The 72,089-nt window shown below is 36.8% G+C and overlaps 3 protein-coding genes across 7 annotated transcripts; 2 read left to right on the top strand and 1 right to left on the bottom strand.

Moving 5' to 3' along the window:
• Positions 1 to 18,745: 18,745 nt before the first annotated feature.
• On the bottom strand, positions 18,746 to 22,836 carry LOC124982947 (basic salivary proline-rich protein 1-like). Its single transcript, XM_047549800.1, has 3 exons — positions 22,829 to 22,836; positions 19,818 to 20,790; positions 18,746 to 18,935 (listed from the first exon to the last, which is right to left on the bottom strand). Exons 1-3 carry the CDS (start codon positions 22,834 to 22,836, stop codon positions 18,846 to 18,848), a joined length of 1,071 nt encoding a protein of 356 aa, XP_047405756.1. The 3' UTR covers positions 18,746 to 18,845.
• Positions 19,980 to 52,028, top strand: Nap1l1 (nucleosome assembly protein 1 like 1). 5 transcript variants are annotated; one of them, XM_047549099.1, is made up of 16 exons: positions 19,980 to 20,104; positions 30,027 to 30,063; positions 34,817 to 34,902; positions 36,453 to 36,555; positions 41,991 to 42,132; positions 42,399 to 42,479; positions 43,211 to 43,339; positions 44,353 to 44,424; positions 45,132 to 45,271; positions 46,066 to 46,211; positions 46,307 to 46,326; positions 48,658 to 48,780; positions 49,573 to 49,602; positions 50,118 to 50,168; positions 51,170 to 51,213; positions 51,900 to 52,028. In XM_047549099.1, the coding sequence occupies exons 2-15, from the start codon at positions 30,047 to 30,049 to the stop codon at positions 51,203 to 51,205; spliced, it is 1,176 nt and encodes a 391-aa protein (XP_047405055.1). In that variant the 5' UTR covers positions 19,980 to 20,104; positions 30,027 to 30,046; the 3' UTR covers positions 51,206 to 51,213; positions 51,900 to 52,028. The 5 variants fall into 5 exon arrangements, with proteins under 5 accessions (XP_047405055.1, XP_047405054.1, XP_047405053.1 ...); XM_047549098.1 differs by having other exon boundaries at positions 51,170 to 51,241; XM_047549097.1 differs by having other exon boundaries at positions 51,170 to 52,028.
• Positions 52,029 to 63,740: 11,712 nt separating this feature from the next.
• On the top strand, positions 63,741 to 69,571 carry Phlda1 (pleckstrin homology like domain family A member 1). Its single transcript, XM_047551488.1, has 2 exons — positions 63,741 to 64,942; positions 65,337 to 69,571. Exon 1 carries the CDS (start codon positions 63,756 to 63,758, stop codon positions 64,914 to 64,916), a length of 1,161 nt encoding a protein of 386 aa, XP_047407444.1. The 5' UTR covers positions 63,741 to 63,755; the 3' UTR covers positions 64,917 to 64,942; positions 65,337 to 69,571.
• The last annotated feature ends 2,518 nt before the right edge of the window (positions 69,572 to 72,089 follow it).

The raw sequence follows: 72,089 nt of genomic DNA, 5'->3' as shown, positions 1-72,089 counted from the left end.
TCTGTGCTTTTACCACAGAATCTTAACTCAGTGACCATTCCAAAGCCAAGAACATATTCTATCTGTAAGAACCCTAATTGTCCCTGGTTCTCTGGGTATCAGTGGCAATTCGTACCCCAGGAACCACTCCCTACCTGTTAATCACCATAGGTCTTTAAAAAAATTTTTTTTAAATTATAGATAGCTGCAATGCCTTTATTATTTATTTATTTATTTTTATGTGGTGCTGAGGATTGAACCCAGTTCCTCATGGAGGCAGGTGCTCCATCACTGAGCTATAACCCCAGTCCCTCACCATAAGTCTCAATGACATCTTCTGTTTTTTACCCCAAGAGAGGGAAATCATTTAAAAATGCATTAGATCTTTTTACAATTTGGGATGCAGTATTACCGTTCAGCCCACTCTTTCTCTTAACTAACCACACACACACACACACACACACACACACACACACACTGCACCTTCTTGGAGCTGCAACAGCAAAACCTAAAGGCCTGATAGGCACCACTGAGGAGCATAATTCATTCAAGTCTCTGAGTCTCAGCCAAATTCAGCTACAGGATCCCAAAGCTGCTTCTTAAGAACCTCTCTGATTCAGCATAGATAAGATTATCTTCCTCTAGCCTGTCTGAAGTAGGGGTGTTTAATTCTTTCACTTTCAGTAGAAAGTTTTTGTTAATTCAGAAAAAAAAATTTACAAATTAACATGGTTATCATGCACAAACCTTGTTCAGTCCTAAGAGTTAAATTAAAAGATGCCTTCAACTCATGGGGAGCACTCAACCTGCAGATGAGAGCCAGTCCCAAGTGCACATTGATTGTTTGCAATGCTAAGTGTGTTTTTATTTAAACAAAGAATTGTTGAGAACCTATTGTGCCAAACACTTCTTCAATCAAAATGATAGGATACATATTGTTTAGGTTGCAGGACTAGCTCATTAAAGCCTTTTTACCTAATGGGGAATAAACCAAAACACAAGTTGTACAAGTCATACCTTTGCAAATTAGGAATGGCAGGCAAGAGAGAAGAGGGCTGGATACTATCCCTGGTACTTCCAAAAAAAAAAAGTCACTGATACCATCATGGTGGACTTATTCTCATGACCTCATCTAACACTAATTATCTCCCCAAAGCCCCGCCTACAAAAACCATTAACATGTGCATTGAGGATTCAATGAACTTTTGGGGGGCACATTCAAACTATAGCATCAATGTTGCAAAAGAAATGGAAGCTTTCTTTGTGACCAGGTTTCCTATTACTGTTAATGTACTAACATCTGCATCTGCAGTTTACTGGCTGACCCACATGAAAATTAATTTACATTTAACTCCTAAAAGGGGAACTCTAAATAAAAAATTAAGTGTTAAAATTGGTTTCTATAAATTCAGATTTCTAGACAAGAAATACCCCTGATAGTACTTTTTGTCTCAGTTTTTAATGATGGACTAAAGCCTTCGAAGACAGGAGAAACTGGTTTTTCTTAGTTATCTTTTGGGTATAACTTCCTGAGGCAAGAATTAAATATTTCATAAAGCCATGATCTTTTCTTGTTAATCTTCTTAACAGAAGGCTAGGACCCTATTAGTCTTTGTCTACTTCAAATTAATAACGCAGATGCCAAAAACAGTGACATCATTTCAACTCAATTTCCATTTTTATTACCCTTAATTTGCTTTCTGTATTTTCCAGAGAAATTTTTAAAAATGAGAGCTCTAGTGAAAGAAAAATAAGTACAATTTTTAAGTACAATCCCTGGTAATTAAAAGGGATTTTTATGCTTCCTATTTTTTCTGATGTACTTATAATGAAATTACATGCACTGATATCAGTGCATAATAGAATTGTTGACTAAATCACAAAGTTTGCTTTCAGAGTTTCTTCCTATTAACCAATCCATTAAACTAGGCCTATTGCCTGGTCATATGATGCCATCCTGCTTTTACCTTTTATGATTCTTGTCACATTTTAATTCTCCTTCCCCTATCCAACTGTGGACTGTCTTCAGAACTTGCTGTTATTTTCAATAGTATATTCTGTACCCCCCTAACCCTATTTTCCATTACTATAGTCCCTGGCATACAATAGACCTCATAAAATACAATAACCATATGTTAAGTAAACAAATGATGTCAGTAGACACCTGAGATAAGTTCACTACAGGGAGCAATAGATTTGGCAGTTTCTTAGCAATTAAAGTTCAAGGCAAAACATACTGAGCTATATGACTTTGTTCTAACTAAAAATAGCATGCACATGAAGAGACGGTTTTCTTGAACTGAGCTCAAAAATGCTGAATAAGAGAAATGACCTTAGCTGCAGTTTTGCAGGAAAAAAAAATTGCTATTTGAAGGAATTATTTTATGGGCTCTCCCTAAAAGTTTAACTATAACTAATGAGAAGGTTTTTGTTTTTTTTTTTTGTGGTAGCAGGCATGGAACCCAGGACCCCCGTGATTGGCAAGCACTATATCCACAACCCTTGATGAGAATATTTTTGCAGATAATAGATTATATTACCCAAGTATATTGATAACAATTAAGACAGTATAATTTTGTGTTTAATTATTTAAGCTTTCTGTCAGAAAGATCTGGATTTTTATCCTAGTTGTACCATTTCCAGGCTTTGTGATATGAGAAATTTACTCTGAGACTTGGTTTTCCGTATCTGTAAAGTATGACACTATACCTTAGTCGTCAATTTGTGTGAATTAAGTGAGATAATTGACATTATCCTCCAGTTAATGAATAAATACTCAGTAACTGATAGCTAACAATGTTAAAGTAAAACTAGGGGAATCTAAAAAAAATTATTGTGTTTTCAGTAGCCACCAACCATATGTGGATACCTAAATTAAAGTTAAGTAAAATCGAATAAAGCTAGATTTTCAGGTTTTTAGTCACACTAGCCACATTTCAATTGCTCAAGAGCCACAGGTGGCTAATGGCTATCATGTTAAACAGTGAGAACACAGGACATCATTGCCGAAAGTTTTATTGAACACTACTATTCTAGTAAGGTTAAAATTTCTGACTGCCAATTTGGGACGATTCATGGAATCATACAAAATATTAATATCTTTCTAAGGTGGTAGAGTTGAAGGAAGTGATTTGTCCAACTATCAATGGAAATCCATACTTTCGTAATTCCATACTTTCATAATTTCTCTGCGAATGTCATGTCAAAAGTAATTTTTGTTCTGACAGCTGCAAACAGTCTCTTATTCCAAAAATAATGCTATGTTTCCAGGTTTCCTACTAGGCACTCCACAGGTTTTCTCATTGAATCTGCACAATAGTCCCAGGAAGGAGGTATTATTTTCTCAAAATGTAAATGAGAAAAGTGAAGTTCAGCATGATGAACTTACTTGTCTCCAATAATTTGAATGGTAAAAGATGGAAATAGAAATTTAAAACCTGTTCTAATTCCAAAACCCTTGGTGCTCTTTTACCATATTCTGTGTCTCTCTATTAGAAAATACTAGAAATATTTCTTATGTGTGAACCACTTTAGATATCTTGAACTAGACTCACAGATACTGTGTGAACTTCGGCAAACTATTGAATTTCAGTATCCTCATCTATAAAATGGGAATTGAGGAACTGCCTAAAAGGGTTTTCGTGAATATTAGGTGAGGCATATGTGAAACATTTGGAATAATGTCGATTATGTGATAAGATCATAAATTATTGCCATTTATTATCTAATAGTGTTTTAAGAAGAGATTTAAAAAGAGTTTGACCATTTTAATTGATTATAACTTGGTATAGAAACATTTTTAAAAAATTATACCAATTTGTTTTTCAAGATATGACTTAAAGAGTTTGGATGACCAAGACTTCCCTCATTTCTATCCCCAAAAGTTTGACTTCAAACAATCAAACAACCTATTGACATATCATGAAAGGGGAAGGATCTTTATAAAGTCTGATCACAGTAGTAAAAAATCTTCAGAGCTCAGGAGGTTTACCCAAAGCCTAGGCAGAAGCTATCTTAACTTTATCTTCTTTTTTGGAGAATACAAAAATGGAGAGAAGAGTGAGAACTATAGATGGAATGTTATCAGCTAAGAGGCCACTGAGGGCTGCTATCAAATGCAGATCTTTTTGCACTAATTTTGCAGTTCTCAAACTCAGAAGATTCTAGGAGTTTCTTTCTTGCTGGCCTCTGGGAGGTGAGAAACTTATAAACATTAGGGGGTGTTTTAGTCAGTTTTTTTACTGCTGTGACCCAACCAGCACAATTATAGAAGAGGAAGAGTTTATTTGAGGGCTCACGGTTTCAGAGATCTCAATCCATAGAAAGCCAGCTCCATTCCTCAGGGCTCAAGGTGAGGCAGGACATCATGGCAGAAGAGTGTGGCAGAGAGAAGCAGCTCACGTCATCAGGAAGCAGAAAGAGAGACTCTGCTCTCCAGATACAAAATATATACCCCATAGCCATGCCCCAATTCCCAGCTCCTCCAGCCACACCCTACCACTTCAATTAATCCCATCAGGGATTAATTCACTGATTGGGTTAAGACTTCTGTGAACCTTCCTGCATTGTCTCACATGTGAGCTTTTGTGTGACCTCACATCCAAACCATAACAGGGGGAAACTGATGTGTGTCTGGGGACTATATTTCATGAACTGGGGCACAAAAATGAGGAGTATTTAGGTTGAGCACCCCTTTACCACTTAGGATGAAGACTCTGCATTTTATGTCCAATAAAGAATGAAAACAAACTGCCTGCTAGTGCACCACTGTAGTGGCAATGGTCACATGCAAACCATCACCACCATCACCTTCATAGGCAATAGCAATAGCCCAAGCCTCAGAGAACATTCTGAGCCATTTAAATGGGAAACATTTCAAATTGCAATAGCAGGAAAACAACCACCAAAAAAACTCAAAACATACCTAATAAAAGTAAACATCCAGACCTTCTTTCCTTCTTATATATTTTATAGCAGTGAGCTTCTAGATTCAGTTACAAAGCCCAACTCTTTATTGTTCTATTGAAATGAAGTGGGAGCAGATAAGAAATGGAATATCCTCCCACTGGAGGCCAGTAGAGGAGAAAGAGAATTTCAGATAGTTGGAATCTTCTGGCAAAGCTGAGGTAACATTTCATTTTTGTGTAGGGTTAGTCTTCATCATAACGCCTATTCTGCAGATCCAGGTGTCTCAGGCAGGAGGAAAGGAAGACAGAAACAAAAGCATTGCCCAATGATAGAGGAAGTCCTTTTTACTACACAGCCTCATTTAATTTATTATGAAGTCAGACAAGACTTAGGAATAACAACAACAAAAAATGATATCTCTTCCTAACTACTTTTTCCTTTTTTTCCAAAACTATTGTTTTTAAAAATTAAGATGATTTCTCCTTCTTTCTCTATAAATTGATCTGTATTTTGTTTATTAAACAAAGCAATAATGCATTTCTGAATTCTTGACATGTTCTGGGCACTGTGTGAGCAACTTAGGCAGCATTTCATCTTTCCAGCCCTTATAAGCAGTACAGCTAATATTATGGTTTGGATATGAGGTGTCCCCCAAGAGCTCCTGTGTTAACGCAGCAGTATTCAGAGGTGAAATGGCAATGTTATGGAGCTGTGATCATTGCATCAGAGTTAAAATGGACTTTTTGGGTAGCAGCTGTAAGCAAGGAGGTCACTGGGGACATGCCCTAGAAAAGTTCATCTTCGCTGCAGTCCCTTCTCTGTTCTCTCTCTGCTTCCTGGATGCCATAAGGTAAGCAGCTATCCTCCACTGCATCCTGTAGCCATGGTCTTCTGTTTTACCTTGGGCCCAGAGCAATGGAGATGGCAATTCATGGAGTAAACCTCTGAAACTGTGAGCCAAAATAAAACTTTCCTCCTTTAACTTGTTCTTTGTAAGGTATTTTGGTCACGGTGATGCAAAGTTGACTAACACAGCTAGGAAGAGGCAGAGCCAGGATTACAAACCCACAGCTCTCCACCTTTTAGCCAGGAAACCCTCCTGCATGTGGTGTGTAACTCAGTAGGAAAAAGTGCATCCTCCACCCCCACCCCAGTTACTGGCCAGACTGGTGTCCTAAACCACAAAGAATAGAAAGTTTCCTTTCAGAGGTTTTCCCTTTGAACTTCCTGTCAGCATGGGTCCCTTCTCACCATTTTAAATTTAAACAAGACTCTCACCACTTCTCTCTCTCTCTCTCTCTCTCTCTCTCTCTCACACACACACACACACACACACACACACCCACACACACACATGCTTTGATGTTGATCTCAAAATTCTTTGAGGAGGAGCAGCTACCTCTATGCCAATGCCTTCAGAAAGATGAAGGGGCAGTTCTCACATTTTCTATTCTCTCGAATTTATTCTTCCCTATATCACATTAATACAAGCTTAGTTTTTTCAGGTTTTACCTAAAATCACCATTACTAAAAGGAGTCGTGGGATTTAGAGAAAAGAATATTTTTTTCTTAGGAGTACTGGGGATTGAACCCAGGGGCACTCTACCACAGTTACATCCCTACCCCAATTTATTTATTTATTTAGAGTCAGGATCTCATGAAGTTGCCCAGGCCAGTCTTGAACTTGTGATCCTCTTGCCTCAGCCTCCTTGGGTAGCTGGGATTATAGGTATATGCCAGTGTGCCCATCTGAGGGAAAATATTTTTAAACTCTATGTTTTATAAAACTATTCTCATAGTCTAAACCAGAAATTATACATTTTTTCCATACGTAAGAACCATATATAAATAGGCTTTGCAGCCATATAGTCTCTATAGCAATTCAACTCTGTCGTTGAATAGTGGGGAAAATAACCTTAAATGCTATACAAACAAATGTGTGTGGCTGTGTTGCAAATAAACTTTATTTATAAAAGTAGGCATTAAACCAGACATAGTGGTGAATACCTGTACTCACAGTGATTCAGGAGACTGAGCTGGGAGAATCCCAAGTTCAAGGCCAACCTCAGCAACTTAGTGAAAACCTGTCTCAAAAAAAAATAAAAATAAAAAGATAAAAATAAAAGGGCCTGCGACGTAGTTCAGTGGTAAAGCACCTCTGGGTTTAACCCACAGTACCAACAAACAAACCACAAACAGAAAAAGTAGGCACTGGGCTATTGGGCTAAGTTTGGCCTTTGTCTACATTGTGCTGACCCCAGGTCTAGACCAGGACTGAGGACTGTCCAATGGAAATGTACTGTAAGCCACAAATGTAATTTAAAAATTTTTAGCACGTACAGTTTTTTAAAAAGGAACTGATAAAATTAACTTTAATAATCTGTTTTTAGCCTCACATATTTAAAATATTAACACTTCAACATATAATATAAAAAAATTACTAATGAAATACCTTAAATTCTCTGTGTTCTCTGAAGTCTAAGTTGATTTTATACTTATAGTACCTCTTAATACAGACTAGCACATTTCAAAAGTTCAATAGTACATGTGGTTAGTGGCTGCTGCTTTGGATAGGGTAGCTCTAGACTGTGCTATCTCTAGTTCCTTCCCTTCTTCCCTTCTTCTTGGTCTACCCATTTATCTTCTATTCACAAGGCCTATTCCAAGATTGTGGGAAGCCATTCTTATCTAGTAGAATCAGACAAGGTTGAACCATGGGACACAGAGGCCTGGTTTCCAGGAACTAGCAGCCTCGGAAGTATGTGGCGCTGTGTGAAAGTGGTTCCCTGTCTAGTTTCCCTGAGAAAATGGCTCCCCTAACTCCATCCCATCCTGTTCATCACAGAGTGAGCTCCTCCTGTTCTGGGCCCTTTACCTGTGTTTCCATAAAATAAAAGAGAGTTCGGCTACTCCATGTTGTTAGAGGCCAGAGCTGGTATGGCCAGACCATCACGCCTCCTCTCATTTAAAAGGAGTATTGGCTCTTGTGTGTTTATTGATAAGATAAGTTTATGGGTAATTGATTGATTGATAGCCAACATCATCCTCCGGCAGTTAACCCTTTTCTCATCCACACGGGATGTGGCTGAGAGACCCCCACGCAAGATCATTATTCCTTTCTCTGAATTTAGGTTATTCAGGGGGATTGCTCTGGGACTGCTTGTCATAACCTTCATCTCTGTAAGACCCATAGAACAGTGTGAATGTCTGTGGGGTGGGATTGCAGGGGTGTCCCAGGAGATGGGTCTAGCAATCTACCTTCTGAAAGGCAGGCAGAATACGTGTACATACTGATAGGTCCAGTAACTTTTGAGATTTCCCACCAGGAGGAGTTCTAGAACTTCCTCTTTATTTTTTCCCCCAATTATCCAGAGTGTAATTATTAGTTCTGGAGTTCCTCTTCTTTCTCTCTTTCTCTGTGTCTCTGTCTTTGCTTCTCTCTTTCTCTCTCTCTCTCTCTCTCTCTCTCTCTCTCTCACACACACACACACACACACACACACGGACCAAATATGTCTTCCATGTAAATGGGGTTACACATTGACAAAAACATCATAACTCAAAAATGCATTTGACACACCTAACCTACTGAACACAGTAGCTTAGCAAAAAGTATGCTGTAGAGTATCAGTTGTCTCACCTAGCGATCACATGGGTAGCTGGGAACTACTGAGACTTCCTATTGTTGCCCAGCATCCAGACAGAGTGTAGTACTTCACATTGCTAGCCCTTGAAAAGATCAAAATTCAAAATTTCATGTATGGTTTCCACAGAATGCTTATCCACTTTCACACCATCATAAAGTTGAAAAACCATAAACTATTGTAAGTCAGAGATCGTCTGTATTATTGCCATACTGCCCCCTCCAAAGAATAATAGAAAGACTAAACTATCCAATAAATTTATAAAGAGGAAGAGTAACATTTTCCCCCTAATTGCCCCATAATTTGTAACGCTGCCTTACTCACTTTAGAATCAAAGCTTTATGATGAATTATAGAGCAGTATAAATTCCTTTCCTTCATCTTTTTACCTCCCATTCTGCAGTTTCACGAGCCTGGGCTTGCTGAAAAGCAGACTCATCACTGAGCCACACACTTCTTATGGCCATACTGCTGGCTGCATGAAGACACATCTAGAAACTTGTGAAGGTCCAGCTATATTCTTAGGTCATCAATGTATCAACTTGGATGAGGTCAGAAAGTTGCAACAGAGACCCAAAACTAGAGCAGTGTAAAGCGTAGAGAGTTTGTTTCTCATCATATAACCATCATAAAGAAGGTAGCCTAGGTCAGCAAGGCAGACTTGCTCTGCGAGACTCTTTAGGAACCCTTTCATTATGTTGTTTGTCACCCCATGGGGCTTGTCTTCCTCTGCATTGTTGAAGACTGCTAGCCATCAAACCAGGCTACATGATATAGCTGGAAAAGCAGTGAGAACAAGGAGGAGGCATTTGGAGTGCTTTAAAATTGAACCTAGAAGCAGCACACATCATTTCTGCTCATACTCTATTGACAAGACTCATGTATTGGTCAACTTTTGATCCCTGTGACAAAATATCTAAGAAAAAACAACTTAAAGGAGGAATGATTTATTTTGACTCATGGTTTCAGAGATTTCAGTCCATAGTTGCTTGATCTCATTGTTGTGGGCTTGTGGTAAGACAAAACATCATGGCAGGTAGGAGTGAAAGGTACATTCTTCCTTTGAGTAGGCCCCATATCTTGAAGTTTCTATACCTCCCAATAGTCCCTTAAGCTATGAATCCATCAATGGATTAATCCACTCATGAGATTAGAGCCCTTGTGGTCCAATCACTTCCCCAAGGACCCACCTTTGAATGCTGCTGCATTGGGATCAATCCTTAAACACTTGAACTTTTGAGGGTTATTTTAGATCCAAATCATTAACAGTTTAGCAACACAAACATCTCAATATGTGAAAGGCTAAGGAATGTTGTCTCAGAAGACAGTCAGGTACCTAGGAAGGAGAGTGTAATGGTTAATTTGAATTGTCAACTTGATTGCATTAAGAGATGCTGATGATTAAGAGGTTTCTGGGTGTGTCAATGGGGGCGTGTCTAGGGATAATTGGAATGTGGCATAGTGAACTGAAGTGGAGCCCCTCCCTAAGGTGGGCGGCACCACCCAATAGGATGGAATAAAAGCTGGAAGAACAAGGAAGCAAATGCAGATGGAAGCTCTCCTCTTCTTGAATGGGTTCTTGAGTGCTGCTTTGATCGTCTGAGGATATCAGACTCTCGCTTCTTTACTCTTCCAAAGCAGACTCTGTCAGTGATTCTCCAGGTAGTTTCCAGAACCCTTGGTCTTAGACTAGGATAGGACTGTTGATCTTTCTTGTTCTGGGGCTTCTGCCTCTTGGACCATGCAGCTGCTGGTTCTTCCAGCTCTCCAGCAGCAGACAGCCATTGTGGACTATCCAGCTTCTGGTGGTGTAAGCCAATTTAATAAATCTCCTTTTATAATCATACTTCCTGTTGATTTTGTTCCTCTAGAGAACCCTGACCAATATAGAGAGGATAATGAATTTTGGTGGGTAAATAATAAACTCTGTCAAAGGGTATTTTTCCCAGGCTGACTGGGTTATGGTTATATGGGGATCATTCTTCCAATTTCAACTTTATCATCTTATTCAGTGATTTTAACAGTCCTATATTATTTCCATTTCATAGATGAGGAAATTGAAACCCTGGGTTATTTTACTTTCATAGAGTATTACTTTTTTTAATAGTGTATTCTTCCTTTTATTATACTGTATATAATGCATATATACTGATATATATCTCCAACTAGATTATATAATTGTATCTCTAGCATTACAAAATTCACCATATAAACATAGCATTTGCTTAACAAAATTTTGTCAAGTGAATGACTGCATTAATGATGAACTTATTAATGCACAGACACTAGAAATTGAACAACTAGCTCTATCCAAATCAGGATACACACGGCCTTCTCCTGGGGTACTAATTTTCTAGGATAACTCACAGAACTCAGGGAAGTATTTACTTACCTTCACAGGTTTATTAGTTATTAAAGGATATAATAAAAGTATACAGATAAATAGCCAAAGTCGTATGTGAGGTAAGGTCTGGAAGCAGGGGAGCAGAACATTCTTCTCCAGGCGGCCACCTGCAGGGTACCTCCAATGTGTTTGTCAGTCTGAAATCTCTCCAATCTTATAGTTCAGGGGTATCTTTGAAGGCTTCACCATATTGGCACCAATTCAACCTCCAGTCTCTCTTCCTTCCCAAAAGATAGGTCAGTAGAGCTAAAAGTTCCAAGTTTCTAATCATGGCTGGAATTTTCTTGGTGACCATTTTCTATTGAGAAGTTCACTAAGAGTAGCCTCATTAGAACAAGAGATACTCCTTTCACCCAGGAAATTCTAAGGGATTAAGAACTGTCTATCAAGTACTGGAATCAATGACCAAATATCAGAATAAAAGATTCTTCCAGCATGCTGATCAATCAGAAAATTTTAGGGGGTCTTAGGAGCTGTGTGCTAGAAGCTGGGGAAGAAAAACAAAAATTATATATATTTCTTAGCATAAATCACAATATCATAAGGGGTATCAAAGATGGCTACTAATTTCTTCAATAATGCTGAGTCATGGAATCATTTTTGTTTAATTAGGTCATGAATTTACCATTAACAGAAAGATCGAACCAATCAAAAATCTAACTTTTTAATGGTTCAGTAAAACCAGATGGGGTCAGCCTTAGATGGGACCCAGAAAAAAGGAAGGTAGCCAAGTCTGAATGTAGAATATGGCACACTCTTTGTGTCCCGCCAAAATGTTATAGGTAAATAGCATATAATTTTTCACATATTCAGAATGAGATTCAGAAAAATTTGATTATTCATCCAGTTTTAATCAGGTCGGAAGTGGAGGACTCTGGGATTTCAATCTGTACCAGTTGGCCTCTAAAGCATCTTCTTATAAAATGTAAATATTCAGAAAAGTAATCTAATTTTTCTATTTTATTTAAAAGTACTGAAACAGTCGTTTCATCCCAAATAGTAAGTGTATCTTTTGCATAGTATTGGTTCAAAGTTCATTTATGAAATATCTCATTGGATCCTCCAGGTGGTAGACAGGCAAGACTCACTAAACCAGTTTAGCAACGAGAAAACTAGGATAGGAAGAATGGGTTAGTAACATTGTTATAGCCATGTTCTAGGTCTCCTGAATCTTTTTTTTTTTTTTTGGCTATTTCATTATTGCCTCTACTCTACCCAATAAATTAATTTTAATTATTTTACCTCATTTAACCACAGACCTCTGGGGCATAGCCTCCCAGGTTATTATGATAGTAGTCACTGTTCTAAAATCACAAAGATCATTTGAAGCCCAGGTTTAGTTCTGTACTAGCCATGGGAATGTGATCCTGGGGATAAAAGGAACTGCCCTGTGGGGATGTACATGAAAGGAGATGAGGCATAGGGAGTGCTAAAAAAGCCTCCTCCATTTCCCTAGCATTAAGAACTTCCACGACCAGTAAAACCTGCTTTAATTTTCCTCTCAATTGTTTAACCCTAGGGCAGACAGAGTGACTGATTAGGGAGTTTGGGGAAAAGAACTGGGCAGGCAAAGTCCAATCTCTTCTTGCATTCTTTTTTCTTCAGAACTATTCTGCATTCTGCCTTACAGGAGAGTGATGGGCTTGTGTTAATAAGAGAAGTCTTAGCAAATTCAGCCTTCTGCATCTATAAAGCCATGTTCTCCAACCTGCCTTATCTGTAAGAGAGATGATAACTGAATCTCTATTTTTCTGCTTGCTGATTGCTCTCCCAACTGATTCCAAACTCAGATAGGGACAATGGATTTTATTTACTGATTACCTTAGAACCCAAGAAGATAGTGTTTTGTGTTTGCATGTTGTTTGTTTTTATTTTTCAATTTTCCTTGCTGATAGAAATGTCTCAAATTTACTATAAAATCATGTCTAAGTTACAAATAAGTTTTGATGTGTGAGTCAAGTGTTAACCACTGGATGTGAAGCATTTTTCTATGCAATCAGACATCTATATGGGTACTACTTTCTTACAGAAATCAGTTTTTGTTATAGATGGTTCTGACAAAATTTGGAATTTCAGACTTTTCAAAATGCCCTAAGAGAAATGGAATGATAATTACTATGCTAACAAGAAATCACTAAAATTGGAAAAATGGAAGTAAAATACTTTTGAAGTTAGAGCCATCAAAGTGATTAGCAGTAAAAAGTGCTAGGATTTTCCTCCAATGCTGAATTTTAGGTACAAGAAAGTGCCTAATAAATAATGAAAAATTGTTCTTTGTGTGACATATATTAATGGAATATTACTCAACCTTAAAGGAGAATAAAATCATGGCATTTGCAGGTAAATGGATGGAGTAGGAGAATATCATGCTAAGTGAAATAAGCCCAACCCCCCAAACCAAAGGCTGAATGTTTTCTCTGATAAGTGGATGCTGATCCATAGTGGAGGTGACTGGAGGCAAGGGAAGAGCGAAGGAACTTTGGATTGAGCGGAGGGGAGTGAGGGGAGGGGAGGGGACATGGGGGTAGGAAAGATGGTAGAATGAGATGAACATCATTACCCTAGGTACATGTATAATCACATGAATGGTATGACTCTACATCATGTACAATCAGAGAAATGAAAAGTTGTGCTCCATTTGTGTACAATGAATCAAAATGCATTCTGCTGTCATGTATAATTAGAACAAATTAAAAAAAAACCCAAAAATTGTTCTTTGAACTCCTAATATTTCTTCTTAACTAACAAAGGTAAGATCCTTCCCCCTTTGCTTCTCGAACACTGCTGTCGTCTACATATCCTCCTACTCCAGGCCCTCCCTCCTGACTCTTCCTGTGTTGTTAATGCTTTAAATGCTGGGCTCCTGGTTCTCACATTTTCCTTGACATCTTTTCCATGGGTGGCTTCATCAACTCTCCTTGATATCTACATGCAGAAGATTTCTAGATCTGTCCTTGTCTCCCAAATTATTTTCCTGAATCACACGTTTGATTTCTAACTACTAGAGACTCTGCTGCTATTGCAAATGCAGCATGTCCAGAATTGAACTCCTTTTATGTACTCTATCTTCCTAATTGGAAGATTCATATCAAAATCAGTTTTTCCAACTTTTCTTTAAAAATTGGAAAATCTGAGAATACTGACTCTGCAACCACAATCGAGGTTGGATCAGAGGAGAGGTTACCCCCTTAAAAAGAGGTCTGTGGGACTGGGGATTTGACTCAGTGATAGAGCACTTGCCTAACATGTGTAAGACCCTAGGTTCAATCCCTCACACCGGGTTGTTCATAATATTTACCACCTCCTACTGTTGTATACACTTGGTTGAATTCTCAGTATGTTTCTGGTCTGTCCCCTGCAGATGTTAGAGTGTATGATCACCTATCTAGGTCATACTGGTCCATTTGTTGAATTAAGAAATGAATCAAAACAAAAACAAGTAGTATCATTCCTTTCTGTTCAGCCTGAAATTACTGAATTTTACTGAATCCTGGCTCCACTAGTTACTAAAACTGCTTACAACTTTGTGTAAGTTACTTAGCCCTTCTGTGCCTCAGTTACCTTGTATATAAATAGAGATATTACTACTAACTACTTCACAGGGTTATTGTGAGTTAAAATGTATAGGTGACAGAACAGTGCCCAGTACATAGTAAACTATGGTGTTTGTGGCCTCAATCCCTACTGTTTTACTTACTTCTTCTGGATTTTTAAAAATTTTTCCCCCAAAATGTTTCTAAAAAAGATGGTTTTATAATATTTAAAATATTAAGACTTAACCTGGTTTACCCAGGTTAAGAATACATCCTTAATTGTGTGAAATTTTCATTACTAAGAGGTGAAAAACCTAGTTGTTAAAAGAAAAATGAAGACTGGCCTGGTGGCTCACACCTATAATCCCAGCTACTTTGGGGGCTAAGGCAAGAGAATCACAAGTTTGAGGCCAACCTAGGTAACTCAGAGAGACCCTATCTCAAAATAAAAAATAAAAAGGATTGGAGATAGGACAGTGGTAGAACACCCCTCAGTATAAATACCCCTGTGTGAACAATAAAAATTTGCAGCTTGATCAGAATTCCTGTCTTGCTGCCTCTCCCTGCGTCTCTTGTCCCTTCATTCCTTCTCTCTCAGGTTTGCGGTCCCGTGTTGATGTCCCGCGGGTCGGGACAGATTGGAGATAGGACAGTGGTAGAACACCCTTGGTTTCAATCCTCAGAACCACTAACCAAAGGTTCTAACAAAGGTCAAGTCTTGACACCTGAAAATAGTAAGAATGAATAGATCCAAATTGGACTGACAGATGCTTGACACCAACCCCTTTCATGATGACTTGGCCAGTTTCCTGTGTGTGAAATCTGTGTCCAGGTTAAGGCAGGTGTCATTATTTGTACAGTTCTGTATTTTCCACATGACCTTGAACAACTAGACCCAAACTTCTTCCACGTGGCTGAGGTTGTGTGTGTGCACATGCGCATTCATAAGAGAGAGAGAGACACACACACATACACACACACACACCAGGACTTGTCTGATCTATTGTCACAAAGTATATTATTCTCCTTTTGAGATTTGTTTTCAGTGTCACTTCTGCAAAGTCTTCTCTGATGCCCTGACCTTTCTTTTCAGCACTTATATTAAGTTAAAATGTTTGTTTACATACCCATTTCTCTTGAAATGAATTCCTTGAATCCCTGGACTACATATTACGTGTTTAACGTTAAGATACTTGTAATTCAAAGTCTGGCTCTGCCACTAATGGGATGTGTGAACTTCAATTTTCTCATCTATGATATAGAGATAGTAAGAGTATATTTATACAATGATTTTTATATCATTATGGATTCATGAATATTTGTGTTTTCTTCTTTGGGTTATAATCCAATTATTATTATTTTGTTGCCAAAATTGCTCCAGCTCTTTCAGATGGCTCCTGTGTTTTTCAGCAAGCTTCCATCTCTTTCTGCCTGCCTCCTACTTTTTTATTTCACCCCCCAATTCCTATCTTTTTAGCACTATAAGATGTTCCAGACTCATCTGGTTATTTTCCCTCCTTTAATTGGCAAATGGTATTTAGAAGACAAGATTTGTGTGCTGTGTGTGCTTCTTGCTACGAGTGTACCACTACTTCTAGGCTTATTGAACAGAAGAAGGAAATGGGTATAGGTTTATTAAGTTATATGAAGATACATATCTATCAATCCAACAATCACCTGTCTACAAACATTAATTTGTACTGATATCTCAGACCCAATCTAGCACCATAGGGTCCGTTCTAGCCTTCTCCCCTGTGTATTTGTGACATTTTGTCTAATAGTGAGTGATGTGGCTCCCAATATCTATAATTGTTTACTTTTTGCTTGACCCTAGTATTATGGATTGAATTATGTCACCCTAAAACTCATGTGTTGAAATCCTAACCCCAAGTACCTCATAACTTGACTTTATTTGGAGATAGGGTCTTTATAGAGATAACCAAGTTAAAATGAGATAATTATAGGGAGCCCTAATCTGACTGATATCATTATTAATAAGAGAAATTTGGACATAGGCACACATATAAAGGTATATAAAGATACAAGGAAAAGATGACCATCTACCAGACAAAGAGGGAAGCCTGAGATAGATCCTTCCCTCACAATCCCCTGAAGGGACCAACTGTTCACGACTTGATTTCACATTTCTAGTCTCCAGATCTATGAAAAAATAAGTCATTGTTGCTTAAGTCCCCAGTTTAGTACTTTTTTTACAGTAGCCCTAATGAACTAACATAGATTTCCCAGTATGCCTGTAAAGTGATTTCAGATTTTCTAATGCTTACCTATGAGAAACAAATTTACCAACTATAATACAATGTTTATGTATAGCTCTTTTGCCTCTATCCAATAAACATCCAGTCAAACTTTATTATCCAAAGTTGACTTCCTTTTCACTCACCTCTTCAATAAAATTATACGTTTGTAATATACTTAGTTTGTCAGTCTACTTTCCATCCTATGATTCTCTAGTATTTGGTTGAGTGTTTAAAATTCCATTATAGCAAATGGATTTTGACAAGTTATGAAGTTATGTTATCTGCTACCTATAGAATATAAAACAATTTCATTACTTTAAAAAGTCTCTTCTGGAGTCAACTCTCCATCTCTCCCCCAACCCCTGGCAATAGAAAGTTTTCTATCCCTATAGTTTTGCCTTTCCCATGTATTATATAAATAAAATCATAATATGTAGGCTTGTGAGTCTGGCTTCTTTCACTTAGTAAAACTTATTAGAGAGTCATCCATGTTGTTGAGTGAATCAGTAGCTCATTTCTTTTAATTGTTGATTAGTATCCCATGGTATGGAAATAACACTGCTTGTCAATTTACCTGTGGAAAGATATTTTGATTTTTGATTTTGGCAATTAGGAATAAAGCTGCTATCAACATTCATGTATCAGTTTTGTTGTTATTGTGTGTGTGTGTGTGTGTGTGTGTGTGTGAACATGTTTTCAACCCACTTGGGTAGTAAGTAGCTAGTAAAATTGTTGGTTCACACGGTGACTGTATATTAAACTTCATAAGAAACTGCCCAACTGCCTTCTAAGGTGACTGGATTGTTTTGCATTCCCACCAGTAATTAATTATAGTTCCCATTGCATTATATCTTTTCCAGCATTTTGTGTCATTAAGCTTTTTTTTTTTTTTTTCCCAATTTGAGAAATTCTAGATGTAGAATAGTGTCTCACAGAATTTTTACTTTTCAAGCACGGCATTTTAAAGATTCATCTATATAGTTTTAACCATATTACATTCAGTGTTCTGCTACATAATAGTCCATGATGTACACCCACCACATTTCACTATCAATTCTCCCAATAATGTGCACTCTATAATCATCTTCAAATTATACCATCTAGTTTGTTTTTGTAATTCATTAGGTTCATATCTTTCTTTTTGGTACTGGGGATTGAACCCAGGACTTTACACATGCTAAGCACACATTCTAACACTGAACTAGACCCCAGTCCCTACCTTCTTTTTTATTAAAGTTGCTAATTAGCCAGACTTAGGGCCATGAAGTACCTGAAATTGGTGAGGCTTCCTGGAATGAGATAGGAACATTGTGAAAGCTAACATCTCAATTTTATCTCAGAAATTCTATCACTATAAAGGTTATGGAAAGTTTAGTTCATTTTAATATGCTAATTATCTCACACTGTGCATAGCTTTAATTAGAATGTAACACTCTTGAGGATCCTATTGAAATGAATCAGTGTCATGTACTATAGAGCATGGGTCTATTTTGCTTATGTATAGTGGGTTCTTCCTGAAGTGCCATTATCCATGCCATCACAATCTCTGTTAGCTTTACATCAATATTGAGTATGGTGTATATGAACAAAGAAGGTTGAGAAAAATAAGAGAATCATGTATGAAGAACCAAACCAAACCAAACCAAACCAAACCAAACCAAACAAAAACAAACCAACAACAAGAAGAAGTAAACCAAGGCATCTGTAGAGTGGGAAAAAGAACTAATTTCAGTAAAGTTGGGCTGTACCCAGAAAAAATTGTGTACACTAATGCTCTAATGGAATATATAATTGCTAAATGTGAGGATTCAAATAGAGGATTCTAGGCAGTTTGAAGCAACATTTAGAGAAGAGGTTCTCAAACTTTTCTGTCTCAGGATCTCTTCACACTCTTAAAAATTGAGAATTCCAAGGAACTTTTATGTGCATTATACTGATATTTATTATATTAGAAATTAACATTTAGAAATTTTAAGTAGTTATTTCAATTAAAAACAAAAATAAACCAATCAATGGCAACACGGAAAAGCCTTCTATATGAAAAATAACTTTACAACAACAAAAATGAGTGGTGTCGTTTTGTTGTTTCACATGTCTGTAAAGTTCTTTCATATGTGGTTTCACAACAGATGACTGGATTCTCCTGCCTGCTTCTCTTTCAATGTTTCCTTGTCACATGTCGGGGAGCCTCTGGAAAACTCTGCTGTACACTTGAGAGAATGAGAGTATAAACGGTAAACAATGTCCTAGTATTATTACAGAAATAGATGACTCCCTTCCCTCCCAAAGAAAAAGAAAGAAAGAAAGAAAGAAAGAAAGAAAGAAAGAAAGAAAGAAAGAAAAAGAAAGAAAGAAAGAAGAAAAGAAAAGAAATAGTTCTAAAGGTCTGATCTTCCCCTTCGAAGGGCCTGGGTACACCCAGGCTACACTTTGAGAACGATTCTTTTAAGAGTTACTATTAGATAATCCAATGTCAACTGAAAACTAGTCAAGAGGTTTCATACGTGTGAGGATTTATATAGGATTTATTTTTAGAAAGATGAAACAGCGGACATACTTAGTGTTTTCATTATAAAGTATGCTGAGAATACACAAAACAAGTCAATTTCATCCATCAAATGAAAAAGCAGAAATGCGGGCCTGCTCATCAGGTAAAAGGATGGAGAGGCACCCCTAGAAGTTGTGGACCACCCTCTAAGGACAAGTAAAACCAGCAGAAGATGCTGCTTTAGTAGTCACGAGGAAAGAACTGTCATTCTTAGGCGAGGAAGGAAAATGGTTACCAGAGGTCTGGGAGTCGAAAGAATTAGGCCAGGACGGGCATGGGAACCAAGAAGAGATCAACGTCAAGGACAGCGCGAGCCCAGCACTGGGCTGCTGCCCATCATCCTCACTGCCTAACGCCCAGGAGGGCAAGATGGATCATGGGTGAGACGTGCTGGTTAGGGTCCTGCCCCACAACAAACAGGGTTAAGATTTCCTTTCCAGCGAAGCGGGAGAGAAAAGAGATGGCAGGGTGCTCAGCAGAGAGAGAAGGACAGACCCTGGCAGGAACCCGAGGAGCCCAAGCTGGGCGCTGGGGAAGATCCCACCTTGCTGGTTGGAGATCGTCGGCGAAGAAGGACGGTTCTGTTACTAAGCAACCAGTCCCGGGCCCGCCTCCCGCTCGCGTTGCCAGGAGACGCCGAGGCCAGGGGGAGGGCGGCGGAGCGGGCCCTACGTGCTGACGCTAATTGTATATGAGCGCGAGCGGCGGGCTCTTGGGTCTTTTTTAGCGCCATCTGCTCTCGGCGCCGCCTCCTGCTCCTCCCGTCTCCGCTGCCTCCCTGAGTCACTGCCTGCGCAGCTCCGGCCGCCTGGCTCCCCGTACTAGCTGCCGGTAACGGATGGGGGCCTGGAAGGGAACGGGGAGCGTGGAGTTGGCCGGGCGGCCTTCGCGGAGGGGAGGAATGGTGGGGGGAGAGCCGTGGCCGCTGCCCTGGGCCTCCGGGTTGCCCTGTGAGGCCGAAGTGGTCCGCGGAGTCTGGACACCGCAGCCTGAGAAGGGCCGAGGGCTGGCCGGCACTTTTTTCAGGGGGCCTTTGAGGAGATGCGGGGGGTCGGGGCGCCCTACGGTGCCAGAGGTTCTCGGGCCCCCACCGGCTTCTGCGCGCGGACGGGAGCGAGGCCGCGGCGACGCCCGGGTATTTAGAGGAGTCGGCTGCCGCGCGGCATCGAGCGGGAGCGCCCGGAATGCGGGTCGGGCCGAGTGCGGGACCCGCCACCTCGACGCCCCCGCCTCTCCTGCCCAAATAATAACCCGGAGGAGGCCCCTGGGGGATGGAAAGAACCGGAGAGGCTGCGAATTCCGACGGGAGGGAGGGAGGGGCAGTAGAGGGACCAGGCCCGAGGCAATGGGGCGGGGAGGCTGCGGGGCTCTCCGCCCACTGGGGGCGGTGGCCGCGCGGGGCGGGGAAACCCCCGGCGGCTTCCCTAGACACGTGGTGAAGGGCTGCGTGGCCGCCGCCTGGCCGGGATTGAGACCCTTGCCTGGGGGGTGGGGGGTTCTTACTTTTAGTGAAAGTTCTAAAGATGGTAGGATATGAAAAAGAATGATGAGCCGATAAATCCCTGTCCCTGGGTTTCCAACTCTTAACTGCTTCTCTGGTCTTAAATCTCTTAATTGGTACCGGAGGAAATTCGAATGTTAGCTGATGGATGATGGGGAGGGCCTCCACTGGCAGGATTTTAAAGAATTACTTCGTGTAAAGCGCATATTTTAGCGGTTATTAACAAAAGAATGTATTGTGTGTCCCAGATACAGTTAGTACATAAGATGGAAAGGTGGGTGTCTTGGACAGGGCTTTTTTGAGGGGTGGGGAAGGGGAAGGATTGATCCTAATCTAATTCAAACGTTTCTAAGATGATAAAGGGTTTGGCCTGTTATAGTTTTAATTCTTAGTCTTTCTAACATTATTTCCTTTTTCGACGTGCCCCGCAGAATATACTTCACTAGCTATTTTTAAGGTGAATGGGGTTGGGGAAGAAGTAGTATGAGGTGGGTTGAGACGTTAATATAAGCTGACCAAGCCGAGTGAGTACCTACTACCTTGTCAATGCGCCCCACTTCCTTAAAAATCTCTGGTAGTTAAAGGAGGAGGCTGCTTAGGTCCTATGGGGAGGGCTAGTACAAAGGATCACTCAGTCAGGCACAAGCTGTCCTCAAGGAGTCCCTGGTTTAAACTATTACTGGTCTGATGGGTTCTGGCAAGACTGTACTTTGAAAATCTCACAACTTTTTTTGCTTGCAAATTTTCAGGACAGCTGTAAGAGAAAATTTGCTGTTTTTCCAGAATGCCATGAAAACGTCTTTTGAAAGTAGTATGGAGATTGAACCCAGGGCTTTGAGCATGCTAGGCCAGTACTCCACCACAGAGCTACACCCCCAACCCATGTCCTGTTTTCTGCTCAGCTTAAATTAATACCTTATCTTAGGAAGTAGTACTACCTTTAGATAAGAGAAAAATCATACACATATATGTAATTTATTTAAAACTATCTGGAGGAAAATGAGGTTTTGAGTATCAGCAGAGATTCTAGTGTCTTAAGCTTGTTTGAAGCTGCTCAAATGGAAATTCATGACCTAAATCTAGACTGTACAGTTTTAAGACTGGTCATTAGGGTAGATGGAACTAACATAAGCAGATGTAGTTAGAAAACTAAATCTTCTGTCATTATAAAACCTTGACTTCATATATGCTTATCCCAAGACTATGTTTGTTAGTGAAATGAAAAACTTTTCATCATATCTATGTGGAAATCTTTGGAAATTCTATCTGTTGCAAAGTATCTACTTTTTATATTAGACCCATTAATTGAACAAATTACTAATTTAATACTAAATGTGGCATATGACTGTCATTACATGAGATTTTTAAAAAAATATGTATATATTTTAGTTTTTAGGTTGACAGTACCTTTATTTTTAAGTTGTACTGAGGATCGAACTAAGGGCCTCACACACGCTAGGCGGGCACTCTACCACTGAGCCACAACCCAAGTCCCAATTTTTTTTTTCTTTTTTTCAATAACATTCCTAGCAGAAGCAGTATGATCCAAAATGCCATAGATCATTACTATTCAGTTTGTCCACTTTGGCCCCAGATGACTAATTTGGACTGTAAATGCCCTAAAATATTTCAAAACAAGTGGTCTTTCTATAGCAGGGGCTAAAAGAGGCAGAATGCTTGACATATAAAGGTTTGAGAATGTCAAACAAAATTTTGTTATTTTATTTAGTATTTTGCTTGGTTATAAATTCACAATAAAATTAAAAGATTAAAGAATGAACCCCTCATTTTCTCCAGTGTAGAAATACTAATGATCAGTCTATTTGGATTCTAAGGTTTAATCAAACCTATAATTACTTGTAGTCTTGGCTTATTCTTTGAGTAAATATTTAAGTCCTATTTCAAACTAGTTTCATCTGAATAAGTAGTTCTTGTTGGGTGGAGGGGCGATTAGAAAGTGGGAATGGTTGCTTTACACCTCTGCTTGTAAAGTTCTTCAGTTCATTGGCAGTATTACAACACGTAATTGGCGTCCTGAAAAGTGGCTTCCATACCTTATCATTTCTGCCTTTTACTGCTATTTGAATACATTTTTGCTTGCTGCAGAAGTTTGTGCCTTTTGATATCCACCCCCACAAGAGGGTTATGATAATTATTTTCTAAAGTAAAGAACACAAAAGTACAATGGGAAAATAATAAAACAGCAGTTACAGGGTGATTATTCACGAATTGTTTTAAAATTCTTCTATGTGTAATTCTCATTTAATGCTCTTAAAGATAGGTAGTATTAACATTTTAACAAGTAAACAGTGTATCATGGTTAAAGAAGCTAACCAGGGTTACATAACTGAGCAGTGATGACTTAAAAAAATGAGGTTTTTTTTTTTTTTTTTTGTAGTGGTTTTTTAAGGATGTTCCTTTGACTTAAACTGCTACATTTTGGATTCTTTTGTGCTCTAGGGAAAAGCTATAGCACTGTATAGTTATATGAGGTCTTCCATGTAGTTGGGCCATATATACTTAAGTTATGTATGCTACACATACATGTAACTTTGGAACATCCATAAGGATAAATTTTTTAAATGGGATGAGTTTTGGCCAAATGTCCTGGGTCCTGGGATAAGTTTCCTTGTTATTGTATTAGATGATACTCTAGATATTCTTTGGACAGAAGACAGTGTTCTCAAATAGGAGTTTGCTTGAGAGTCTACTACAAAGTTCTCAGTTGACTATTGATAGCACTGAAATGAAAAACTGAGTGTAGAAAACCAACTGTTTAAACTGAGGTTGAGTTGTAGCCAAATATGATGGTAAAATAAATTTTGCTTAAAGTACATTTGGAATGAGGTCTGAGGTAAAAGGAACACTCTCCTGGGTATTATTGTTTCCCTCTTTGGCTTAAACCATTTTTGTTTTTTAATGATTGGCTGTTTCATCATGAAGTAGTTATTTTCTGTAAGGAATAATTACATTTAGTAAATAATCTGTGTAACAGGCTGATTGGGAAAGCACCCTGGTTTTTAGAATAGTGGAATGGCTTGTGTTTTGAAAGTCAAATTTTAATTCTAACTACTTCAGGATTGTGTTGCTAAGCCAGGTGCTTAATATTTTACTTCCAAAGTAGGAGGAAAGCCTGTAATTCCTTACAGAGTGGCTCCTTAATATTGGCTTTCTTCTTATTCATTGATAGAATGGAGAATTTACTCAAGAGTAAGGGTTATCAGAATGGTAAGAAGTTAATTGATAGTGGATATCTGGACATCTGGTTATTAAAAGACCACAAAATGATCAGTTTTGTGGCCTGAGTTAGTCAATGAAGGATTTTCTTCATGTTTGAATTTTCAGAGTAAGATTTACTTTCAGGAATACTGTTAGGAATCACCATGCCTTTCCATTAAGATCTTCTATACAGTAATATATTGGATTATAAATCGAACCATTTCTGAAAAAGTGATCTTTTTATATTTAGTAATGCTTTTGAAGTCTTTTTATTTTTTCTTCAGACAGTGTAGTGCTACAGGGTGCCTTTGGTTAGGTTTGTGTTGAATTTTGAAACACTATAGATGATGAGTTTCTTATCAGGAGAATGACACTGAATTTTCTTGAAGGCAGTCTTGGAAATTTTTTTTTCTTTTGTATACTGGGGATTGAAACCAGGTATACAACTTGAGCTACACCTACTCCTCCACCTTTTTTTTTTTTTTAAAATTTTGAGAGGGTCTTGCTAAGTCATCAAGCATGGAGTCATATTTGGTGATTTCTCCTGCCTCAGTCTCCTAAGTCACTGGATCAAGGTGTGACACCATGCCTAGCTGGTCTTAGAATCTTTAATGGGAGCATTTTGTTTTACATTTGATGTAATTACTCTGAAGTTTACTGGTGTATTTTATTTTATTTACTTTTTGGTACTGGAAATTTAACCAGGGACATTTTACCATTGACCTCCATCCCAACCCTTTTTTATTTATTTTGAGACAGAGTCTCCCTAAGTTGGTGGGGCTAGCTTGGAATTTGGAATTCTCCTGCCTCAGTCTCTGTAGTTGCTGGGATCACAGATATACACCACTGTGCCCAACTTTTCAGGTTTGTTTTAAAAGTGTGTGTTTTCATTGCTTTGGACGTTACATGTACTGTTTTCTAATCTTTTGGGAGTCATTTTGAAAATTACTGTTTGCATACTTACAAACATTGGAGTACTTTTGCTTTAATACATTTCTTTGTTCACGCCACTGACTTAAGTATTCTGGTAATTTTAACGTTTTAATATACCACAAAATGGTAATTTTTTTTCTTTCAAAATCTTTATTTAGCTGGACATGGTGGTGAGTGCCTATGCTGGGGAGGCTATGGCAGGAGGGTCACTTGAGCCCAGGAGTTCTGAATGAGCCTGGGGAACCTAATGGGTCCTCATCTCAAAAACAAACACAATCTTCATTTACATATATACAGATACTTTTTTCCTTAATGTATTTTAAAGTGTCCATCTGGACTCACTTGCCTTCCATGTGAACATTATTCTTAAGAGAATATTTCACTGAGAGTGCTTGGAGGTATTTTTAAGTGAAAGTATCTGCTTTATTTTCAATCTTAACAGGTTATTTTGGTTGCATATAGTATTCTAAGATCGTTAGTTATTTTCAACGTGTTCTGAATTCTTTATCTTTTGGTATCTGGTATCTAAGAGAATCCAGCTGTCAGTCCTATGCCTTTGAAATTAATCTTTTGTGTACTTTTTAGGTGACTTAAATGTCTTTGAGATATTGCCTTTTTACTTATTTATCTAAGTCTGACTTTCTTTTTTACGTACGTTGAGTAGAATTTGTAGGACTCCCTGAATCTTTGAGTTGGTGACTTTCATCAGTTCTGGAAAACTCTAGCTATTAATTTGTTCAAATACTGTATCCTATTCTCTCCTCTCCTAGAACTTGTATGAAGTCTTTTTTAATTCATACCAGGTATTGAACCCAGGGCGCTTAACCACATAGCCACATCCCCAACCGGTTGTCTTAGGACCTTGCTAAGAACTGAGGCAATCTTTGAACTTGTGATCCTCCTGCCTCAACCTTCCAAGCAGCTGGGATTACAGGTGTGAAGTCTTTTTACACTTTGTTGTATATAAAATGTCTTCTCATTTCAGTACTTCCATTCTTTGGTCTCTTGCTCTGTTTTAGAATATTTCTTCTATGCTTTCTTCTAGCTCACTTAATTCTCAGTTTTGTTTAATCTACTTCTAAGTCAACCTATTTAATTTGATGTGTTAATTTTATTTTTGGAAATTCAGTTCATTTCCAAATCTGTATAACTTTTAATACGTGGCTATTCTGTTTTTTTCTTCCTTTCTCCTTCCTTTCCAATGAACCCATAGTCTTGCATGGGCCAGTCATGCACTTGTTCCCTGAACTATACCTATAGCCCCCAATACGATATTTTTAGACTTGGTTAGACTGGTTGTTTTTTGACCTTTGTGGTTTGTTTATAGTCTAATTGACAATAGTATTTAAGTAGTACTGGTTTCTGTTGTATTCTTTTAGGTTGTTCTGGTTACCTTTGAAAATTACTTGTGTGAATCATTAGAGATATGTGATGATAGGCAGGTCCTGGTGAGTACACTGCCAAGACACTAAGCTTGGATCTTGGAGTTTGGAGCAACAGCACAGATGAAATCAGTTTGGGCCATTTGTCTAAGAAAACTGGTTTATACTCTCTGAAGACATAGCACTTTGGGTTTCTTGCTTAATTTCAGTTTACTGTAAAGATTCCCCATATTGGATAGGCTCAGAATTTTGATTTCACCATAAGATGATTAAAACCAGAGTTCACATTTGCTGATAATGGCAGTTGACCTCAGGGCAAAAGTACTTTCCTGTTTTGCCTTCAATTTTCCACTAGTAGTAATTCTGTATTATCTTATTAGTGTTTCAGTGTTGTTCTTAACACTTTATTCTGCACTTTCAATTATTTTTTATTGGCAGCATTGATCTGCATAATATAGCTTATCATTATCAGGAATGGAAGTTTTTCACAGATTTAGGATTGTAATTTTATGTTCAACAGTGTTTTATATAATGTCAACCAGATTTTTAAAAATAATGTAGGTGTTAATATAAATCCGTATTTCTCAAGTACAGTCTGATTATCCGAGAACTACCTGCCTCAGAAGCTTGGGGTAATGGTGGTTTAGAATGTAGAGTGTTTTTGGGTCTTGCTCCATTGGATCTGTTGGTTCAGAATCTAGAGATGGGATTCAGAGAATCATTTTTTTCTTTTAACTCTTAAATTTTAGGTTTACAAAAAATTTGTAGACATAGGTCAGAGAGTTTCTGTATGCCCCTTTCCCATTTTCTCCTAATATCAAATCTTAAGTTACTATGATATATTCATCAAGAATAAAATAATCTATTTTTTGACTATCATCCCAGCTAATCATTTTGCAGAACCATAGGTACAGTGGTATAATTCAAAATGGATTGGATGAAAATAGCATGTTTATTCAGCACTTACTAGGAATCAAACTCTAGTTAAATTTGGATTTGTTCCTTGAACCTTTTTTTTTTTTTTTTTTTTTTGAAATAGGATGAAAATATTTTTAAATGCTGATTAAAAATATAAAACTGTATATATGAATGTGGTATGCTCCTTGAATCTTAATAAAGTCAATTCAATGAGGGAATTTTTGGGGGGGAGCTTTTCATAGATGATGAAATGAGGCCAGCAGTTGTTTGCCTGTTGATTGCTACAAAGCTATTGTAAACGTTTACACATAATGATTTAACTATGAAATTCGGCCCACTTTTAAAAGTGTACATAAGCAATAAACCTAATTTTCCTGAATGGGCAGTTTGGAGTAAGTGTATCTAAGTAAATACCATCTTGCTGTCTTGGATCTTCTTTTATAAAAAGTTTTTTTTTTAAAGTTCAGACTCTAAATGTAATGCTAAAAAATGGACATTGAGGGTAGTTATGTGAACATGTTAAAATGGCGTAAAAATTTGAATTCGGAAATTCTGATATTTTTCCATATTTTTGACAGTAGCTAGGTTTATTAGACAGTTAATGTTTTCAACCCAGAAAATTCCAAAATATTACGGATTTAAGTAAATTTCTTTGTGCTGGAAAACCAAATAATGCAAAATGAAAAAAATAAGTTCTTACCACAGTGAATCTCTACTTTATGTACCATCACAAGCCTGGGATCTTAATTAGAACAAGATGTACTCCATGTTTGTATAAATCAGATTATACTCTATTGTCATGTATAACTGAAAAGAATAAAAATTAAAATAAGTTCTCATTTCTCATGTTTTCTTATAATAGAGTAACTACTTTTAGGTTTCTGGTGTCTTTCTAGAGAAAAGGTTTTATTTAGGTGGCTGGTGGTGTGGTTCAATCATAGTTATGTGCTTAGCATGTGGTCTGGGTTCATTTCCCCAACACCAATAAAATGTATGTAAAGGTTTTGTTTATATTATAAAAGTATGTACATGTATGAGCATACTTAATTCATATCTAAATGGGATTTTACCATATGTCTTACACCTTGCTTTGGTGTTCTTTCCATATCAGCTCTTGAGAACTGCTCCCATTTTCACTACAAAGCATTCCCTTGTATGCACAATTCCATGCTAATAAGAAGCTTATAAGTTGTGTGTATTACTCTGAAAAATAGAGTGTAGTGATTGACAAAAACACATGTAATTTCTGTAATCATGAGTCTCATCCGAAAAGTTGGGAGAGATCTTAGCTTACACTAATGTTTAATTATATACTTAAGACATCATGGGATGGAAAGAAATAGGATTTTATAGGAGTTTGTTGTTTGAACCAGTTGTTCAGGTTGGAAGAATTCTCTGAAAGATGCATAGGCTTTGTTCACCAGAGTTTTGGAAGGATCTTTAAGGTGAATATGAAAAACAAAGGCTTAGATGTTTATGGAACATTCTTATAAGTAAATAACTAAGACTGGAGATGGATATATTTAAACTTAGCTTTTGATATTCCTGTGACCAGGAATAACTGTCCATAAAAATACTAGTTCATAAGAACATAAAGCCTAGACTTAAGAATGAATATTTATTACAATTTTCCCTGCACTGAAAGAAAATTCTTAACTATTTAATAGACAATTAGAATCCACTTATGTTTCTTTGATGCCAAAGTTTCAGTATTTTTCTTAATTTTTAGCATTCATCAATAGTTTGCTACAAACATTTTACTAATTACCCAGTATCAGTGGAGAAATTTGGAAATATTTAAAACAAAAGGAAAGCATATTAAAAGTATGTACATTATGTATTATTTTTATTATATTAAAAGTAGTACATTAGGAAGAAATATTTTCTTTATAATTGAAGGACATACTAAAAGAGTAATATTCCTTAAATATTATTATTTGTCTTAAAATCAGTATCTTAAATACTCATTGTAAGTAGTAAACATTAAGCATGCTGGTTTAAGAGTAGTTCATCTTGTAAGATTTTATGGAATTAAAACTAAGACTTTAATTTTTAAAAGATAAAAACTTGGAATTCTGTCTGAATTTGGTTTAGGTTTTTTAGTAATCTGGATAACTTAACATTCAGCCATTTTTCTACCTAAATATAACACATTTACCTTAAGGGTTTTTTCTCCCCTTCTAAAGTAGTATTCTGTAAGCTTTAAACTTCTTGTTTTAGACATGCTTTAATCAGTCTTCACAATAAACTTAGATTTGGTAATGAATGTTAATTGACAGTGTATCAGCATTACTAGGAGAAGTTGTTGCTGGGGATGGTGGGAATGGTTGTTCATCAGTCATGTGAGATGAGATATACTTTAAGAGATATAGGTTTATCTGACATAATAGTTTGGGACATAGATCTTTACAATTACCATGATTGTTTAAAGGGCTGAGGTGTGATGCAGAGATTACTAAACCTTTATTTTTTTAAGATCTCTAGGAGCATAAGTACAATAGGTAGCAAATATTTTTTTTAACATGAATTTGATAAAAAATAATACTGTTAAAAGTGAAGTGGATTTGTTCTAAGATGCTAAGTAGCCTAAAAAGTTTGGCAAGAATTTACCGTTCATAATTATTGAAAGATTTTGGATAAAAGACTCTGGTACTACTTTTCTTTTTATAGCAAATATGGATTCTTTACTGATGGTGTTACTATAATAATTTTTATAGCATAGATTTTAAAAGCCTACTGTAACATTTGTTTTAAGCAGTGTCCTGAAAAAATATTTTAACACTGATGTTTCTCTCCATAGATATTTGAAGTTCTTACAACATGGCAGACATTGACAAGTAAGTGGCAGATAGTTGATTCTTTTTGAGAGATTTGACATCACTTTGTCCTGTATCATAGTTAAGTTCTGTATGAATTATGTATTATGAAAATGTATGATAATGACTAATGCTTGGTACTTGCTGTTATGAAAGTCGGGTACAGCATATCCATGAAAAAACACATTATATATAATCACTTTCATAGTAAATATTTATCAGTGTTTATTCTTAGAAAAGTGCTCAGCACTATAATAGAGCATAAATACTTGCAGAATCCATTTTTACCATGTACGTATTTCCCAAAGATTTTCCTACTTATATTGTAACGGGTACATTACAGTGTTACAAGATGTATATATATAAAAGGTAGAAACAATAGGTACAAGATATATATAAAATATATTTGTAGAATTTGAACAAAAAGACACAAGCACAAGTTAAAAATAGAACTTTATACTAGAAACCCTTTGTGCCCCTTCTAACTTGTTTTCCCACCTTTCCTCTCCAGTTATGTAAACACTATCTAGCTTTTATGTTATTTATTTCTTTGCTTTTCTTTAGAGTTTTACTACCAATAAGTTACTAATCAATATTTAGTTTTGAAGCGCTGAATAGCAAGCCAAACTTAGCTGTGTAAAACAGTGTTATCTACTGTTATTTAAAGACTTCAAGATAGGACAATAAAAAGCAAAAGAGACTAGGTCACAGTTTGACTTAAACTTTTCTGAGGCTTTTTAAGATTCCTGATCTGGAAAAGTTATAGGGTGGGGTGCCATGCACTTTGAAACATGTATACTGGGAAATAGTTTTAAGTTGTGTGGTAGGTTCCTAGTGCAAATGGATGTTTTGCAGAAATATAGTCAGGGAGAATGGAATGGGATGAGCTGCACAGTATTTGTTGCCTTTAATTTCATAGTAGTCTGCCAGTTCAGAATAGGTTAAAAAGAACACCTGAGGTGAGGAAAATGATGGAATTATCTGTTGCATAGTGGTAGGAGGAAGGTAACTTTACTTCAGAGTCAACAACATGCAAGTACACTGGAGAGTTTGGCCAATATTTTCATGTCTACATACTGTCTTTAGCATAAAAATAATAGAGGCAGCAGGCTTTTTAATGATATCATCTCTCAAAGTGATTGTGTGGAGTCATACTGCTCTCATCTGGATTTCTTAACCCTGTTTATAAGGTTGTTATTTTGGGTCTGTTTGACTGTCTTCCTGGAATTTCCTTTTCTTTCTCCTCTTAAGTATTCTATATTCTACACTGTTTCTTCTTATGGTTCTTTAGTACTTTTTTGGAAAAGTGCAGGGAAAGTAAATTATTTTGATACATGACATGGTTGAAAATGACTTTTCTACTTTATGCCTGATAGTTTTGTGTAGAATTTTAAGGTAGGAATTATTTTTCATCAGAATTTGAAGGCACTACTTCATTGGCACTTTGTTTCCAGTGTTGCTGTGTTGAAGGTTAAAGTCAATTCTTGATCATTTCCATGTGATAGATTTTTAAAATAATATTTCTGAAACCTATTATGGCTTTGGAGTTTTGAAATTTTTCCTGTTGTTTTGCCTATCTTCTCTCTTTTGTTAGACATTCAGTGATAGACCCTTTCAGTCTAGCAATTCAGTAGCTTTAGTTCTAAAAAGTATTCTTGATCTTTTTTTTTTTGGCTTGTTTCTATTTTCTCCTTCAGGTCCTGGTAGATGTCGTATGTTGAATTGGTCTTCTAATTACCTCTCGTTTTATTTTTCATCTTAGTCTCTTTGTTATTTCTGGGCAGAACTGAAGAAACCTTGTTTTTCCAGTTTTAGATTTTTAATCTATTGTATTTAGTTTCTAAGGACTCATTTGTTCTTTGTTCCTGGTTTTTTTTTTTTTTTTCAAATCATCCTGTTCCATTTCATTGATGGTTGTATCTTTTCTCTGGCTGTTTCTTTCACCTATGTAATCAATTTGCTCTTTAATTTTCTTTCACCCATTTGTTTTAGTCATAATAACGCAAAAGGTTTTCCTCAGATATGAGTTAGTATTTGGTCATTTGCTCATTAAGATTGACATTAAGTTGAGGGATTCAGGGGAGGGACAGTGGAGGGACTTTTAAAAAAAAAGTTGATTATAAAATTTGAGGGTTGGATGGGGGGCTTGTTGATTTGGAATTTTAGTGTTGGGTCATTAGAAATGGGTACTTGTTTTGAGAAGCCCCAATTTCAGAACCTCCCCCCACCCCATCAGTAGTAATTTCTCTGTCCCTAGTGTCTGGGGATAGGCCTGGCTTCCAGTCTGTTATAGTCACAACCAGTCATGTATCTTAGGTATTCTGTGTCTCCCAGTCTCAATTTAGTTTTATTTCAAAAGGTGGAACTTTTATATTTCTGCTAGGGTGGGGTAGAATATCTAAGGGTTAAACTACTTAAAAGTTTTTGCCTAATTCTCTGTTTTAGCCATCTTCAGCTTTAAGCCCTAGTTATAGGAGTGTACTGGATGCTACCAGTTCTTGTTTTTTTTGAGAACTCTGTATGTGGGTCATTCTTAGCTTTTTTACTGTTGAGATTTTTGTTCTCAGTGAAATTGATTATTGTCTGTTTTCCAGCTTCCAAACTTTTGCTGCTGTTTAGTCTTGTCTTTCTGTCTGTTAAAACCTCTTATCATAATTCTAGTGGATATTTTGGAGAATTCAGATGAATTTGTGCAATCTGCCTTCTTAACCTGGGAACCCTCAGTTTGTAAACTTTTAGAAAAATAATAAATTGTTTATGACAAGCTTGATTTCTTCCCCTATTATTTAATTTTGGATACCTGTTAGCCTTCAGTGAATGATGAGAGGGCATTTTTGTTCTTTAAACTAAGAGTCAGTGAACTTTTCTATGTAAAGGAACCAAAAGAAAATATTTTAGGCATTTTGGGGCCATGTGGTTTCTCATAAATACCCAACTCTTGTGATGTAGTGTGGAAGTGACCATGTATGATACATCAATGACTTAGTTTGTGTTTCAATAAAAATTTCATTTGTTAAAATAGTAGTGGGAGAGCCAGGCTTGATAGTTGGCTCATGCTTGTAATCTCAGCAACTTGGGAGGCTGAGGCAGGAGGATCACAGGTTCTAGGCTAGTCTTAGCAACTTAGAAAGACCCTGTCTCAAAAAAATTTACAAGACTGGGGAGATAGCTTTGTGGTAAAGTACCCCTGGGTTCAGTCCCTAGCACACATCCTACCCACCTACCCAAATAAAAGTGGGCTAAATTTGGGCATATGACATAGTTTGTGGACAACTGTTTTGTTGTTGTTTTTGTTGTGCTGGGGATTGAACCCAGGGCGTTATGCATGTAAGGCAACCACTCTACCAACTGAGCTGTACCCCCAGCTGTGGACAACTGTTTTTAAAACCTTAAGATGTGGATGTTCAGTAGATGATTGAAGATATATGGCTGCTGTATGTTAACTTTAGCTTAGCCTGTGACCCTAAACTCAAGCAAGCATACACTTAGTTTATACATCAAGACTATTTCTGCAATGTTTTACTTTATACTAAGTATAAACCTGGCACTTTTTACTAAGTAAAACAGTGTGTAAATCATCATTTCTGAGAACTGAATTCCTTTCTTTAGTTGACAAGGACCTAAATTTTGTTAGCTCAGTACCTTTCTGTACTTGTGCCTATATGAGACTTAGTATTTATTCCTGTATGAAAATTAATTTTTCAAATGCTGTTTAGACACGAAGCAACTAAATCTTTAATCCAAATGTTAAAATTCAAACTCAAAGACTTGTATGATGACCCTGTTATATTGACATAGGTACCTTTATCCCCTTTTTTAATGCTAGATATAATCTCATGTTCAGAAACTAGATTTTTGGTGATCTTCAAGACAAAAAAAGAAGGATGCTATCTTCTTACTTTCTACCTTCTCTCCTAATGGGATCCTCCTGATTTTACTCTAAGCAAGAAGTAGACTTAGAAATCTTAACAGTTCTCCATCTCTACTGTGAAGTAAAGAAAAAGGAAAAGTTCAAAGATGGTGACTACAGGCTGGTATGGTTACTCCACCAACCATCAGGGACCCAGGATCCTTCTGTTTTTCCCAAGTCCTTTATACTTACCTTGGTGGCTTTTACGTTTTCTAGGTGTTCATCATCCTGTGTGGCTGCTGGAGATGTAGCAATCAATCCATATTCTAGGGGGAAAGAAAGAAGGGAGTGAGATCAAAAAAAGGCTTCCTAGCTATCTGCCATTCTCTAAGGATTCTTCCTCAGTTCTACTCTGTCTGCTTTTTTATCTCACTGCTAAAACAGTTATATTGCCACATCTACAAAGTAGTCTAGAAAATGGTAGACTTTTACCGTAGTGTTTTGCTATCCTATATAAAATGAAGATACTCATACCAAGAAGGAAGAATGAACTCAGTGGATGATATTAGGTCAAAAGGATTTGCCACCTGAAATCACATTTCCCCAAAATTGACCAAACCACATTTTTAAAGATGAAAGTATAAACTTTGTAATTGGAAGACAGCTACGCTCACCACTATACCACCAACACTCTTCCCTAAACTTTATAATTGGTTAGATGCTTTTAAATAAAAGTTAATGTACTTCCAGTTAGTACTTAGGTATGAAGTTAGGAAACTGAATTACCTTTTGAATTTCTTATCATCTTTGAAAGAAAGCATATTGACTTAGAAAATGAATTTAAGTTTTTCTATAATTTCTTTTTTTTTTTTTTTTTTTGTAATTGGTACCTTTGAACCATGGTGTGATACTATGATATTGTAGCAAAGAACAGTCTGAACTTGATCAAGATTTGGATGATGTTGAAGAAGTAGAAGAAGAAGAAACTGGTGAAGAAACAAAAATTAAAGGTATTATTTTAAATTACTTCAGGAGCCAGTGGTTGCTGGCAGTGGTCTTCTAGAGGAGAGTAATAAGTAAAGGAAATTCCTTTTTTTAAAAAAAATTTTTTTTGGACCCAATTGTCCTTTGCCCACAAATCCATACTGCTAGCTCAGTAACTATGTTTGAGCGAGAGAGAGAGAGAATGAATGTGTGTGTGTGTATGTGTGTGAAAGAGAGAGGAAGGGAGGATGAGAGGGAGAAACAAAGGAGTTAGTAAGGAATAAATGTAATGACTCATCAAAAGTCACAGATCAAATCCTTCACTGCTTGGATAACACTTGGCATGGCTGTATCAAAGAGCTGTGTGAGTTTTATCTGAATTTAGAAATATTCTAGGTGGTGGGGTTGAGGGTTATTTTTGTTAGTGCTTCTGAACAGTATGTTTATAGAAAACATGCATACATATGTCTTTCTAAAACTCCATTCTTCCAAACAAGAAGTCTTATTAACTATAGACAAAAATCATTCAAAATTTACCTTAGCAGATAATTTTAAAAGGAGTGGTAGTAGGGAATTGTACTATTCAGGTATACCTTGTGTATCTGGGCCAAGAATATTGAAGCACCAGCTGACTCATATTTTCATTTTTAAACCAGAGATGGGAAGTAAATTGTGAAAGGATTCCAGAACTCATAGCTCTCATCTTACAATGTGTTCTTAAACAGATATGAGACCGTATCCTCAGTGGACATTTTTGATGTTTCTAAAGTGCCTTTAGTTACTACAGCTGTATGTCATCCAGAGATTGAATTAATATCAGAAGTAATTGACCTTCAGGAACATAACTGGGAAAAATTATTGTTTTTTTTCTTTTGCGGAGCTGGGGATTGAACCCAGGGCCTTGTGCTTGCAAGGCAAGCACTCTACCAACTGAGCTACATCCCCAGCCCAATTATTGGCAATTTTGTGTAATACTGTACTGATGAAGAAGAGAGATAGCAACATTATTTGTTTTGCATAAATCTAGCTTAGATTTGGATTGAGTATAATTTTTAAAACAATAATCAAATTTTGTTTGTCTTCAGTTATAGCCTTTGATTGTCTTAACTGTTAATTTGTATACACATAAGTATACGCAAAGATCAAACATGAACGTTCAGGTCATTACTCCATCTTTATCCTAGGCTGTCACTGTATTTGCAGTTTTCTGATGTGTTGTGTCAAGGACCGTCAGGAGTATTAGATAGGCATCTGGATGAAGCTTTGAGCTTCCCAAAGTACAAGGTGGGTGAAACAAGGTACTAGGAAGAGTAGGAAGAGAGAAAGGATATTTATTGTTCATAGTAGTTGTAGCAATGACCTTAAGAAATGCAGAGATCATTAGGAATCTGAGCTTTCCTGAACATTGGGTTTTCCTACAATGTGTTTTCTTTAGCTTACCCTGCCCATTTCTTCTCATTACACAAGCATTTTATGGCCAATTAGGAAAACTTCATGATTGGACTGTCCTGTTAAAAAAGCATAATACATTTTCATAAAAGCCTTCTTTCAATGCCCCTCCCCCTTTTTTTTAAAGCGCGTCAGCTGACTGTTCAGATGATGCAAAATCCTCAGATTCTTGCAGCTCTTCAAGAAAGACTTGATGGTCTGGTAGAAACACCAACAGGATACATTGAAAGGTACAAGTTCATTTTCATCCTCCTTATTTTTCTGTAATCAGCATTGCAGGTATATCTGTTTTTTAAACCATCTAAGATTTATGTATGCAATAGTGGAAACCTAATGTCTGTTGGTACTTCCTGTAGGATTATTGGAAGTTTTAGAATTTTGCTTTAGAACCACCTATTTAGAGTTTATCTTTTAGTTTGTTTTAGTTTAAGTTCACAGGAGGTATATTGATCTTAAACATTTCTGAGATGTGTTAGAGGTTTGTTAGAAATGCATAGAGTAGATTGATTTCTTGTATTTCATTAGTGACATAATTAATAATATCCTGGATATCTCATTAAACTTATAACTCAGCTTTACAATTTTAAGATCCAGTTAGATTGAATGTCTGTATGTATTACTACTAACTTCTAAATGTTTGGTTCTCCGTGGTATGTGTCCACTGTTTTTGTTTATTTGGTTTTTTCCCAAACCTTTTCCTTCAAAGGACTCCTATCTTCATCAACACAGATTCTATTGTGACAGACATCCTGTACATCTCCTCTTAAGAAATAGTGTGTATTTTCTTTGGGATGTGTACATTAATAGTGGGATCATTAGTTATGTAGGAGATGCAAACTTTTGGTATTTCTAACATGATTTCCAGAAATACTGTTTCCCATGCATGAAGATTGCTTTGTCTTTCTGTCTCTGCCAATAGTTGGCATCATCCAGATTTATAGGGCTTTTTATTTTTATTTTTTAACCAAGTTAAGAGGTATGGGCTCATTTTATTTTCTGATTTCTAATGAATTTCAAGCTTCTTTTTAAGATTGTGAGACTTGGGTTGCCCATTTGCACATTTTGTCCATTTTTCTATTGGGGTTACTGTCTTCCATGTTTTGTAGAAGTTCTTTTGTATTTTAGATGTTACTACTCCCATCTCGATTTTAGAAATTGTAAATAATATTTGTGTAATTTCTATTAACTTTTATCTTTGGAGTCCTCCATTAAACAGAAATCCTTAGTTCTTTTATTAGCAATGTCCCCTCCCCCCCCTTGGCTTATGTTTTTGAAATGTTTAGAAGTTCTTTGTAGTTCCATCTACATTTCCCATTCACTAATAGTTTTGCCTTGACATTTAGGTCTTAGAAGCCACCTTTGTATTTGGTGCCAGTAAACATTTGTGCTCACCCACCCATTTTTAGTGGGCTAGTTTTTAGAACACTAAAATCTATAAACAGTCCATTCTTTCCCTCACTTTATTTGTGTACCCATCCATCTTTATTGCTTTTCAAGTTCTTATAAACACTTGCATTTGTCTTTGAGCAGCACTTCCCTTTCATTGGTCTTTTTGTCTTTTGTTATTATCATACTTTTATAGTCATGTCTTAATATCTAGTAGAACAAGTTGCTTCCCTTAACATTCTCCTACCCCAAGAGACAATATTCCACACTCTTGTTTCATGAGCCTTTTTGTCTATTCTTTTATCATTTTCATACTTCATTATTCTGACTTTATAGTGTATCTTCCTATCTGGCAAGGCAAGTTGCTTCTTTAATCTTCCTCCATCCCCAAACACAATCATAAGATTGGCCTAATAACACCACATGTTTGACAGTAAAGTTTATGAGAGTTCTCAAAATTTTAAAAATTTATTGAACCCCTAAAATTTTGATAAGAATTACACCAAGTTTATAGATTAATAAGAGAAGTGTATCTTTAATATTGCATAGTCATATAATTGTATTTGTATCATGTTCTGGGTCTTGTCATAGTTTCACAATAGTGTTTTCATTGCAGACATTTCTGTGTATTTTAAATGTGTTGCTACCTTGAATTTTATTGTATTGTAGTTTTGGTTGACTGTTCCTGATACACAGTGGCATGCTATTGAGTTTTTTTTTTTTTTTTTTTTTTTTTTAAACGTTCATCTTACATCCAGTAACTTTACTGAATTTGCTGTAGTGATTCTGTTACCCCACCAGATTTGGCAGAAGAGCTTATCTGCAAATAATGGCAGTTTTAGCTCTAAATCTTCGACATTGGACCACACTGTATTCATCTATCCTTATGACAATGGCCAAAACTTTAAGTACTATGTTAAACATTAGGCTTACATATTGGGAATGAATATAAAAACTTCCCATAACTCTCCATTATATTCATCCTCCCCCCCATTTTTTCCCTTTTAAATTCATCACTGGTAATTGAAGCCAGGGCCCATGAACATGCTAGATAGGTACGCTACTTCTGAGCTACATCTCCAGTCTTCAATACCTATCTTTTTATTCCAGCCTTTTCTGTGTTATTCAAATGATCTTTTGAACTTTTCCCTTGAATCTGTTAAGTGAAATGTTTGTTTTGGCAGTACATATTTTGGATATCAAACGAGCCTGTCTTCTTGGAGTAAACTTAATTAATCATGTGTTACACTGCTGAATAGTTAATAATTTTGTTTTTATTCATTAGCAAAATAAGCTTGTGTGCATATGTATGCATGTGTGCATGAATGTGTATTTGTGCGTCCACAAGAAACTTCCACAAGTGTTAATATTTAACAGGTTTTGGAGTCAAGACTTCATTTGCCTAATGAATGAATGTAGCTGCAATTACTTTCTTCTGTTTTTTTTTGGCAACAACTTAGTGAAACAGGAATTCATTCTTCCTTGAACATTTGATAGAACTCTTCTAAATTGCACTTGTGCTTTTGGAGTTGGGGGATTAGACCTCCTGGGAAGTTTTGGGCCACCATTTTCTTTTAACATTTTAGTTGGTTTATTCAGGTTCTCTTTTGTGTCATTTTTGGAGTTTTATCTTCTAAATGAGTATGTATTTTATCTGGGTTTTAAATTGATTAGTGTATAGTTTATGATATACTTTGAAAGCTGTGATTAGGTTGTTTTTTTTTTTTCCCTCTCAATAATAAGATACCAATCACAGCTTTCTTTTCTTTTTTTTAAAGAAACTAACATTTCTTTTTCTATCCTGCCTTCTTGTATGAATATTTGCCTTCTTAGTAAGTTCAACTTCCTCATGCTTCTTGCAGGTTACATCATCTTTGAAGTTACCACTGACATCTCTCCCTATTTTTTAATTTACTGTACTTTTTTCTTTTTAGCATCTTCTTATACTTTTCATTGGCTATATTAGGCTGTCTTATGCTAGTTTTAAAGTTAATACATTCTATTTTAAGTTATCATAATGTCTCATAGCTTAATACCTAGGCTCATACACCCTTGTTGGTTTGTTAAATTTCTAATATCAGTACTGTTTGTAATTTTATTTTCTCTGGTTATCTTTTTTTTTTTCCAACCAACTGTAAAATTTAAGCTGGTTGACCACCTGAATCTCATATTTATATGGAATTACTTGTGTTTTTGTTTTATTTCTCAAGAATTGCCTTAATGAATATATGTGGCATACCTCCTTAAACCTGATGTTCCTGATATAATTTTTATTTTGCTTTCATATATGATTAATAATTTGGCCATAAATTTTGGATTGAAAGTTATTAAAATTTTTTTAAATTGCAGTTCATTTTTTTTCTCATACATAGTGTTTCTTATGAAACTTTGCTTTATTAGTCTGACTCCTTTTCTTTTGGTGTATTTGCTTTTTCTGTTGAACACCTTTAGAATTGTATCTTTAATAGTAATACATATTACTAATGAGTACGAATTTTCTCAAGAAAAGGGAAATTGTTATCATTTCTTCTAATATTTACCTCCTACTCTGTTATTGAGATGTTGGTACTTTTTTGTCATCCATAACTCAAGAGCCTTTCAATTTTCTTATGCTGCCTTCTGGAGGAACTTTTCAACCTCATGAACTTCAAAGTTGAATCTATCTTGTTTATCTTATTTATTGGTTATTTTTGTTATGGTATTTTTATACTTAATATTCCCAGTCACTTTGATTTCTTGGTCTTGTTTCATATTGTTAATATCTTTCTCATCTCTAAATATATTTACATCTTTGTTTAAATTCTTGATAACTGTTCAGATCTTTAGAATAAAATAGAAATTCTATTACTCATGTATAGTTATTTTAACTTTTGGGCTCAGGCACCTTGTGTATGTCAGTTACTCTAATAAATAAGCATTGGGGTCAGAAGTAGTCTGTGACAGTCTCTTAGAGTTCAAAGAGAGAGGAGATAACTTGAGTGTACTTAGAGCCTGAGACTCAAAGTTGACTGAAGATTCCAGGCAATTATTCTGGTTTGCTTTGGGGAGAAACAGTCTCCTTTGGGTCTGATCTATTATACCTACATTAGATGGGTAGAGGAGTGAGGTAGTCTACTTTGACTATGTTATCCTAGGATGCTCTGACGTTGGGCTCTTTTGAAAGGTATAGATAGGCTGAGATTGTTTCAAGGCAAGAGAAGAAACTTTAAAACATTTCTTGCAAAAATGATTTCTTCTAACCTGTCTTCACTGCTACCTACTCTAGCCATCCCGTCCCAGATTGCAGACCACCTTTTACCACTCTGCCAGTTAGATAGCCTTTGATCTTACTCAAAAGTTATTTATAGGGGGTGTGTGTGTGTGTGTATGTGCCTGTGTGCACGGGCACCTGTAATAGTTGTTTTCTTGGTGGTGGTAAAGTTTCTAGAGGCAATTTTGGGGTAGGAGAGAAAGCTTAGAAGTTCATGGTAGTTTGCCATATCGACAAAATATTGTTTATGACTTTTAATTATAAAATAGAAAGTTTATCTTTCAGTATTTTTTTTTTTTTCCCCTAATAATCTTAACTAAAGACTAGTGGGTTGAGTAAGAGAACTGTTCGATTTACAAAAATTTGTGGTTGAAAATTTTAACCTCGATTCTGGACCTGTTACATAGATTCTGTGAAAGTAGGTAAATTTTGAGTGAACATTTTTTGGGGTGGTAGAGGGGTTCATAAATTTAATCATTTTTAAAGAACTCATATCTAAGTATAACTTTAAAAAATCAGTGCCCCATGGTATATTGTGTGGTATATGAATCATTTCTCAATAAATCTGTTAAAAGTTTATTCCCTCTCTTAATAATACTATATTCTTATTTAATGTAGATCCAAATTAAATAGAGACTAAAATAGAAAGTAACGGTATATCTATCCTTTTCTTCAAAATAAATATTCTCCACTGCTTTCCCCAATTAGTATAAGTGAAATAGACGTGAGAAAAAGAAATATTCAAGTAATCATTGTTATTCATTTGAGATGCCATCAATGACAAGTCCAGCATTGAACTTGATTACAATTAAAGAGGTTGACAATATGATTTCTATTACCAATATATTTTACTTAGTTTTGTGTAGTCAAGGATCAATATATCTGTTTTGAAATTTAATTAATTTTAATACACCTTTTACGTCAAATAGGAACTTACTCATTTACTTCTTTGCTTCAGTTTCAACCTGATTAAAGAAGTGTGATTTGTGTGTTACTATGATGCTGTGTAACTGGTTTCTAACCTTTCAGCTTGCCTAGGGTAGTTAAAAGACGAGTGAATGCTCTCAAAAACCTTCAAGTTAAATGTGCACAGATAGAAGCCAAATTCTATGAGGAAGTTCATGATCTTGAAAGGAAGTATGCTGTTCTCTATCAGCCTCTATTTGATAAGGTAATAACTCTTTACTATTTTATTTAAAATTTTATACTACACGCTTTGGAAATAGAAACACTCTTAGGGGTGTGATTTAGTCTTTGTACAGCTTACTAAAATGCGTATTAGAGGTACTTGGGGAAACCATCATAGTAACAGTTAAGATTGTGGTGTATTTGTTAATTAAATCTATAAGAATCCTAAGAGAAACCACTATTTTTGAGCTTGGATGCCAGTATTTTTATGAAAGCTTCTTTTTTTTTTTTTTTTTTTTTTTTAATTAGCGATTTGAGATCATTAATGCAATTTATGAACCTACAGAAGAAGAATGTGAATGGAAACCAGATGAAGAAGAGGAAATTTCGGTTAGTACCAGCTTTCTTTTAGTGTATTTTTACAGTTGTCAGAAGTATTAGAATTGTTAGGAAATGGTTTCTTTTATAAAATGGATAGTATAGATGAGCCACTTCAACCTGGCACCAACTGTACCCAATATCATTTTTTCCTTGTATACTTACAGTATTTCAAGCTTATAGATTCAGTGTGTTCTTTTGGACTTCATGATGACAGGCAAAAGACTCTAACCATTTTTGAATTGGAAGCTTTTAAGTGACTTGCCTGCAACAGATAATGATAGAACTATGACACCAGTCTAGTGTTGTTTTGTGACCCTCCTCCTCTCTAGCATTGCTATTTTAATGTTGATTGATAAAGAGAATATAATACCTTAAGAACATTTCAAGGTAAGGCATTGAACAAGTTATTTTGTTAGTTTTTCCTGTTTATTGTGCTTGAAAGTCTTTGTTTTTCATTAAGTTTTTCATTTTTTTTTTTCCTAAAATGGTTTGCCTGGTCCTAGTGGTTCTTTGGGGAGAGGTGTGGTAGCTCTTATTTTGTTGCAGTTAAGGTTTAGAATAGATAAACAGCAGTCTTTACACAATTAAACTAGAACTTCGTTGACTAAAAGTTAACTATGGGTGATGATAGATATGTTATTTCAGAACCTAGGCACTGTCTGTAAGTTAAGGGAATGTATAAGAGCTTATCAAGAGTTCTAATCTGGGTATTCAGTAATATATAATATCACTTAATTAAGGAGGAGCTGAAAGAAAAGGCCAAGATAGAAGATGAGAAAAAAGATGAAGAAAAAGAAGATCCTAAAGGAATTCCTGAATTTTGGTTGACTGTTTTTAAGAATGTTGACTTGCTCAGTGACATGGTTCAGGTAATTTTTAATTTTAGTAAAAAAAAAAAACAGTTTATCTCAGGGTAAATCTTTGAATTTTATATTTCTCTGATGATTGTTCTCTTTGGTATTGATCGTTAAAGGTTTGCTTTTTTGAAGCAGCAATCATCTATAGAAGGAAAATTACAGTTTTGATGACTGTAATCAAATTAGAATTCATTTTCAAATATTAGATAATGAAGTGATCTCATTGATAATTGATCATTATTGATGGGCTTTCTCATGTACCTTCTTTTTTTTTTTTTTTTTTGCGGTGCTGGGGATCGAACCCAGGGCCTTGTGCTTGCAAGGCAAACACTCTACCGAGTGAGCTATCTCCCCAGCCCATGTACCTTCTTACCTTTATATTGTTTAATTTCAAGATAGCAAGTGGTAGGGAATCTTAATTGCAATTGTATTACTATCAATTTTCAGTCTGAAATTAGAACTATTTCAAGGGAAATTTGCATTTTAAAAGAATACTGTAATGGTGTTTAACTCATTCATAATTGTCTTACTCTCCGAAAAACCAATACAGATGGTACTTTTTTGGGAAATATTGCCTCAAGCATTTCTTTGGACCTCTACCATCTGTATTGTTGCACTTGTTACCATATCTTATGGTTGTTGGAAGTCACATGAAGAAACATGGTCTCAATATAATGACAGTTTATTGTGTTTCTACTTCAGCAAAATAGAAAGGAACAAGCAGCTAGAAGAGGTAGCAGTTACAATCAGGAAATATTCTTAAAGCAGACATGCCTTTAGATTTGGTTATGTTTTTTTTTAGACTGACAGCTTGTATGATGATTTGTCTGTTTAGTTACTTTCTATAGAACTATAGTATAAAGTAGCTTCAGTACAGGCCATAATCTGGAGAGTCCTGAGGTTTATGATTGTTAGGTAAAACGTTGTTGTGAAAGATAGTACATCTTAGCTATGCTTCATGTAGTAACACAACACTGACCCTGAAATGCCATCTTTCTCATTCTTACTATTATTTTAATTTGAAGGAACATGATGAACCTATTCTGAAGCACTTGAAAGATATTAAAGTGAAATTCTCAGATGCTGGCCAACCTATGGTAAAAGAACTTTGAAATATTTACAATTTTGTAACAGATGCTAACAGGTAGATAAAAGAAAGTTTTTAAAAACAGATGCCATTCAAGAGTTAGGGATGGAAGTGAGAAGGAACTGATAAGTTGTTACTCTTAATTGTTGTAAATATTTGGGTGTTGTCAATTTTTATGCTGTTGTTCTTTTCCATTCTATGAACTGCCACTTGTTTTTAAAATACAATTAATGATCCTGGATTAAAGTGGATAAAAAAATAATGGCAAGGGGACATACTATATTAAAAATCATGTGCATGAGAATTTCATAAAGTGAATGACACTTTGAGAAAAGCTTAGCTAACAACCTGTCCTAAAAATTACCAGTATTATGTCAACTTAAAACTACTGTAAGTATAGGCTGTAGATTGTTATAGTTGAGCTTTTTCTAGTGTCAAGTTCTAGTTTCATTTAAAAGCCTGCTTGGGGGGAGGTTAGAAAAAAGGGGGAATTGGTCAGTTTACTTAAGTGTACCTACCCTGTGATAGTTATAAATTGAAACTATATTTTATTTGTGCCTCATTTTGCTTTTAGCATAATTATGTTTCAGAATTAGGAAAACATTTAGAATTTTGTGTATGCTTATTAAAAACCATAGATTAAACTATTTACTTATGCACTGAAATTCACAGTGTAAGAATTAAACTAATTTTTATGCTTTTTTTTTTTTATTAAAGAGTTTTATCTTAGAATTTCACTTTGAACCCAATGAATATTTCACAAATGAAGTGTTGACAAAGACATATAGGATGAGGTCAGAACCAGATGATTCTGATCCCTTTTCTTTTGATGGACCAGAAATTATGGGCTGTACAGGGTAAGTTAATTTTCTACTTTCACAGTTTGTTTTAGTCAGCAGTTTTTTGCTGCTGTGACTCAAAGACCTGACAAGAACAACTTTAGAGGAGGAAAAGTTTATTTTAGGGCTCATGGTTTTAGAGGTCTCAGTCCCTAGAGTGTCCTCTATTCCTTGGAGCTCAGAATGAGGTAAGGATTGCAGAGGTGGGAAGTAGCTCACGTGATGATCAGGAAGCAGAGAGAGAGAGAGAGAGAGATAGTCTACTTGCCAGATACAAAATATATACCCTAAAGTCACAGTCTCAGGAACCCAGTGGACACCCCCCCCCTCATCTCCGACCACACCAGTTAATCCTGTCAGGGGATTAATTCACTTAATGGGTTAAGGCTCTCATAATCCAATCATTTCTTCTCTAAACCTTGCATTGTCTCATGTGAGCCTTTGGGGACCACCTTACATCTAAACCATAACAGTGTTTTATCTCTTTGTTGTACTTATGATTTGTGATACTTGTTATTTCTGTTGTGTGTGTTTGATAAATACATATGCATTGTTTATTGCCAGACATTTCAGTACAATGTTTTGTCCCATGTTCCTCCAATTTTCTTTGCCATGAAAACACCACACTTTTATCTTTATTATACTGTTTTTGCTAATTATATTTGAACATTTTGTTTAGAAATAAAATGTTTCTCATGCTGCTACAGAAAGCACTTAAGCCAGTTATCCTCTCTAAAATTTGATATTACAATAGAACAATCCTAAAAATCTAGTAATTGAAATTGTGCTATTTTCCCCCTTTGTTTTGTTAGGTGCCAGATAGATTGGAAAAAAGGAAAGAATGTCACTTTGAAAACTATTAAGAAGAAGCAGAAACACAAGGGACGTGGGACAGTTCGTACTGTGACCAAAACAGTTTCCAATGATTCTTTCTTTAATTTTTTTGCCCCTCCTGAAGGTAAGTAGAGGTTAATTTTGGATGCTGGTGGCTATTTTATTGCAAAATTCTTTTAGTGTCTTACTCATTTACATTTCTTTTTCTCAAATTTTCAGTTCCTGACAGTGGAGATCTGGTAAGTTGAATTTTTATTGAGTTGTTTACTACACATATATAGGAAAGTAAAGCAGTGGTCTTCAAAAGTGGCGAGTAGGATAATTGCTGCTAACATTTGTTTAGACAGTTTATATCTTTCAAGAATTACAAGTATTTCGATTAGGGATTTTAATTTTTAAAAATCCAAATGAAAGTAGAATGTATTCTATTTAATTAAATTTCTCTAGCCACATATGGTTAGGACTTGTGTTTATTGTGCTAGTGGAAATATGATTCTATATTGTGACTATATGTGACCTGTGACTAAGAACTGTGAAATGTTCCTGCCATACAGCATGATGTAATGAAAACCTCAAAGAAGTTTATACAGGCAGGGTAGGCCAGGTATGTTTTGATTTGCTTTGTTTTTGACCATGTGTTTGAATTTTAATTAATTGAGATAGTTTTAAATCATTTTATATGTATAGGAAAGTAAAGATTGTTAATTTTTGGATACTTTTGAATTGGAACACTTAGCTAAGGCATAAACCATGTTTGCAAATGGCAAAATTATTTGTCTGAAGAGTCTTAACTGGACTGCTAAAAACAATCTTTTATAGGACAAAGCATAAATATAAAGCTGTGTGAATTTTAAAAGTTTTTTTCATACATGTATATAGGGTAATAATATCTGTCTCATTCTATAGTACTTCCCATCCCCACCGCCCCACCCCTCCCCACACTCCCCTCTGTGCAATCCAGAGTTCCTTCATTCTTCCCTACCCACCTGCCACTATGGATCAGCATCCACTTATCAGAGAAAATATGCCACCTTTCGTTTTTGGGGATTGGCTTATTCACTTAGCATGATATTCTCTAGTTCCATCCATTTACCTGCAAATACCATAATTCCATTCTTCTTTAAGGCCAAGTAATATTCCATTGTGTATATGTATTATATTTCTTTATCCATTTATCTGTTGAAGGGCATCTAGGTTGGTTCCATAGTTACAGCTATTGTGAATTGAGCTGCTATAAACATTGATGTGGTTGCATCACTGAAGTATGTTCATTTTAAGTCCTTTGGGTATAAACCGAGGAATGAGATTAACTGGGTCAAATGGTGGTTCCATTCCAAGTTTTCTTAGGAATCTCCATACTGCTTTCCATATCTACAGTCCCACCAGCAATGTATGAGTGTACCTTTTTCCCCACATTCTTGCCAACACTTATTATTGCTTGTATTCTTGATAATTGCCATTCTGACTAGAGTGAGATGAAATCTTAGAGTAGTTTTGATTTGCATTTCTCTGATTGTAGCAGTGTGTGAATTTTAGTAAGGAGAACTGCTTAGGAGAATTAAGATAGAGCTTCACACTATTTTCATGTCAGTGGGCGAGTTGAAGTTTGTGTTCAAGTGCAGTTTTAGTATGTTACAAAATATTGATAGCAAAACCAGTCTTATAGTGAGGAAACCTCCATTAGTGATCCTTCATAGTCTTCCATTTCTGCCCCCACCCAGTACATTTTTGTTTAGGATGGGTTATCTTGATGACTTAATAAACTTTCTTTGAAATTCATAGAATCTATACTCATTGGTAAGTATCTGAACTTAAATGAGATCTAAGAAAAATTTTCAATAATGCCAGCCATTTCTGTGCTGTATTTTGCCATTAAATAGAAATCCTAGATTAACTTGACAGTTGGCTTATTGTCTTTATTAAGTAAGACTCTAGCTCCTCGTTTGCCATTAAGGAGACTTAAAACTGTTAGCTGCTTGGGTACTGTCTGTCCTTCAGGAAATGTTGAGTGCTGGTCTTTGGTCTCTTAATGTCCTTTTGTCATATACTTAATATTGTTACTTAGGAAAGGCTGAAATGTTCGTTTTTCAGTGTGTTTTCAGTAATATTTTCAAAGGAAAATTTAAAGTAAAAAATTTTTTTTTTTTTTTTTTTGCATTTTTTGTTTCAAGCAGAAAAAAACTAATAACCAGTTTTAAATTCTATTTACCACAACTATTCTTAGCATGAACACTGTCTGCTAACTTATTTTTCTTGTTATTAAAATCCTTTAAACCTAGCACATGTAGATAACTACTGATCTAAATACTCATAAGCTAATTTAAAATTTTAAATATTAAAGTAGTTTTTAAAAGTAGAAAATAAAGTTGAGGACATTTTTTTTAAAAATTGTGGTGCTCAGAATTGAACCTAGGACTTTATACATGCTGGGCAACTGCTTGCTGTACCACTGAACTATATCTCCAGCCTGAGGATTTCTTTATCATTTAAATTCTTGAATCTTAACATATGTCAAAGTAAGTTACAAACTTATTCTTATTTTGTGCTTTTATTTTCTTAAAAAAAAATAGGATGATGATGCTGAAGCTATTCTTGCTGCAGACTTTGAAATTGGTCACTTTTTACGGGAGCGTATAATCCCAAGATCAGTGTTATACTTCACTGGAGAAGCTATTGAAGATGATGATGATGATGTGAGTAGATATGAGTCTGGCAGTGAAATAGTTTGGTGTGGGTATGAGAGTCAGAATTAGTAGGAAATTAGGTTTAATGTTTTAAAAAGAATATATAATAATTCAAAATTAGGCTAACTGCTGATTATCCTGTAGATGTCTTTTCTTGAGTTTTTTTATTGTTTTTTTGGTACCTGGGGATTTAACCCAGGGGCGCTCTACTTCTGAGCTACATCCCAGCCCTTTTTATTATTATTTTTGAGTCAGGGTCTTGCTAAAATTCGTGAGTGGCCTCAAAATTGAAATCCTCTTGCCTCAGCCTCTCTTGAGTTTTAGAAACATTATGTTCTTGCCTCTCACAAAACATCTAGGACTTCTTTTTGTGTTTTAAGATAACATTTATTTAGGTGGTATAGAATTTTCCTCTAAGAAAATATTATACAATGCTAACAGGTAAAATTAGACTGCCCTTCAATGTTTTGGATAATTTTTTGCTAATAGGTTTTAGGGATTTTTTTTTGTGCAATGAATTCCACACTTTAGTACAGGCTAGTAATTACAGTAATAATTGTCTGATCACATGTTATTCACATAATTGCATACTGTGGTCTTTATTTTAATTTTATTAGTTGTGAGGTTATAAATAGCACTGAACTAGCGATTTCCTGCAGCTAATATATGATTAGCTTAATTATTATTCACTGTAAGAGAAAGCTCTCTCCCTTTTAGATACTGGTGTATAAAATGATGGCTGTTACTGATGATATTCTTAAATGTTCTATTCGTTCACACAATCCTGTTTTCTCTTTTCAGTATGATGAAGAAGGTGAAGAAGCGGATGAGGTAATGTTTACCAAATGAGCAAACAATTCTCTGTATTTAAGACATTGAGAAGCAAATTGAGTGACTTATGTATTTCTTTGCTATAATCATTATGTGATTTGGGATACATTTTGGAAAATATGATTTTAGAATTCTACAGCCAAACAATGTATGTATAAGGTTTCAATAAATAAATTGTAAAACTCAGCAACATTTTTTTTATTTCAAATAATTTTGTTCTGCTGCAGGGTTATCAGCTCTTTGAAGAAGTCAAAAGCTGCAGTAAACTTTTTCAACGTTGGCTGCAGTAAATCTTTTCAATAAAAGCTGTCTGGATGTCTCGAGTTGTGTTGGGAAATTTTTCATAATAGAAGCTTTCAAATTAAATTGTATTATCACCAAACTCTGTAATCATGAAAATCTGTTGACCCATAGAGTAACTTGTATTAAATTTTGTATTGAAATTTCCCTACATTATGAGCCAATTTTTCCTACTATGTACCTACTTCATGGATGCATTTTGAACTTTAATATAGGAAGGGGAAGAAGAAGGAGATGAGGAAAATGATCCAGACTATGACTCCAAGGTGAGCAAACTTAGTGCTATTTTCTATTTAATTTGTGGCAGGTTAATTTAAGAATATAAAGTTTAATTTTCTCCATTACAGTCACTAATATAAAACCCATTGTCTGTGTAACTTTTATTTTTCCCTTTTTCCAGTCCCCACTGTCATTTCATATAGTACACATAACTTCAGTGCACCTTTCCCTAAGAAACATTGTTTTTGGTTCTTGGTATTTTTTTTTATACTTTTCTGCTACATAAACCCTAACATTTTATTTTAGTTAAGACACATTATTTTGAGATTTTATTTATTTTTCAGTTTTTAGTATTAAATTTATTGTGTTTTTATATTGTTTCCCCTCCAAAGAAAATCTTATAAACAAAGGTCAATTTTAAGAGATCTGAGTACAAGAGTGCTTGGAAATTGGGGGCCAGTGCTGTTTGTTAGATTCTTCCAATCACCACTATTCTTAGTACCAGAGAATTCCAGTCTGTAATTCCTGGGAATTTAATTTGTCATATTCCACAAAATACATAGTAAATTACCAGAGCTTATTTGAAATATAGGATTTGTCTGTAGTTTGTTCATTTGCTTGATGCTATAAGGTATCCCCAGGGCACTTTAACATAAACAAGCAAGAGGCTAATTTAAAATCAAGTTAAATAGTCTGATAGGTATGAATGAATCTTAATGTGTAAATATGAATGGAATTAGTATCCTTGAACATAAAAAGGTAAAAGTAATTGGTAATATGACTAACAAATTGGTTATATTTTCAAGATTATTAGTGTGTCCTGTTGAGTTAATTCTGCAGTGTAAAATTTGGACTTTATTTTAGCATTTCAGCGATTTACTAATATTTGAAAATATAACTTTCCATAGTTGTCCTATACCTTTTTTTTTTTAAAACTGGCAAATTTTTGACAAAAGCGAGATGCTGTGATAATTCAGGTGGTTAATTACTATTTAAAAATAATAAAAGCAGGTAGAAGATAGATTGACTTGTTGTTTTCCTTTAACAGAAGGATCAAAACCCAGCAGAGTGCAAGCAGCAGTGAAGCAGGATGTATGTGGCCTTGAGGATAACCTGCACTGTAATAGCCTATACACAACTATTATTTACTTACGCCTTATGTTTTTGTATTTTCTTGGTAGACTCAGTAATTTTTTTTAAAGGAAAGGAATTGATATTTTAAAGACAAATTTGTTCTACCTAGCATTTTAACTATAGCTTTTCTGTCATATCTGTTGAATGCACAAGTTCCCTCACGCATGTTCATTCATTGCTGCAGTTTGGTTCTTCTGGAATATTTGCATCATGTAGCTATTGGAGTACAATTATAAAAATTAACAACTGTTAAATTAAAATAAATGTTTTTTGTTTGCTAATTTTTTTTCCTGAAGAACCAAAGTAGTTTTCAGCTGGTAGTAGAGTGAGTTAAGTCTGCTTGCATCGTTGTGCTTTTCATTTATTTGTTACAGAAATGCAGTGAATTTTTACTAATATAACTCATCATTTGAGGGGAAAAAAATCCCCATAACAAACATGGTTAAGAATTTCCAGTAAGACCAACCTGATAACTCTTAGGATTATTAATGGAATATAGTTAAGTATAAGGAAACCTAACTCATAATATGGTTATTGATTACCACAGGGAGGTGAATAAAACAATTTTCAGAAGGTTATTAACGTGATAAAAGTGTACTTGTAAATTTAACCTCCATTAACTAAGCATCTTTTCTTTGTGGTAGGGTCTACCTTCTGCTTTCCTGGAAAGGATGAATTTACATCATTTGCCGAGCCTATTTCAAGTTTTTTGTTTGTTTGTTTGCTTGTTTTTGTTTTTGCAGCCTAAAATAAAAATGTCAAATATAATATTAGTTCTCACAAGATAATGTCTTAATTTTGTACTAATTCAGGTTAGATCCAGAGGCTTAACTTGAATTAAGGGTTTACCTACCGTATTATTGAAGGAAAGGATGCCAACGTTGGAAAAAGTAGTAAGCAAGTGTGTGTATTGGGGGTGGGGGACCAAATTCTTAAATATGTGATACAGTTTTAAAAAGCAAAAAAGTTAAATTTCATTTCCCTGGGTTAGAACCAAAGCCCTAAGCCAATGTGGTTTATTCTAATTCTTACTGCTTAAGTCTGTCATTTACCCATGCTTCTGTTTACTTTTAAGATGGGTAGTACTGTTTACTTAACTACCTCACAGATGTTTTAAGACATATTAAGTTAAATTTCATGAACTGTTTCTTGGCCTCATTAAAAGTTAAAAATTTGGGCCTATTTTGTACCACAAGTGTGATATTCAGCATTTTTTTTCACAGCAGGGTTCATTAAGTAAACTGGAAAATAAAGCGGGAATACTTCTGTTTTGGATCTGGCCAGACAACACTTTCAGATCTGTGCATGGCCCCTATTTTAGTGAAAATTGATGGGATGTGGAAACTATTTCAGTAGGTCGAAGGATTTTTTTTTTCCAGGTCTATGAGTTGACCACACTGTAATAAATATAATAGAGATCATGGGACTAAAGTGGTAATAAAACCATTTGGGGAAGGGGAATGCGAATAAATTTGAGACTCTAGAGCCACATTTAAAATACCTCAGGCTTATTACTGTTAATTTGGGGGGGGTGAACTTTTGTCTGACAACGAGGGTGATCTAAATGAATTGTAATTAGAGGAAGATCTCAAGTTCCTGCTGTTAATAAAGTTACATTGAGTTCACTTTTAGAAGTGATAGTTTTCTTTTTGAAAATTTAGTATTAAGGTGTTAAATGTGAAGATATTTTATAGTTGTACAGAACTATCCATGCCTTTTCCTGAGAATTTTAACTAACTACTGGAAATCCTTAACCAATTTACAATAGTTTTATCTCTTTATTTTCAAAATGATTTTGATTGCTTTGATTAGATATTCTGATTTTTTTTTTAATGTAACCATAATCTAATCACAAGCTTTTTCTGAACTTAAGATAGAATCCCATTTTTAATGATTTGAAAGAAGCAACAAAAATCACTATCTTTGTTTTATTCCTTTAGGAAACAGCTATGCCAAAGTGAAAAGATAGTAATATTTCATCTTGTTAAATAATGGATGTGGTTTGCACAGGAACTGTTTTCTCTATTGGAGTTTCAGGGGAATGTCAGTGTTCATTTATGCCATTTCTTCAGTTCCAAAGTGGTTCTATTCCATTCTAGAAATTTGAAATATGTAATTTGAAATCCTTAATAAAACTTGAAATTAATTTTATAAAATATACTGGTGATATTTGGATTTTTTAAAAACACATGAATATACTTTTTTGAACATTGGAAAACAGATGTCTAGGTTAGGCTGTTCTGTGCTGTCTACTGTGACCTGTAAATCTGTAACAGAGCCACCTCCCTAGTCCTGTTAGGTGGAATTAATTTGAAAACTAGAAAGGAATTTCATAGTTCTAGTAGATTTTATTGAAAATATGTACAAACACTTTTGAGACACTTCAGAATTTCTCTTTACATTCTTTGCTTTTGTTTTTTTTTTCCTTTTAGAAAGGGTAAAATCCTATATAGTAACCTATTTTTTAAAAAAAAAGCTTATGAGGCCTGGCATTTTATGGTCATTCATGTATGGTGAGCAGAGAAAGAATTGATTAGTTGTTGGTTTAACCCGGAAGTCTGAAGTTACATCTGTGTAAAATCTAGTGAAGCCATATTTGTATTACGCTATTCTAGGTATGAAATTATCTTAATTGTTTGGAATTGGTGAGTTGGTACCTAAGAAAAATGGGATTCTACCTCTTATTTCCTTTTGAGCTCATTTAACAACAAATAAACATGAAAAGGAGACATTAGCTTTGGTAGAAATATTTTCATTATTCTGTAAATAGGTTAACGAGTGATTGATGTATAAGGCAAGGCTCCTAAGATAATTGGATTAACAGTTGATATTACTGCTGCTTGTAAGACAGTATGAATTTGTGGATTTATCTGAGTTGCAAACTATTTCTATTACGAAAAATGAAGATTAAAAACTTAGATTTATTGTTTGTGAAAACCTTATCATACCATGCAGAAGTACTAAGCTAATATTGAAATTTTTTTTGCTGTGATTTCAAGACTTGGTTTAAAATTTGAGTTCATTTATGGTTTAGTCTTAAAGGTTTTAGCCTTTATTTTTGATTTAGTCAAGCCAAATGTTATTTTATGGAACAAATAGTTGAGAAGAAGCATAAGTTCTTGGTGGGAACTTTAGAAAAGAGAAATACATATGTGATTCAGTTTTTAAAAATCTGCATTGTAATATACTTGGTAATTATGAGCTCAATTGTTTTGAAAACCTAGTGTTCATAATTAGGTAATTTGCCACTTAAAAGCATTAAGTAATACCTGAAAACTAAATGTAAGTGATAATGGTGAAATAGTATTGAAATTAACTTAATAGATGTGTACTGGTGGTTTTTTGTACACTGGATAAAAAAATCCAGATATTAAAATACAACCTGGATTAAAAAAAACAAGTTCTTGAACTGTTTAAGGTTCACTTGACCATTATGTGACTCTGGAGAAATGAAAACATTCTTAGCTTATGAAATTATTTTCTTTAAGGATGAGTATTCATCCATAGGAAATTTTAATTTATGTACTTAATTTATTTTCAGAATAGCAGTATACTCTGTATCTTGTGTTTCTTCCACTTGACATTCTATTATACTTTAAGATTTATCAGTTAAAAAAATAAGTTTAATGACAAATTCTTTGGTATAAGAAACAAGGGCATAACAATTTAGAGATAAATTGCTGGCAGGAAATAAATCTTCAGTCCTATTTAATTTTCATATTGGAAATAGCATTCACGGCTTTTATTGATCTTTTAGTTACCTGTTTTGACATTTATTATTTCAAAACTGTACTAACTTGCTTAAAATAAAAACAGTGCTTTTAAATTTCTGATATGTTTTAAAGCTAGAACTGAGGAGGAATTAGCAATAAGCTCTTCGAAACTCAAGTGCCAGAAGTTAACAGATTTAATGACATTTTCATGATAAAGCCTAGGTAGTTGGTGCTTTGAAAAACTTAATGAAGTTTTAAATAATTTCTTCTCAAAATACTTAAAAATTATATGAGGGCTTTTAGCAGAGATTTCAAGAATGAGTAGAAATTTTATAAAGTGCAGTTCAAGTGGAGGAACCAAATAAAAATGTGATGATTGTTGGACTCAGCCATTGGAAGACAAGATCTTTTGAAGTACGCTCCAAGAATAATTAGAGATTAATAAAGGCCCCAGGGTCATATATAAGAAATTGAAAAGTAGGTAAAATGATGGAAGGGGTGAAGAAGTTGTGAAAAAGATGGGATTAGAGAGCTGTTAAGAGAAATTCCTTTTACTTAAGAAGAAAAAAATTTTAATGGATGCATTTTATCTGCAGTGAATCTCCTTAGTCAAGTTCCAGATTGATATTTTAGGCTCTCTTTGGTTGATGACCTTAGCTACTTTCCCTGTTAACTTTAAAATTACAGTAGTTGAAAAAATTCTTGTATATTCTTAACTCTGATCAACATATGACATTTTGCTAACATTTGTTCAGTATTCTCATATGCATACACATAAGCTATAATTTCCTGACCTGTTTGACAGACTGCTGTAGACATGATAGGCCATTTACCACCTCAATGCTGTATTCTGGTATGAAGACTTCTTTTAATCAGCAGTTAATCAAAACTGGCAAGTCTTAAAATACTATCACAGTTAATTTTGATGTTTTTATTGCCCCAGATTTGATGATTGTTATCCTGTGTGCTTTTGATGTATCAGATTTTGAGGTTTTTTTGCACACTTCATGACTAAGAAAGGTTCTTTTTAGGTGCATAATTGTTTTTTTCTTTCCCAGTCCTGGAATGTGTCATTTCTTTAAGGATCTCTTCCCTATCATGGAGAATGTTATTTAGAATGCAAGTCCAGACGCTGGATGTCCTTGTTCCTGTGGTGGGATGAGTCAGAAGCCCACCCAGATTTAATGGAAAGAGACCACTACTTGTTGGAGGGAGGGATAAGATACTGAAAAAGTGAGGAGCTGTAATCTTGCAGTGGCCACATACCCATTTTTTTATCATAATTGAAATCTTTTATTTGAATTTTATCTGAGCAGTTGAGATTCCTTGATGTATATCTAATGAGTTCCATGTCAACCTTGATTGGTAAGGAACCTTAATGGTGAGTAAAAGATGACTAAAGCTTTTAAAATAGAAATATTTTAAAGATTAGAGTTAACTTGCACATAAGTTACTCTCCCTTTGTATGTTATAACAAGCTAAATAACAGTGTGGCTTAGAGTTTTCTTCTAGAACTAATGTGGGAGCTTAATGGTTTTGAGAGAAGCTTCTGTCCTTTGCAAGTTGCTTTATCATCCAGAATGTCTGCTGGGGTTCTAAATGTCATTTCCAGGTGCTGTACAAGGCAGCAGGGGCAAAGGGCTATTGACATTCAGTTTCCTTTAAAGGAGAGCCTGTAATTTTGCTTACAGTGCCACAGGAAGGCTGGTAATTGCAGTAGACATGGGCATGCTAGAGCAGAATCTCATAGGAAAATGGGTACAATGACAGACATCTGCCACAAAGGTTGAACAAGATTTAGAAAAGCATTATTTGATCAAGGATTTCTGGGAACCCATAAACATCTACATTTCAGAAGTAAGTAAACAGGCATAAGAAAGGAAAATCAGAAATAAAACCCCCAAAGATGAGTTAGGACTGGAGATACAGTTTTCATCCAAGATTTCTTTCTTGCATAACTGAGAGCCATGTCTACACAAATGAGGTTGTTACAAGTTTTGTAGTTTGTCACTCAGTAGTCATTTACTTAAAATTAGGGATTGTGACTGTTTTTGAACTTTATTTCTCTTGCCTTAATGGGATATTTTTCCTCCTGGCATGTTCAGTGGCTGTTAAAGCTTGCTTCAGAAAGATTTCCATAGTTGTATTTTTGGTTAAAAAAAAATATGCCTTTCTGAACCTGGTACTACAGATTTATTTTTTAATCCCTTCTCTTGGACTTTTGTTATCCTGTCATCTGTCGTGCACCTCCACCTTTTTGGGGCTGGGGAGATAGCTCAGTCGGTAGAGTGCTTGCCTTTTAAGTAAGCACAAGGCCCTGGGTTCAATCCCCAGCACCCAAAAAAAAAAAAAAAGTGACTTTTTATCATACCACCCAAGTAAGTTGTCATGCTGTCTCTTTTCCTTCATCCTTAGGCTTTTGAAAAGTATTTTCTGTAAGCACTGCATTATGTCTTTTGCCTTAAAAAAAAAAAAAAAAAATTGCCCATTTACTGTGTTTTTATTTCCAGAGATCAATAATGACCACATTAAAGTTTCTTAAGCTACATGCTGTGTTCTAATGGAAAGAAGATGATAAATGAGGGAGTCAACCTTGGAATCAAGTCCATTAAATGAAAGGATTTGCATAAGTGGCCATCAATCAGACATTTATTTAAATTGCAAACAATAGGAGCATTCCTGGTTTCCTAGCAGACCTAGGAAAGGAAATTAGGTATTAGTAATCTCTTAGATGAAGGGCAGTGTGTTGGATGTTATTTGACCAGGGCAGTGTTCAAACTAAAGTTTACTAATACTTCCATGTCATTGTGGAATGTCTGATGCCTCTCTGCTTGCCATCCCTGAAAGACCTATATGCCACAATGTAGAACTTAAGTTTTTGGAGTTTTGTGGGATCATAATATTTGTTCTTTTTGGCTCTCATTGAGTTACTGCCCCTCTAACATAACCATGTTTTGAATTTAATGCAAAAAGAGCCAAACCCTTGCTCCATTTACTCCCATATTTTAACGTGTTACTTCAAAATAAATACTGCCTTAAGTGTCTTATGCATCACCAGACTCCTCAGCTGTTAACTGTCATGAATAAAATGTCATAAGCCTGTTTGCCCTGTTTTGAGTAATATATTTTCAGTCAGAAAACACTTAGATACCTCTCCTCATTTTAAGTGCTGTCATTGTACAGTGGTGAAAACACTCAGCTCAGGTCTTGGCCAGTGAATTATATACATGTTAAAATCTGATTACTGATTAGAACTTGAAGTGAAATATGATTGATTAGGAAGGGAATGGCTGGAAGAATCCCAAGAAGTTGGATTTGAAGGATTTGGGAAAGTAAGGCAGTAAACACAAGTAGATATATGACTGGAACTCACGAGTGGAAGGAGTAAAAACTAAAGGCAAGTGGGACTCATTCTGTGAGGGCTTTCAATGCAAGTGTAATGAATTGGGATGTTCCACAGTGGGAAGTGATTGTAACTTATGCAGTATCTAAGGGGGAAAAGGGTGGTAATGTATATGGATCAAGTGGTTGGGCCATTTGGGCTACATGAACCTGAATTAGGCTATTGGTAGGACAGAAATAGTAGAGACAGCTGATTGACAAATAGGTTGTGATAGCATTTTAAAAATGAGTATCACCTTTCCTCAGACTTGGGCTAAGCTGTATTGCACGAGTTGATCGCTAGGAGGCATCAGTTCATCAACTAATGAGCCAAAAAGGCAGGCAGCCAAATACATCTAAGAAGTCTGGATCTGTGTTGAAGATGTTAACTTTTCAACTCAAGGCATTTTGGGAGTTAGAATCTGTGTTTGGAATAGTATTTGGAAGATGAAATAAATGATTAGGTCATTATAAATACGTTGTATTCCGAATATGAGACAGGTTATGCTTACACCAGAGAGGATGACCTGACATTTTCACAGAATATTGACTTTAACTTTTTATTCCCTTGAGGTGGGATACCAGGGATTGAACCCAGGGGCACTTAACCACTGAGCTACATCCCTAGCCCTTTCAAATTTATTAACTTATTTTTTGAGACAGGGTCCTGCAGAGGCTGGCTTTGAACTTGGAATCATTCTGCTTCAACCTTTGGAGCTTCTGGCATTACAGGCTTTGCCACCATGCCTGGCTGCTTTTAACTATTTCAACCTATTTTTCTATCCAAACTTTGTGAGTTCTGCTCTTAAACATCTAACCATATTGGTTAGTGGACTTTTAAGCAAGTATTTGGGTAATTGTCAAGTACTAATTCAGTTTCTCTTCCTTTCAATTACTCTTCCTGGATGACAGTAGATACTTAACATTTTCAGAAAAAATTTTGTTAGGGTATACTTTAGATAGCATCTTAATGTGTGGTAGCCATTTAAAAAATATACCCAGTATATATTGGTATGGCAAGTTTGGAAGTTTTTTCCCATAATATTTAAAGTAGGATGCCTTATAAGACTTATCAAAAGCATTTGAATAAAGTGATTTTGTTGGTTTCTCATTATGAGCGCCTATGTGCCAAAAATTGTTCAGGGTGATTGGGACACATCAGAAACTGATCCTTGCCTTCAAGAGCTTATATTCTAAAAAAGGAAACTAACAACAATGGGCATAATTCAGTAATGTTAGAAGGTATAACACTCTAGGAAAAATTAAGGGGAATCAAATGGCTGTAATTTAAGAGTGATGAGGATAGGCCACATTGAGAAGGTAACATTTGAGCAAAGCCTTTTGTGCTTGGGATGACTCCTGTGTTTTAAGTACATTATATGACAAAGGTAAACTTGAGAAAAATTAGGCCACTACTGTAATCTACAGGTGGGATGAAAGTAGGAACCAGATCCAGATGTAGTTTGAAAGTACAGCCAATGGAATTTGCTGTGTAAATGTAGACTGGGTGTTAAGGAGATTGCTAGAAGGTGGACATGCTTTTAACACATTTGCAGTCCCGGGGAAATGGTACAGTGCAGATATCATGTGTTTAAATATTTAAACATTTTGTTAAATGAAAATATGTCCAGTACTCCTATCTTGACCAACATACCTTTATAAGAACCTGGAAAGCCGGGTTTGAATTTTTGCCAGAGTATTACATAAGCAGAACTGATTCTCAACCCACGTCCCATTTTTTTTTTTTTTTTTAACCTTCCCACCCAAAGCTCTGTGGTTTCAAAGAACCTGCACATTTGGGTGGACACTAGCCTGTGTAGTCAAACTGTCCATCCCTTAACATATCTGTGTACACAGTGGTAACAATGCATTCTCTAGAACAGTCTGGAGACCAGTTAGAGTATTTTGAGTTCTAAGTGCTTGGAGTGTAGAGTGTGTCCCAGATGGACATGTCATTTTGACTACCATGAAGTGCACAATTCTTCAAAAGCCTAGGGCTCCTCTTGGCCTGGGGTAGTAAGAGCAGAGCTGGCCCAAGGTTTTTGACTTGAGCAACTGTACAGACTGATCACCATCAACTGAGAAGGGGGCTATACGTTGAACAAGTCAGTGTAGGATCACTTTGGAAAAATCATGTTTGAACTCTACAGCACCCAAGTAATACTATAGAGAAATATAAGAAAAACAATTCCAACTTGCAGTAGTGCTGACCTGAAATGTATCCAAACTGAAGGCTAATTTTCACTATAGCCATTCTAACCAGTTAAAGCTATTTTAAAATCAAACTTAAAGCAATCTTGGTTCTCTAGATCTTTTTCAACCAGTTCCCTCTAGGAATATTTTTTAGGTGGAGAGGTGGTGGAGATGGAATCCAGGGGTGAAAATTCTTTTGAATTTTGAGACAGTCTTGCTGAGTTGCTGAGGCTGGACTTGAACTTGGAATCCTTCTGCCTCAGCCTCTGTGCTCAGCCAGGAATCTGTTTTTAGTTTTGTATAAATTTGTTGATTCCTCTTCCATGTAGAATGTTTTCAGGTTTTTTTTTTGTTTGTTTGTTTGTTTTTGTTTTTCCAAAAGCTTTACAAATTAGCTTCCTGGGACCAAAAAGCCCCTCAGACTTTAGTGAATGATTTAATCTCCTCACTAGTGTTTCCTTGCCTGCCTGGCATGTTAATTTTTTTTTGGTTAAACTTTAGAGCGATCTGTTTTATTCTTTGACAATGAACAATTGGATATAACTTATCCAATTTGGGATATAAATTTGGGAGTCTGGCATGTGATGAGTGATTGAGATAAAGGGAATGAGTATAAAGAAGAGAACCACGAATGGGATCTGAGGTATTACAATATTCAAAGGTTGGGAGAAGATGAAGAACTTATAGAGGAAGACAGTGACCAGGCAGGAGGAAGAAAAAATTTAAGAATGATGCCATTGAAATCAAGTGGAGAACTTCATCCAAGGGGAAAAAATGAGCAACTGTCCTATGCTGCTGATGGACAGCTTGATGTAAGCCAGCTACAACATGGTATTTGAATTAGCTATTACAAATTTGTAACTGAAGCAATGACTTTGTTAGTTTTCTTAAGTTTAGTCACATTTAAGTGACTTGTGGGCCTTTGTTACATATACAGCCAGTTCATATTAAAGCTAATTCCTGTAATGCATTTTCTGCAAATTATCATTGTCTTAAAAATTGGCGAAAATGGCCATTTTAGAAGTGAGTTGGAGCTGGCCACAGCGGTACAGTGCAGACCTGTAATCCCAGCTACTGGGGAGGCTGAAGCAAGAAGATCAGAAGTTCAAGGCCAACCTCAAATTTAGCAAGACCCTGCTCAAAAGGGGTGAGGGTGCAGCAACAGTGCTGGGAATGTAGTTCTGTGGTAAATCACTCCTAGGCTCAATCCCCAATACTAAACAAAAGGAAAAAAAGTTGGTGACAAAATAAGCAAAGTTGTCATCAATCTCTAAGATTCTTACACAAATATTTCCAATAATGCATTGTGGTTAGAGCACGTTATAGATTTCTTTGACATAATGAAATCGGTAATTGTGAAATAGCCAATGGAAAATTCTGAATTGTAAAGTCTATACGTGGGCTTTTGAAAGTCCTGCTGACTATTCAGACATTTTCAAATATTAGTCAAATATTAATACAGGAGGATAGAATGCATTTGTTATTTTGGTAAGCTGCAGGTTAACAGGAAACACGAGTTTCTCCTAAGAAAACGGCTTGGGTTTCAGATTACATCTCATTTTTTTAACCAGTTAAGTTTGTTTTTCCATATAAAATGTCTCTGTCAATGACCCCTTCTCTCAGAGACTGTAGATTTAAAGGAAGTGTCTTTTCCAAATAAGCTAAAGAATGTCATTCTGTTAAAAGAATAAACAGCTGGTCATGTAGAAATTCTCCGGAATGCTCAGTTGTCCCACAAAGATGGAATGAGACAAACTGATATGTTAGGTGTAGTGTTTGTCGTTGATACATAGAATTGTAAATCTTTTTAACATCACAAATCTACAAAATTCCAATAATTGCCCTTTTCCTTAAAAGACTATTAAATCCATCAATTATGTGAAAGCCCTGAGATCTGGCCAAATGCAATTTAATGGGATTCAGAACCGTGTCCCAATGACGGTGGTTTTTAAGATTAAGATTCAGGACTTTCCCTCTTTCAAAAGATCCTTTGTTCTGATTGCCTCTGAATTTGCTCGAATTTAACACATAAAGGATCATGATTTGCCCAGCTCGGCAAGCTTCTCTCTCTTCTTGAATTCTTTGTTATAGCCATGTGACGAGAAGAACTAACCCCCGCCTCTTCTACTTTGGCCACAGCAGCAGCCATTTCTCTTACCCTGGCTAAGTATGACTGGTCCCCCCGCCCCTTTATTTTTCTCTTTGCGAAATTATTTTCCTCAAGTTCTGTGCATACTTGGGGCTCCCTGTTTACTTGATGAGTTTCTCCAACAGGAGGCAAGAACTCGGTTGATGCACTTTACTTCTCAAAAAGCAGTGGAAGCTGAGGGAGCTGGGTAGGGTCCAGTAGGACTTTACCTTCCCTGTTCACAGATTCCAGATAGATCTGACCCATTAGGCGTTTGAACAAAGGGACCCGCGAGGGCCGTTCGGTGTTTGGAAGACTAAGCTGTGTCTCAAAGTGTGGGATCTTAGACCGGGGACATTTTCTTCGGTTTGTAGTTGGTTGAGCAACTATTCTGAGAACTTGCAGGCTGAATGATCCGGTTAAGAAGGAACCGAGAGAGCTTGTGTTCTGGGTCGGGGAGACGCTATTGCCTGTGGTCTGGGATCCAGAGAAGGTGGATGCTGCCTTCTCCAGTGCATCCACCTTTTTCTACCCTTTCTAAAATGAACAGGCGGTAGCCGTTTTATCACATCTACTCCAGGAGTTATTTAATGAACTGAACAAAAGTACGATGTCCTCTCGGCCTTTGTACAGGTCTTTGTACGGGTCTGGGGCAGACGCTCCTGCGGCTTGATAGGGTCGGGTCAGTCTTGGTCTCTCTGCTCGTCCTGACCAAGAAACCGGTTCTGCAGGATCTGAGTCCGGCGCTAAACCTTAGGGCTGGTTCCCCAGGACAGAGGTCTTTGTATTCCAGGCACTGCTTGGTAGCAGTTATCCGCCTTCGCAGCCACATCCTCACTTTCTGAGGCAGAGGGATCCGTGGGCCAGGGAAGGGCGGGACAGAGGGGATGGCCTTTCAGCACAATTTGGGCGTTGGCATCAGTCGCTAGGCAGCTGGGGCGCCCTGGGCGGAGTAGAGGAGTTTCCGGGGCTCGGGCTCCTGCTGCCTTACAGGCGAGAAAGCGCTGAAGCAAGTGGGTGGCGAGAGGCGGAGCAAGGGACGCAGGGGGCGTGTTCGCGGCCGGCTTTGGGAAGGCCCCAAGTTAATGAGGCGTGCGCCGGCAACCGAGCGCCTCTCGGAGCTGGGCTTTCCCCCGCGGTGCGGGCGCCAGGAGCCGCCTTTTCCGCTGGGTGTCACTCGGGGGTGGGGAGGATGGCCCATTCAAAAGCGCCGCGAGGGGCCCCGTCCAGTGCCCTTCAGTGAGCGCTCGCAAGAGGACGGCAGAAGCCAGGCAGCTCGCAGCTCCAGGACCTTGTGGCGTATCAGGACGCGGTTGCCCTTTTGCCAGGACCCAGAACCGCCGCCGCCGCCGCCGCTCTGCCTCCTGCGTGTTAGCCTCCTCTGCGCGCTCCGGGCAGGCGGCCGTGGGAGCCGTTGGGGCGAGGACGGCGCGCGGCTGCTGCTGCTGCCCCCAGCACGGGCGGCAGGAAGCGGAGAGGCCGAGCCGAGCGGCGGCCCCCCTTATGCTGGGAGGATGTTGGAGAGCAGCGGCTGCAAGGCACTGAAGGAGGGCGTGCTGGAGAAGCGCAGCGACGGGTTGCTGCAGCTCTGGAAGAAAAAGTGCTGCATCCTCACTGAGGAGGGGCTGCTCCTCATCCCGCCCAAGCAGCTGCAACACCAACAGCAGCAGCAGCAACAGCCCGGGCAGGGGACGGCTGAGCCGTCGCAACCCAGTGGCCCCGCTGTCGCCGGCCTTGAGCCCCCGGTCAAGCTCAAGGAATTGCACTTTTCCAACATGAAGACCGTAGACTGCGTGGAGCGCAAGGGCAAGTATATGTATTTCACTGTGGTGATGGCGGAGGGCAAGGAGATTGACTTTCGGTGCCCGCAAGACCAGGGTTGGAACGCCGAGATCACTCTGCAGATGGTGCAGTACAAGAATCGTCAGGCCATCCTGGCTGTCAAGTCCACGCGGCAGAAGCAGCAGCACCTGGTCCAGCAGCAAGCCCCGCAGCCTCAGATTCAGCCCCAGCCCCAACCCCAACCCCAACCTCAGCCCCAGCCCCAGCCCCAACCCCAACTCCAACTCCAGTCCCAGCCCCAACCCAAGCCTCAGCAGCTCCATCCGTACTCGCACCCTCATCAACATCCACACCCGCACCCTCATCCGCACCAACTACAACACCCGCACCAACAAACGCACCCTCAACAGCTCTCGCAGCCGCACGGCCACCGACTTCTCCGCAGCACCTCCAACTCTGCCTGAAGGGGGCAGTACTCGGGCCAGACAAGGTAAGGTCTTCGCAACAGAGCAGTGGGAACTCGGGGGGCGTTGAAAGGAACTTGTTCACCCGTTTGGCTGTTGGGTGGGAAAATGAGAAATCATTCCAAGTATTTGGGGAGATGAAAAGAAGATAAGCAAGCTGGAGCCAAGAGAGGCCGGGCAGAGAGGGGAGAATGGGGGTATTCAGGGCAGGCAGGGAGGCATGCAAAGCGCCTCCCCACCCACCCTGACTCTCCTTGTTGGATTGTGTGCACTCCAGCATCAACTTAACTGTGTGTCGGGCACTCAGGGAGTGACCTGGTTATCTTTCTGAGTATGCTTTGTCCTCCAGACTTACCCGAAGAGGCCTGGGTCTTGAAGGACTCTGAGCAACCTACTTCATTCGGTGTCATTTCTTTCCAGGTTTTGAGGACTTGAGGAAGTGGGACGAGCACATTTCTATTGTCTTCACTTGGATCAAAAACAAAACAAGTCTCCCCGCCCCGCACCAGACCAAGTAGTGTGGACATCACCTGATAACTTGCGATTCCTCTTAGTTTTCTGCATATTCTTCATCACGATGGAGGGATCGATCTTGAGTCAAGAAGACTTTATTTATGAACCTTTGAAAGGATCTTCTAATTTAGTGGACCTTCTAGAAGCTATGATGTACTGTAATTTTATTTTAATGTATTTTGGTTTATGGTTATTTATTAGTTTTTTTTTTTTTAAATACTTGCTCTAAGACATTTCTGAATGTAGGCCATTTCTCCCCAAACCTATTCCCTAGTAAGTTCTAATCTTACAAAAGATAAAAGAAAAAGGGTGGTGGAGAGGAAAACATTAAGAATACGTTCAATATTCCCAGGGCATTTTCAGGAGGCCTGACACTTTCATTGTTATGCCAAGTGGTTGAAATTAAACTTTGATATTACTTTTTTTTTTGAAGTTTCTTCCTTAGACATATAGTTTATGTAGAAGTTTTTTTTTTTTTTTAAACTAAAAGCTCAGAATTGTGTATTCATGAAAATCTAATGCTCAAAATAATGCTTTTGGAAATCAGTAGTAATGACATCTGATTTCAAAATATTTAGAACATAACCCAATTGATGGTAGGATGGTCATGTCTTAAATATGTGGTAGGGCTGGGTCTGCTGTAGGAGCTTATATAATCTGTGTGTGAAGGTTTAATAAGAGCTCTTTTGGGGGTTGGAGGGTATAGCTCAGTGGTAGAGTGCCAGGCTCCGAGTACAATCTCCAGCACTGAAAAAGCAGAACAAAAAAACCAGTCTTTTAATTGTGCTTTATGAATATGAATGCATTAGATGCCTCAGTTAGAAAATGTAGTGTGGTGGGGGGAAGAATCATTCAACTCGTTTGAAAGTATTTGTGCCCCTGTTCAGACTGGAGTACGCTTCACCAAGAGCTTTGCACACTGAATTGAACCACATTTTCTGATCCTTTCAGGTTGTTCTAGAAGCACACTGAAGACTCTCATAGTTTAAAATATAGTTTGTAAATATATCAAAGGACTAAAAGTCATATTTTTTTATTTTCATACAAAAAATAATGTCGATTAGAAAAACCAACCATTTTTATTGTTCCTTGAGAAATTAGAGGGTTATATGTTTTCTTAGGTTAGCTAAACTCAGAATTGAAAAAGGAAGGACTGGATAAACAATGGATTTCAGTAAGAAAACAACCCCAGTCTTGTTTTAGCCACCATTTGTTCAGGAGTCTAAGCGGGGGAGGGAGAGAGGATGTGCTTTTAAAGGTAGAACAAACCTCCTTCTGTGTTAAATCAAAAGGATGGTCAGAATCCACCAGGGCAGATGCTACTTAGAAAGAGCCATAGATGATACCAAATCCTCTTGGGGCTAAAAATCACTTCCTATCTGCATGGCTTGTTTTCCAGTGTCTTGTTCACAGTGTCTTGGTCAGTATTTTTCCAGCATCTAAATTGGAATGGTCATTTTAGACCACTGCTAAGTTATACAGTCAAGAAATGAAAATAGAATTGTATGCTGGAGATGTCTTCTTTTTAGAAAGGAGTTTTAATGAAATTTAAATGATGAAACTTGGAGATAATAATTCTTATCCAGAAAGTTACAGGAGGAAATTAAAACTTATGCAAATGGCACAAAACAAAACAAAACTTAAGAGAACTCCAACTTCTAGGGGCTGTTTGGGTTGAAGGTATGAAAATGTGTCATCAAGGTTTAAAGACATAATAGGTATCTGGGACAGCTCAGAGAGACAAGTCAAAAGATGTCTTAAATTCAGTTTGACTTGACTTTTAGGAAATGCCTCATAATACTGTAATTTTAACACATATAGATCATAATAGCCCCAATTAATCCACAGCTTTTTTCAAATGGAGGATTTTTCTTCTCAATTCTTGTTATAAAAAAAATTCCATACCAAATATTTTGAAAATTAAGATTGATGTAGTTTTTTAAAAAGGTATTTGCATGGTGTTAGCTTATGTATTGCACTAGATAATCCCATTGTTGAAAAAAATATGCCCCAGTTTCCTCTTGGCTGCTCCTATTTTCCCCCTGCAATAATAGCCATGGCTCTTATTGAAACTATCAGAATCATGGTTTCTTTTTCTTCCATAGCCCTTGTTCCTTGGTCTGCCTTGACATTTGTGTTGACTTGACCTTCACTATGGCAGTCTAGTTGGAATCCTCCCTGCTGCCTTTGAATTTAACTGTAGAATTTTAGGAACTAGGAAAAGTAGGGTGGTTTTTATTGTTTTAAAACTCTGAAACTATTATGTTTTAATAATTTTTCCAGAGGGAAAAAAAAAATGCATGTTCAACAAACCTAAACAAAACGTAAATGTCCATCATATGATATCTCAGTGACTCTTGCCTACCTGGAAGAAAATTATTCAAACCACCTATGGTGCCGTAAAGTCTGACAAGTCAGTTTCATGGGGAAGATTTAAAAAATACTTTCAACGAACCCAAGAAAAAAAACCAAAGGGCAGGTCCAATAGACCCCCCCCCCCCTCAACAAAACAAGCATCAAATGTAAAAAGTTTAAAAAGGAGTGTCCCTTGTCCTTGAACTCTTATTGGCACACATTTTATGCAGCTCCGTGACTATTCGTAGGGACAAATGACTGAAAAAAGGAAAAAATGTGTAAGCCCTCAGCACCCAGGAGGTGGTTTCTCCTGCCTAGCTGAGTGCCTCCTTCACTTGCTCTCATGTTCCCTGGGAACAACTAATTCTGGGACAGGCGTAGGCATCATGAAGCTCCTTCATTCTTTCTTAGCAGAAATCCACTTAGGTCTGTCTGTGCCCTACAGGGAGTGTTGAGGTCAGTGAATAAATATCTATAAAAGAGCCCTTTCAAAATGAACATTTTCCTCATTGAGCAAGCTGAGATTCTCTAATCATGTATGAGTCAAGCCAACTTGTATCATTTCACTTCCAATGATGGCAAGAAAAAGAAAAAATGAAAAACAAAACTCTACACATCCCTTAAAGGAGTTTTCCTCACACATAAACACTCAAGTCTAGCTTAAGTTGAAAAATCTGTTTTCTTTTTTGTTCTCATATACTAAATGCTCCGTATTTCTCTTAAAATGCCCTAACACTAAACAACTTTGCTGCCAGTTCAAATACATCATTTGTTTTCTGCCCCCTTCCCCGGAGAGTGATATGATTTCATTTAATTGCAGGTGTTAACCATACGATAGTAGCGGGCTTAGAAGTGTCTAAGACTTGAGTGAATGCACAGCGATTCCACAGAACATCGAAATTTGTGGGATGAGGATAGTCCTGTGAGCAGTTGCTTTGTGTGTGTGTGTGTGTGTGTGTGGTGTGAAACTAATTTGTTTTTGCTTTATCAATAAATACCCTCAGCAGAATAAATTTAAAATTTCAAAATTATGCATCATGATATTGCATCCATTAGTAATTCCTTCCAGAGAAATACACCTATTAACCTAAAGCAAACCAAGATGTTTTAATTGTGGAAATGTATTGGATGGGTTTTAGGAACTGTTTTCTAAATTTTTGACACAGTTTTGGAGGGCAATGGTTTGGATCTGCAATGTTCAATAGCCAATCCAGTTATTTAAGAGTGTGTGACAAAGTGATCTGCGACTTTGTTGTTAGGATGTTTGCCAAATGGAGTAGGATCTAACAGTTTTCTTAGGGCATTCTTGGGGCTGGGGCTGTTGCTCAGTAGTAAAGTACTTGTCTAGCAAGGAAGTGGGTTCCATCCCAAGCTACACAAAGACCAAAAAACAAAAAAGGAGGGTGGTACATTCTTGCACCATGAAGGAAACAGAAGGACTCCTGGTCATTAGAAGCATTTGCATAAAATTCCCCAGTGCTCTGAAGCTGGCCTGCTGGTGATTGACTGAACAGCGGAGAAGCATGTTTTTCAAGAAAGATAAAACTCTTTGTTACATCTCACTGTCAGCTGTCAGCTTTCGACTCCCAAGTTTCAGAACATGTGAACAACAACTTCTGGAAAGCAAGCACCACCGTGTACCAAATGCTTTACAAACTATCACACTGCAAACTTAATAGTGTGGTTGGAATTTGTGTAAATATGTCTCAAGTGATTTGGAGAGATGTGATTTATTTTTCATATTTTCAAAATGCATTCCATTTCAAATAAAGTATCTATTCAGTCGACTGGCCTGTGGACCGTTTAAAGGCCTGGTTCCCTGGGTACTAAACTTGTTCCTATGGGACAAAGGTTCTAGAGTGCTTGGCTGTCATAAAGGTCAGAGTTGTTCTGGGAAGAAAAAGACCTTTTGAAGTTAGAAATTATTTTTAAATTTATTGGGAATTTTTGAATATAGAAGTTCACCCATCTTTTGGTGAAAATAATTTTTGATTGCTAATGAATTTGAGTTGAATTTCCCATACTTCCCAGAGGGTGAGACAAGGTTCCTAGTGAATCAACTTGAAGGCAATTTTCTCTTGAACTTTATGTCTTGGGGACGTTAAATCTTTGACAATAAGAGAATCATCCTTCAAACTGGCATCTATAAACCTTCCTGTTTTATGTTGAAAGTAGAAGAGGGACTTCATTCTCTAACAAAAAAAGAAAAACAGCATCACTTTATTCTCACAATCTCCATTGGCATTTAAATGCCTTTATATCTCAAAAGACTAGGAATTTTGAAAGCAATTGTTTTATCCTTTAACATAATCTTAGATTGACAGCTTTATTATTCTACTTTCTTTTTTTTTTTTAAGAACTAAAATCAGAAGTTAAAATACTGCTGTCGAAGGGAATTCAGGGACCTCTTCTTCAGGACTTCTTGTGACATTAGACTTTCAGTCTCTTTGAGACTTCTTCATTTGCTCATGTGTAAGTGTGAAATAAAAGCATATAGGATAGGAGGTGGGCAAGCAGGGTTGGTAAGAGCCAGAATTTGAGAGTCATAGTCCCAATTCTACCACTTATTGTTGGGTAGATCTTGATTTTCTTAAACTCTTGGGAATTCAACTTCCTTCTCTGTAAAATGGAGTTAATTAATTTTCTTACCTCAAAGTTATTGAGGATATTTACTAAGTTAGTACACATTAAAGTGCTTAGAACAATACCTGGCCCTGGCATTGCTCTCGAGAGTGGTGCCCTGCATCTTAGGACACATAAGCAGGTTTGGAATCATAGTCATACAAATCCATATGACATTTTGAAGTTATGAGTTGTGTTTGCTGAGATCTCGGTACTTTTTTTTTTTTTTTTTTTTGGCGGTACTGGGGATCGAACTCAGGGCCTTGTGCTTGTGAGGCAAGCACTCAACCAGCTGAGCTATCTCCCCAGCCCGCTCAGTACTTATTTTTAAATGGAGAGAATGGTTATGATGACGCCCTCCTTGTATTCAACTTTAATAAAGGAGGAAAATGAATTATTTGTACCACTCCCATTTCGATGACTATTTTAATTTACTTGTTACTTTTCAGTCTTGGTTCACTCATGTATTTTAAGTCACTTACAATTATGCACTCAAAATACTCATGGGCAGCTGTGGTGTTCTACGTGGATTGCCATTCGGAGAGGGCAGATGTGAGAGTGTAGGAAGCTGTCATGTTCTCAGAGAGCTTTCCCCTAAATTGCCCCCTGGGAGCTGCATGTTGCTCTAGATCACACCCAGGTCCTTGTGGGTAGCTCACATCCACGTCGTGGGCTGCTGGGAGTGAATAAAGGACAGGCCCTGTTGTCTGAAGTCAGCCATCCCAGCTCCAGGCTCTCTGTGGAATTAGTTGGAACCTGTCTCAACAACAAGTTGGCATGGGGGTTCAACTCTCCCTCTCCCCACTGCTGCTTCTCTTGCTCCCTCACAGGGGAAGTTCTCAAGAGTACTACACCTCTGCTGCCAACTTCTTGCAGTTGAATCTCAGTGTCACATCCTGTTTCTCAGGGAATCCTGTTTTTGACCATATCTGCCTCTTCCATCACCATATTTCTGTTTGAAGACTGTTGGTGTTAAATGGAGTATACAGTGGCTTTAGCCACTGAGCCACTGAGTTCTCAACCTGTAACAATGCTGTCCCCCAGAGACATCTGACAATGTTTGGTGATATTATTGTTTTTCACAACTGGTAGGTAGGCACCAAGGATGCTGCTAAGTATCCTCCAGTGTCTAGGAGAACCCCCCACAATAAAGAAGTATCCTGCCCCAAATGTTAATCATGTCAAGGTTGAGAAATCCTGCTTTAGAGTCAGCTAGTCTTGTTCTAACTGACTGAGTTCCCTTGGGTAAATGATTTACTTAATTTTACCCTCAGTTTTCTTGTGTAACAATATAGATAATGAGCCAGGCCCAGTGGTGTATGCCTGTAATCCCAGCAGCTCAGGAAGTTAAGATAGGAGGATAGTGAGTTCAAATCCAGCCTCAGCAAAAGTTAGGCACTAAGCAACTCAGTGAGACTTTGTCTCTAAATAAAATGCAAAATAGGGCTGGGGATGTGGCTCAGTGGTGAAGTGCCCCTGAGTTCAATCCCCGCTACCAAAACAAAACAAAACAAAATAAAACAAAAAAACAGGCAGTTATAGTACCTGTGTCATGGGACTGTGAAGTCAAATTTAGACAGTTCATATGAAGTGGTATTGCTATGCCTGTTACAAAGTAAGCATTCAATAAATGGTAGCCACCATCCTCATTGCTATATTTTAAAGCCATCATTTTAATTACAG

This window comes from Sciurus carolinensis, chromosome 4 (genome assembly GCF_902686445.1).
Source record: "Sciurus carolinensis chromosome 4, mSciCar1.2, whole genome shotgun sequence".
Lineage (NCBI taxonomy): Eukaryota > Metazoa > Chordata > Mammalia > Rodentia > Sciuridae > Sciurus > Sciurus carolinensis.
The sequence above is the reverse complement of the archived record's forward strand: the minus strand, read 5'-3'. Positions and strand labels throughout refer to the sequence as shown.

What these genes read in the sequence shown, in the direction of transcription:
- Nap1l1 (XM_047549099.1), top strand. An exon ending in GAAATTATGGGCTGTACAGG is followed by an intron (nt 45,272 to 46,065) that starts GTAAGTTAATTT and finishes TTGTTTTGTTAG; the next exon opens with GTGCCAGATAGATTGGAAAA. An exon ending in AAGGTGAAGAAGCGGATGAG is followed by an intron (nt 49,603 to 50,117) that starts GTAATGTTTACC and finishes ACTTTAATATAG; the next exon opens with GAAGGGGAAGAAGAAGGAGA.
- Phlda1 (XM_047551488.1), top strand. Translation starts at nt 63,756, where the DNA reads ATGAGGCGTGCGCCGGCAACCGAGCGCCTCTCGGAGCTGGGCTTTCCC.
- LOC124982947 (XM_047549800.1), bottom strand. An exon ending in GACGATCTCCAACCAGCAAG is followed by an intron (nt 18,936 to 19,817) that starts GTGGGATCTTCC and finishes CATTCTCTCAAG; the next exon opens with TGTACAGCAGAGTTTTCCAG.